At 41.7% G+C, this 72,089-nt stretch overlaps 2 protein-coding genes and 2 pseudogenes across 2 annotated transcripts; 2 read left to right on the top strand and 2 right to left on the bottom strand.

Moving 5' to 3' along the window:
* The first annotated feature begins 19,893 nt into the window (after positions 1-19,893).
* LOC101609654 lies at positions 19,894-23,352 on the top strand (annotated as a pseudogene).
* A 24,037-nt stretch (positions 23,353-47,389) lies between these two features.
* On the top strand, positions 47,390-49,268 carry Mrfap1 (Morf4 family associated protein 1). The gene is made up of 2 exons (XM_004655984.2): positions 47,390-47,991; positions 48,337-49,268. The coding sequence occupies exon 1, from the start codon at positions 47,606-47,608 to the stop codon at positions 47,969-47,971; it is 366 nt and encodes a 121-aa protein (XP_004656041.1). The 5' UTR covers positions 47,390-47,605; the 3' UTR covers positions 47,972-47,991; positions 48,337-49,268.
* Positions 49,269-64,840: 15,572 nt separating this feature from the next.
* Positions 64,841-66,389, bottom strand: LOC101609943 (annotated as a pseudogene).
* Positions 66,390-68,413: 2,024 nt separating this feature from the next.
* Positions 68,414-68,743, bottom strand: LOC101617897 (60S acidic ribosomal protein P2-like). The gene has a single exon (XM_045130462.1). It carries the CDS (start codon positions 68,741-68,743, stop codon positions 68,414-68,416), a length of 330 nt encoding a protein of 109 aa, XP_044986397.1.
* Between the last annotated feature and the right edge of the window lie 3,346 nt (positions 68,744-72,089).

Below are 72,089 nucleotides of genomic sequence, written 5' to 3'. Positions count from 1 at the left end.
GCAATAAGACAAGAAACACACATAAAAGGGATACAAATTGGAAAGGAAGAGATCAAGTTATCATTATTTGCAGATGACATGATTCTATACATAAAGGACCCTAAAGACTCTACTAGCAACCTGTTAGAGCTGATCAAAACCTACAGCAATGTAGCAGAATACAAAATAAATACACAGAAATCAGTAGCCCTCATATATGCTAACAACAAAAACACAGAGTATGAAATCAGAGAATCACTCCTGTTCAAAAAAAAATAAAGTACCTTGGAATAAACCTAACCAAGGAAGTAAAGAATCTCTACAATGAGAACTTTAAAACACTCATGCAAGAAATTGCAGAAGACACTAGAAAGTGGAGAAACATCCCCTGTTCCTTCATTGGAAGAATCAATATTGTGAAAATGGCAATCTTACCTAAAGCAGTCTACACATTTAATGCAATTCTTATCAAAACTCCAAAGGCTTTCTTCATGGAAAAAGAAAAAAAAATCCAAAAATTCATTTGGAATCACAAAAAACCTCGAATATCTAAAATAATACTGAGCAACAAAAATGAGGCTGGTGGTATCACCATACCTGATTTTAACCTATACTACAGAGCCATAGTAACAAAAACAGCATGGTACTGGCACAAAAACAGACATGTAGATCAGTGGAACAGAATAGAGGACCCAGATGTAAGCCCAAGTAGCTATAGCCACCTGATATTCGATAAAAATGCCAAAAATACTCATTGGAGAAGAGACAGCCTCTTCAGCAAATGGTGTTGGGAAAACTGGATATGTATCTGCAGAAGGATGAAAATAGAGTCTTCTCTCTCGCCATGCACAAGAATTAAGTCCAGATGGATTAAAGACCTTAACATCAGACCTGAAACTCTGAAACTGCTAGAGGAAAAAGTAGGGGAAACCCTTCAACATATTGGTCTTGGCAAAGACTTTCTGAATACAACCCCAATTGCTCAGGCAATAAAACCACAGATTAATCACTGGGACCTCATGAAATTACAAACATTTTGCACTGCAAAGGACACAGTGAAAAAAGCAAAGAGGTAACCTACAGAATGGGAAAAAATCTTCACCAGCTATATATCTGAGAGAGGATTAATATCTAGGATATACAAAGAACTCAAAAAGTTAAATAATAAGGAATCAAACAAGCCAATCAAAAAATGGGTTATGGAGCTTAATAGAGAGTTCTCAAAGGAAGAAATACAAATGGCATATAAGCATCTAAGAAATGTTCTACGTCACTAGTCACCAGGGAAATGCAGATTAAAACTACATTGAGATTCCATCTCACTCCTGTCAGATTGGCCACCATCATGAAAACAAATGATCATAAATGTTGGCGGGGATGTGGAAAAAGATGAACCCTTCTGCACTGCTGCTGGGAATGCAATCTGGTCCAGCCATTGTGGAAAACAGTGTGGAGGTTCCTAAAACAGCTAAAGATTGATCTACCATATGACCCAGCTATAGCACTCCTAGGCATATATCCAAAGGACTCATCTCATTTCCTTAGAAGTACATGCTCAACCATGTTTATTGCTGCTCAATTTATAATAGCTGGGAAATGGAACCAGCCTAGATGTCCCTCAACAGATGAGTGGATAATGAAGATGTGGCACATTTATACAATGGAGTTCTACTCAGCGGTAAAGAAAAATGAAGTTATGAAATTTGCAGAAAAATGGATGGACCTGGAAAGTATTATACTAAGTCAGGTAACCCAGGCCCAGAAAGCCAAGCGCCACATGTTCTCTCTCATATGTGGATCCTAGCTACAGATGATTGGGCTTCTGTGTGAGAATGAAAATACTTAGTAGCAGAGGCCAGTAAGGTAAAAAGGAGACATAAAGGGTAGAGAAAGAAAGGGAGGAGGATACTTAATAGGTTGATATTGTATATATGTAATTACAATGATTGTAATGGGGAGGTAATATGATGGAGAATGGAATTTCAAATGGGAAAGTGTGGGGGTGGGGAGGGAGGGAATTACGATGGGATTTTTTTTTAATAAAAATGCTAATAAAAATATATATATTTTAAAAATAAAAAGCAAAGATGAGCTGGAGAGATGGCTTAGTGGTTAAGGCGTTTGCCTGCAAAACCAAAGGACCCCAGTCTGATTCTCTAGGACCCACATAAGCCAGATACACAAGGGGGCACATGCATCTGGAGTTTGTTTGCAGTGGCTGGAAGCCCTGGAGCACCCATTTTATCTCTCTCTCTCTCTCTGCCTCTTTCTGTCTCTCAAATAAATAAATAAATAAAATATTTTTTTAAAAGCAAAATAAAATAAAATAAAATAAAATAATAAAATAATTACAAAAAAAAAAAAGAAAACAGAACCAACAAATATGTGCTAGGGACAATAAATCAAACTTAGAAGGTTCTTTTCTCTCCTTTCTGAGAATATATTCTAAACTGCCACGCCAACTCCAGTGCTGTGTGACCTGTTCACCAGACCTAGGTGAAAGCTTCAAGGAAGAAAGCCTCCTGGAAGGACGTGCATTCTCCAGGTTGGTAGTGCCATTTGCTGCTCTCTAATAGCTGTTCTCTTCATTACTACTGCTCTGTTCCTGACTCATGACAGCAGCATGATGTTCTTTCACAATTTTGTAAAAATTAGATATGGAACAGTTTCCAAAAATTGAGTTACACTTTGTTTTGGAGGCAAAGACCCCCGCTATCTTATCTTTTCAAGCTATAGTCAAATATCCCAGGACCAGAACCAATCGATGAACAATCACCTTCTACAGGGGTTTATATGAATGGGGAAACGCTAGTAAACAATGGTGCGAAGCATGTTTCTTGGTATGAGAGTTATGACGTGGCCTTAGAACTTTTGTTAAAAATATTTGATGCTTGAGACAGGCTATTCGTAGACATTGTACCGCATGAATAAACAAAAGCTAAGCTTATGCAAATACAAGATTGTCATACTCAACTGTTTAAAAAAGGTTTCTGATTACAGGTACTTTGCCTATGATATACATATTAACTGGAGATTCATACAGAACACACTGAAATTTACAATGGTTACCACATAAAAGTGCTTACAATCATAATTTCACAGCAATAGTTTTTGAAATCGATAGGCTAGGATACTGATTTCCATTTTAAATTACAGACATACAATGAAAATGAAACTATGCTAGCTCTAGTCAGGAAAAAAAACCAAAATATATAGTTTTTTATGTTCTAGGGAAGATAAATTGAACTCAGCAGGTTCTTTTTTCTCTCCATTGTGGAAATCAGTGTGGAGGTTCCTAAAACAGCTAAAGATTGATCTACCATATGACCCAGCTATAGCACTCCTAGGCATATATCCTAATGACTCTTCTCACTACCTTAGAGATACTTGCTCAACCATGTTTATTCCTCCTCAATTCACAATAGCTGGGAAATGGAACCAGCCTAGATGCCCCTCAACTGATGAGTGGATAATGAAGATGTGGCACATTTATAGAATGGAGCAGTAAAGAAAAATGAAGTTATGAAATTTGAAATTTTTACTCAGCAGTAAAGAAAAATGAAGTTATGAAATTTGCAGAAAAATGGACGGACCTGGAAAAGATTATACTGAGGTAACCCAGGCCCAGAAAGCCAAGCGTCACTTGTACTTGTGTTATTGTGTATATGTAAATAGAATGATTGAGATGGGGAGGTATTTCTCCTTTGAAATTCCGAAAGTGCGGGGTTTGGGGTGGATATTTCCATGGGATATTTTTTATAATCATGGAAAATGTTAATATAAATTGCGAAAAGATAAAAAAAGTGCTAAACAATAGGGTAATTTTGAGAAATACAATGATGAGGAAGACAGACTAGCTCCAGGAAGGAAATGGAACCATAAAATATATTCTATGAGCAAGAAATCAAAATCAATAGTTAGTTCTTTATTCTATTTTCTAAGAACACATTCTAAACCATCAAACATTACATATGATGTGCCACAGCATGAGTTTCTCACAACCATTGTGTAGCTGAAAAATACAACCTGAAATAAAAATGATGTAATTATAAAAACTATGTGTGAATGCCAAGGTGTAGAAAACTGTGATGTTTCTACTATTTCCACTAAAATTGAGTTGCTATTAGAAGGTCATGCATTTCTTGCCCATTTCCACTATTTTCTTCAATGATGAACTGTAAGAAATCAATAGCATGGTTTCTATCTGATACTAACAATGAACAACAATCTTCCTCTTACTATATGTTATAGCCACTATAGAAATGAATGTGCCTTAAAAGGTAGCTACTAGTTTTTAAATGATCTCACACATGTCTTTCAGAGAGTGCAAAATACATAACCAACTGCTGGAATGGATTTGTTAAGAAAAGTCCAGAAATATGTATTCCTTTCTTCCTGTTGGAACAAGTTGTACCCTCAAGTAAAATGAGCAAATCAAAACAGATAATCCAAGCAACACATTGTTTAACCTAAGTAGCAACAATTAACTGGATGTGATACCCACACAAGTGCAATAGTGGTACACAGCCATGGTGAGGAATCAATTGCTCTTGATTTGGCTAACTGATCCACTCAGTGGTACTAGACCCTTAGCTGGAGCTGGGAAACAAGTCAGAACCATACCCAAACACAAGCCCACTCTACAATATCAAGCTACCATCAATCACGGGGTATAAGAGGGCCTACACCTATCAAACTGTCTATCAAAAAAGTAAGTGTTATCTCAATTTTCTGGGTGCTAACTTACTCTCCGTTGGAGAATCTGCTTCTCTCTTCCAGATAGATGCAGATCCTAAGAAGAGAGCTGCCCCAACATACCTCAGAAGGGGCCCAACTGAAACTAAGGACAACTGGCGAAATAAGCAAGGGTGATGTTTTCCTGTGAACTGGATACCAGCACAAAGGGGAAGGAGATCAATGCAGAGAAAAATCAACTCCTACCAAATCAAATGTGTTCTAGGATCAATAGGTTGTTTTTTTCTCTCTTTTGTAAGAACACCTTCTAAACTATCACACATTACATGAAAACAGCATATGTTTCTCTGCAATCATTCTGTAGCTGAAAGAAGCAACCTAAAACAGAAAAGATAAAAACTATATGCTATGTGCTACGGTGTAGAAAGCAATGATGTAGAAAACATGGTTTTTTTTCTACTTGTTGCACTCAAAATCATGTTCCTGGTAGAAAGTCATACGTTTTTTTCACATTTCCAAATTTTGCTTCAATAATGAACAATAACGAATCAGCAGCAGGGTCTCTGTCTGATGCTAAGAATGAATGACAGTCTACCTCTTACTGCAAGTTATAAGCATGATAAATGAATGTTCCTTACAAGCTAGCTACCAGTTTTAAGATGATCTCACACAGATCGTTCAGAGAGTCCAAAACAAATACATTAACCAACTGCGGAATTGTTTTGTTTGTTATGAAAAGTCCTAAAATGAGCATTTTTACCTTTGTGTTGCCATATTTGCACTCTCAAGTAAAATGACAAAGTCAAAATTGCTAATGATCGGTTTAGCCATCTTTCTTTTACACTAATAATGAAATGTCTTCAGAGAATGTAATTAAATCTCACATCAGATATATAAGATTATTTGCTGTACTCAATTGGTTAAAAAAGTTTTTTGATAGGAGGTATGTTTCTTGTTTCATACAATTTTTCATGCAGCAATTGTGACATTTACAAATGAGATGACGCAATATATCAACATGAGTCTCACACTGGAGGATACATTGAAGTTTACCAGACAGATTGCCAGACAAAAAAATTCAATAATGTTCATTTCACAGCAAAGGCTTTTGTAATCTGTAGCCTATCATAGTAGTTTTCATTTTAATTTGAGAAGTACAATGAAAAGGAAAACATGCCATAACCAGGAAAGAAAAGTAATCAAGAAATATGTTCTAGGGAGGAGAAACGAAAGTTAGTAGGTTGTTCTTTTTCTGTCTTTTTAAAGAACACTTTCTAAACCATCACATATTCCAGACATTGGAAAACAACATATGCTTTCCTGAAATTGTTCTGTAGTTGAAAGAAGCAACCTAAAACAGAAATGATGTAATTCTACAAACTGAGTAGAAACAATCATGTTTCTACTACTTGCTGTCAAAACTGTGTTGCTGATAGAAAGTAATAAATTTTTGCACATTTCAAAAGTTTTCCTCAATGATGAACTGTAACAAATCAGTTTACAGTGGCAAATGTTCCTAGTAGAATGTGAGCTCCTAGAACATTGAAATGCCTGTTAGTTTACAATGTTTAATGTGCTTAGCACACAACCGGCTTGTAGTACTTTGAAATCTTACAATAGGAAATGTTCTTACTGGACAAGGAGGTTACAATACTTTGAATTCCTGGTTACTTAACAATGGGAAATGTTCTTAGGAGACAAGGAGCTTATAGAACTTCGGATTTACTGAAAGTTTGTAATCGTTTTCATTTGCAGTACACACTCATATCAATCAGCTTTGAATATCCATTTAGTTTACAATAGCAAATGTTCCTAGTAAAACGTCAGCTCAGAGAACATTGAAATGCCAGTTAGTTTATAATATTCAATGTATGGAATTTGATATCTCTATTAGCTTACAATGGGAAATGTTCTTACGGGGCAAGAAGGCTACAATACTTTGACTTCACTGTTAGTTAACACTGGGAAAGGTTCATGGAAGCCAACCCCCTTATAGAGTATTGAAATCCATGTTTCTTTACCATGTCAAACGTTGTTAGTAGAGAACCAGCTTAAAGAATATTGAATTACCTGTTACTTACAGTGTGAAATGTTCTTAACAAAAAACGAGTTTATGGAAGATTGGATTCACAGTTAGTTTACAATGGAAAAAAGTCTCACTGGACAAGGAGCTTACAGAGCTGTGAATTGATTTTTAGTTTGTAAACGGTATCATTCACAGTACACAACCACCTTACAGAACTTTGAATTCACACATTGAATTGGGAAACAAAGGAAATGCCTGTAATTTTCAATGTTCAATGTTCATACTACGCGACCACCTTGTAGCACTTTGAATTGCCGCTTAGTTTCAAATGGGATATGTTTTCCTTAGAGAAGGAGCTTAGGAAACGTTGGATTCCCTGCTGGTTTGTAATCGGAATCGTTCGCTGTACACAATCCCCTTAGAGAACTTTGAATAACCAATTAGTTTACAAATGTAACTGTGCATAGTAGAACAGCAACTTATAAAACATTGAAATCCCTGTAAGTTCACTATGTTTAATGTTGTTAACAGACAACCAGTTTGTAGGACTTTGAATTCCCTGCTAGTTTACAGTGGGGAACATTCTTAGTAGACAAAGAGCAACAGAACATTGAATTCCGTTAGGTTACAATGGGAAATGTTCTTAGGAGACCATTATAGAACTTTGAATGCACTGTTACTTTACAATGGAAATGCTCACTGTTCACAATCACCTTACAAAAGTTTGCATTCACTGTTAGTTTACAAAGGAAATTGTTCTTAGTAGACAGTCAGCTTATAGGACATTAAATTCCCTGTCAGTTTAAAATAGTTAATGTTCTTAGCAGACAATGAGCTTGTATAACTTTGAATTCACTGTTAGTTTACAATGGGAAACATTCTTAGTGGACAGCTTATAAAAGCTTGAATTGGTTGCTAGTTTGCAACAGGAAATCTTCTTAGTAGACAACAAGTTATAGAACATTGAGTTCACTGTTACTTTACAATAGGAAATGTTCTTAACAATCAATTTACAGGACTTAGAATTCACTGTTAGATTTCAATGGTAAATGTTCTTTTTAGACAATCAACTTATTGAACATTGCATTCACAGTTAGTTTATGATTGGAAATGTTCTTAGCAGACAACCACCTGATTGAACTTTGAATTATTAGTTGGTAATTGGAAATGTTATTAGTAGACAATCAGCTTATAGAAATTTGAATTCACTGTTAGTTTACTATGGGAATTGTTTGCAGTACTAAATCACCTTACAGAACTTTGAATTCACAGTTGGTTTGCAATGGGAAATGTTCTTAGTAGATTATAGAACATTGAATTCACTGATAGTTTACAAGAGAAAACATATGTAGTACACAATCACTTTATAGAGCTTTCGATTCACACTTAGTTTACAATTGGTAAAGTTCTCAGTACACAATTACCTTATGGAATACTGAATTCCCTGCTAGTTAACAGTGCTAAAGGTCCTGAGTAGACAAATAGCTTATATAACATTGAATACCCTGTAAGTTTACAATGAGAAACATTCTTAAGAGACATTCTTAGAGAACTTTGAATTCACTCTCAGTGTACAATGGAAAACGTTCTTTGTAGACAATCAGCTTATAGAACATTGCATTCGCTGTTAGTTTACAATGGAAATGTTCTTAGCACACCTTATAGAACTTTGAATTCACTGTTAGTATGCAACGGAAAATGTTCTTAGGCGACAACAAGCTTATAGAACATTGAGTTCAGTGTTAGTTTACAATAGAAAATGATCTTAAAAGACAATCAGCTTATAGAATGTGGAATTCATTGTTAGTTTGCAATGGGAAATGTTGTTACTAAACAAGCTGATGAGAGTGTAACAATATGACTTCCTTTTTACGAGTTCTTTTAACAGTTCTTCCTTTCAATAACATAATAACCACAGGAAAGAAACGGTACCCAAAGTCATGTACCTTGGACAAGAAATCAAAGACAATATGCTATTCTTTTATCTCTTTTCTAAGAACACATTCTAAACCATCATGCTTTACATTCATTAGGATTCAATTTCTGTGTCTCTCTCACCATTCTGTAGCAGAAAGAAGCAACCTAAAACAGAAGTGATGGAATTTCACAAACTATATGTGAATTCTACCGTGTAGAAAACAATGATGTTTTTACTAGTTGCATGGAAGATCAAGTTGCTGTTAGAAAGTCATACATTTCTTACACATTTACAAAGTTTTCTTCAATGATGAAGCAACCATATTTTCTTTTGATACTAAGAAAGAACAATCTAGTTGTTACCGTCAGTTACAGCCACTACAGGAACAAATGTTCTTTACAAGCTAGCTTCCAGTTTTCAAATGATCTCACACATACCTTTCAAGCAGTCAAAAACAAACACATTAACCAGGTTCTAGATTGTGTTTATTTATTAAGAAAGATGACATATGAGCCATCTTTCTTTCCCATTGCCATTTGCTCTACTCTCAAATGAAATGACCAAGCCAAATAGATAACGATGGGTTTTGCCACCTTTCTTTCATGCTAAGGAAATATCTTCAGAGAAGGGAGTTCAATCTCACATCAGAAACACAGGATAACTGGCAATACTCAATTGCTTACCAAAGTTTTTGATAACTAGTGCATTGCTTTTTACTATACAAACTTTAATGCTGCCATTGTGATGTTTACAGACATTACTGAAAGAGGGAACTTGCTATGACAAGACATAACAACTCAAGATTCACACTAGCCATTACATTAAAAATTAATACACTCCTCCTTTCCCAGTAAAAGCTTTTGCACTCTAAAAGCTAAGATTCTGATTTTCTTTTTAAGTTTAGGAGAACAATGAAAAAGAAACCATGCCAGCACAGAGAAGGAAAAGGAATCAAGAACTATGCTCTAGGGGCTGGAGAGATGGCATAGCGGTTAAGCACTTGCCTGTGAAGCCTAAGGACCCCGGTTCGAGGCTTGGTTCCCCAGGTCCCACGTTAGCCAGATGCACAAGGGGGCGCACGCGTCTGGAGTTCGTTTGCAGAGGCTGGAAGCCCTGGCGCGCCCATTCTCTCTCTCCCCCTCTATCTGTCTTTCTCTCTGTGTCTGTCGCTCTCAATTAAATTAAATAAAAAAATAAAAATTTAAAAAACAAAGAACTATGCTCTAGGGAGGAGAAACCTGAGTTAGTAGTCTGTGCTTTGTCCTTTTTCTGAGAACAATTTTATATCATCACACATTACATGCATTGCGAATGAACATGTTTTCCTGCAATTGTTCCGTAGCTGAAAGCGTCAAGCTGAAACAGAAAGTATGTATGTATACAAACTATGTGTGAATGCTATGGTGTAGAAAACAATGCTGTAGAAAAAATGATGTTTTTCTACAAATTACTCTCAAAATCGAGTTCCTGACATGAAGTTGTCCATGTTTAACACATTGCAAAATGTTCTTCAATTAAGAACTGTAAGGATTCAGCAGAACAGTTTCTGTCTGATACTAAGAAAGAACAGCAATCTACTTCTTACTATATGTAACAACCAATTTAGAAATGAATGTTCCTTAAAAGGTAGCTACCAGTTTTCAAAGGATCTCACACAAGTCTTTCAGATAGTCCAAAACAAACACATTAACATGCTGCTGAAAAGAATTTGTTTGTTAGGAAAGTCCCGATATGAGCAATCTTATTGTCCTGCTTGTTGCCATAGGTAGTCTTTCCAGGTAAAATCACCAGGTCAAAACTGATAATGATCAGATTAACCTTCTTTCTTTCCCACTAGTGATGAAAAGTCTTCCCAGAAGGGAATCAAAAGCACAAGATTATTGGCCATACTTAATTGTTTACCAAAGTTTTGATAACAGGTACATTTCTTTTGTTTCACATAACTTTTCATACTGTATTCGTGAGGTTGACTGACATCAACAAATGAGATCATATGATATGAAAATACATATCAATTCGGGATTCACGCTAAAGGATACATTGAAATTTACAATGTTTGCCAGAAATAATTCTTACACTCTTCATTCCCCAGTAAAAGCTTTGCAATCTGTTTGCTAGGATACTGATTTTCCTTTTAATTTTGAAATGGACATTGAAAAAGGAAACACACTATCTGTAGGAAAGAAACGTAACCCAAACACAAGCTTCTGGGACAAGAAATCAAAGTCGATATACTGTTCTTTTATCTCTTTTCTAAGAACACATTCTAAACAATCATGTGTTATATTCTTTGGGATTCAAGTTCTGGTTCTCTCTCACCATTCTGTAGCAGAAAGAAACAACCTAAAACAGAAGTGACGTTAATTCCACAAACTATATGAGAATGTTATGGTGTAGAAAACAATGATGTTTCTGTTAGTTGCACTCAAGATTGAGTTGCTGTTAAAAAGCCATGCACTTCTTGCACATTTCCAAAGTTTTCTTCAATGATGAATTATAATGAAGTAACATCATGGTTTCTTCTCATACTAAGAGAAAGCCATCTAGTTCTTACTGTATGTTACAACCACTACAGAAATGAATGTTCCTTGCAAGGTAACTTCCAGTTATCAAATGACCTCACACATGTCTTTCACACAGTCCAAAACAAACACATTAACCAGGCACTAGATTGTGTTTGTTAAGAAAGTCCCCATATGAGACATCATTCTTTCCTGTTGCCATTTGTTGCACTCTCAAAGGAAATGACCAAGCCAAAACAGATAACGATGGGATTTACCGTCTTTCTTTCATGCTAAGGAAATGTCTTCAGAGAAGGGAGTTCAATCTCACATCAGAAACACAGGATGACTGGCCATTCTCAATTGCTTACAAAAATTTGATAACAAGCACACTGCTTTTTGCCATACAATCTTTCATGCTGCCATTGTGACGTTTACAGACATTAACAAAAGAGGGAACTTGCTATGAAAAGATATGACAACTCGAGATTCATACTACTGGTTATATTAAAAATTCTTACACTCCTCCATTCCCAGCAAAAGCTTTTTGACTCTACTAGCTAAGATACTGATTTTCTTTTTAAGTTCCAGGGTACAATGAATAAGAAAACACACTAGCTCCAGGAAAGAAAAGAACTCAAGAACTATGCTCTAAGGAGGAGAAACCCGAGTCAGTATGTTGTTCTTTCTCCTTTTTCAGAGAACACTTTCTATCCATCACACATTATATGCATCGGGAATGAACATGTGTTCCTGCAACATTCTGTAGCTGAAAGCATCAAGCTGAAACAGAAAGGATGTAAGTATGCAAACTGTGTATGAATGCTATGGTGTAGAAAACATTGCTGTACAAAGAATGATGTTTCTCCGGGAAAGTGTGGGGGTGGGGAGGGAGGGAATTACCATGGGATATATTTTATAATCATGGAAAATGTTAATAAAAATTTAAAAAAAAAAAAAAAAAAAAAAAAAAAGAATGATGTTTCTCTAGAAGTTACTCTCAAAATCGAGTATCTGACATGAAGTTGTCCATGTTTTACACATTGCAAAGTGCTCTTCAATGAAGGTCTGTATGGATTCAGCAAAATGATTTCTGTCTGATACTAAAAAAGAACAGCAATCTACTTCTTACTATATGCATAAAACAATATAGCAATGAATGTTCCTTAAAAGCTACCAGTTTCAAAGGATCTCACACAAATACTTCAGATTAGTTCAAAACAAACACATTAACTTGCCTCAGAAAAGAAATTGCTCGTTAGGAAAGTCCCAATATGAGGAATCCTATTGTCCTGTTTGTTGCCATAGGTTGCATTCTCAAGTAAAATCACCAGGTCAAAACTGATAATGATCAGATTAACCTTTTCTTTCCCACTAGTGATGAACTGTCTTCACAGAAGGGAATCAGATGAACAAGATACTCAATTGGTTACCAAAGCTTTGATCACAGGTGCACTTCTTTTGCGTCACATAACTTTTCATACCAGAATTGTGAGGTTGACTGACATTAACAAATGAGATCACATGATATGTAAAAATATATCAACTCGAGTTTCACACTGAAGGAAACATTGAATTTTATAATAATTACCAGGAATAATTCTTACATACATCATTTCCCAGCAAAACCTTTGCAATCTGCATGCTAGGATACTGATTTTCCTTTTAATTTTGAAAAGAACATTGAAAAAGGAAACATGCTAGCTACAGGAAAGAAACGGAACCCAAACACATGTTCCAGGGACAAGAAATCAAAGTCAATATGCTGTTCTTTTATCTCTTTTCTAAGACCACATTCTAAACCATCACATGTTATATTCATTGGAATTCAATTTCTGTGTCTCTAACACCATTCTGTAGCAGAAAGAAGCAAAATAAAACGGAAGTGATACAATTCCACAAACTATACATGAATGCTATGGTGTAGAAAACAATGATGTTTCTACTAGTTGCACTCAAGATTGAGTTGCTGTTAGAAAGCCATACACTTCTTCACATTTCCAAAGTTTTCTTCAATGATGAACTGTAATGAAGCAGCATGGTTTCTTACCATACTCTGCACTATGAGGTCATGGATATCCAGGCCATTTTATGTCTGGAGGGAGCACGTTGTAGGGAGTGCTAACCTTCCTTTGGCTCTTACATTCTTTCCACCACCTCTTCCGCATTAGACTCTGAGTGTTGGAAGGTGTGATCAAGATGTTACTCAGTTCATGGAAATAGAAAAAACAATCCAAAAATTCATTTGGAATCACAAAAAACCTCAAATATCTAAAATAATACTGAGCAACAAAAAAGAGGCTGGTGGTATCACCATACCTGATTTTAACCTATACTACAGAGCCATAGTAACAAAAACAGCATGGTACTGGCACAAAAACAGACATGTAGATCAGTGGAACAGAATAGAGGACCCAGATGTAAGCCCAAGTAGCTATAGCCACCTGATATTCGATAAAAATGCCAAAAATACTCATTGGAGAAGAGACAGCCTCTTCAGCAAATGGTGTTTTGAAAACTGGATATATATCTGCAGAAGGATGAAAATAGATTCTTCTCTCTCGCCATGTGCAAGAATTAAGTCCAGATGGATTAAAGACCTTAACATCAGACCGGAAACTCTGAAACTGCTAGAGGAAAAAGTAGGGGAAACCCTTCAACATATTGGTCTTGGCAAAGACTTTCTGAATACAACCCCAATTGCTCAGGCAATAAAACCACAGATTAACCACTGAGACCTCATGAAATTACAAAGATTTTGTACCACAAAGGACACAGTGAAAAAAGCAAAGAGGCAACCTACAGAATGGGAAAAAAATCTTCGCCAGCTATATATCTGATAAAGGATTAATATCTAGGATATACAACGAACTCAAAAAGTTAAATAATAAGGAATCAAACAAGCCAATCAAAAAATGGGCTATGGAGCTTAATAGAGAGTTCTCAAAGGAAGAAATACAAATGGCATATAAGCATCTAAAAAAAATGTTCTACGTCACTAGTCATCAGGGCAATGCAGATTAAAACTACATTGAGATTCCATCTCACTCCTGTCAGATTGGCCACCATCATGAAAACAAATGATCATAAATGTTGGCGGGGATGTGGAAAAAGATGAACCCTTCTGCACTGCTGCTGGGAATGCAATCTGGTCCAGCCATTGTGGAAAACAGTGTGGAGGTTCCTAAAACAGCTAAAGATTGATCTACCATATGACCCAGCTATAGCACTCCTAGGCATATATCCAAAGGACTCATCTCATTTCCTTAGAAGTACATGCTCAACCATGTTTATTGCTGCTCAATTTATAATAGCTGGGAAATGGAACCAGCCTAGATGTCCCTCAACAGATGAGTGGATAATGAAGATGTGGCACATTTATACAATGGAGTTCTACTCAGCGGTAAAGAAAAATGAAGTTATGAAATTTGCAGAAAAATGGATGGACCTGGAAAGTATTATACTAAGTCAGGTAACCCAGACCCAGAAAGCCAAGCGCCACATGTTCTCTCTCATATGTGGTTCCTAGCTACAGATGACTGGGCTTCTGTGTGAGAATGAAAATACTTAGTAGCACAGGCCAGTAAGGTAAAAAGGAGACATAAAGGGTAGAGAAAGGAAGGGGGGAGGATACTTAATAGGTTGATATTATATATATGTAATTACAATGATTGTAATGGGGAGGTAATATGATGGAGAATGGAATTTCAAATGGGAAAGTGTGGGGGTGGGGAAGGAGGGAATTACCATGGGATATAGTTTATAATCATGGAAAATGTTAATAAAAATTAAAAAAAAAAACCCTTGAAAAACAAAAACAGCTAGGCCTTTGTCATTGGTAGGTAGTTTCTTGAGACAAAGGACCAAGACATAAACTTTCTAGAGCCATTCCAGACCTAAGGAAGCAGTTATAGTCTTTGCATTTTTGAGCTATTATAATATTTATTTTAAATATTTTACTTATTTATTGGGAAGAGAGAGAAAGAGAGAGAGAGAGAGAATGGGTGCACAAGGGCTTCCTAGCCACTGCAAATGAACTCCAGACACATGTTCCACTTTGTGCATCTGACTTTACATGGGTACTGGGGAATTGAACTTGGGTCCTTTGGCTTTGGAGGCAAGCACTTTAACCTCTAAGCCAGCTCTCCAGGCCCTTTTCTTTTCTTTCTTTCTTTCTTTTTTTTTTTTTTAGCATGAAGCAAATGGAATGAAGCTGCTGACATTTTTTCTTTTCTTTTTTATCAGCAACTGAAAATATCTAACCAGCAAAGCTGTTGAGTGCCCTCTGCCTATCTCTAATATATCACTTGACATGAAGCACAGTGAAAATTATTTGTAACTTGAATAGTTACTCCAGAAAGGATGAAGAAACTAAGAGTTGGGCCGGAGGGGTGGCTCAGGTTTAACAGCACTTGCTTGCAAAGCCTTCTGGCCCAGGTTCAATTCTCCAGTACCCATGTGAAGCCAAGATGCACAACGCAGTGCACGCATCTGGAGTCCATTTGCAATGGCAAGAGGCCCTGACATGTCCATGCTCACTCTATTCCTCCTCACGCATAAATAAAATATATTTGCAAAAGAAAAAAAAAAAAGATGTTACTCAGTACTCCAGCCACTTCTTTCCAGCTGACTCATCCCAAAGTCACTGCCATCTGAAAAGGGAAGATTCTCTACCCAAAGTGAGAGTAGCATTAATATAAGGGTATAAATATTATTTAATAATATTATTATTTAATAAATATTATTATAAATATTAAGAGAAGTACATACAGGGCAGTTTGATAAGCATACTATATACATTTTTCCAGACATCAGCAGATGCTACACCCATAGGGCTCATGACTAACCCTGTTTTAAGTATCAGGGATGTGTTTCCCCCAATGGAGTGGACCTCCAGTCCAATTGGAGGGCAGTACATGGGATATTTTTTATAATAATGGAATATGTTAATAAAAATTGAGAATAAAATCAACAAAATGAAGAGCTGCTTCTTTGAAAAAAATAAACAAAATTGACAAACTCCTGGCCAAACTGATCAAACATAAAAAAGAGAAGTCTCAAATTAACAAAATCAGAAGTGGAAAAGGAGAGATCACTACTGACATCAATCAAATTGGAAGCATAATCACTCCATGCTTCCTAAACCTCTATTCCACAAAACTGAATAATCTAGAAGAAATGGGTGAATTCCTAGACACATGCCACCTACCAAAATTCAACTCAGAGCAGATTAATCTTTTAAACAAACTTATCACATCCATGGAAACTGAAAATGTAACCAAAAACCTCCCCAAAAAGAAAAGTCCAGGACTGGATGTCTTCTAAGACAAATTTTATCAAACCTTTGTAGAAAAGCTGAAACCAATTTTTTTCAAAGCATTCCACATAATCAGAGACCAAGGAATCCTCCCTGACTCCTTTTATAAAGCTATCTTCATCCTAATCCCAAAACTAGACAAAGATACAACAATGAAAGAAAATTATAGGCCTATGTCCCCAATGAACTTAGATGCAAAGATCCTGAACAAAATCCTTGCAAATGGAATTCAACATCCCATCAAAGATATTGTCCACCCTGATCAACTAAGCTTCATTCTAGGGATGCAGGCATGTTTTAACATATGGAAATCTGTCAATGTAATACACCATATATGTAAACTGAACTATGAGAACCACATTATCATCTCAATTGATGCAGAGAAGGCCTTTGACAAAAATACAACACCACTTCATGATCAAAGCACTGGAAAGAATAAGCATAGAGGGTTTATATCGCAACACAATAAAGGCTACATATAAAACTTCTAAGGCCCAAAAAATACTTAGTGGGGGAAAACTCAAGGAGTTCTCACTGAGACTGGGAACCATGCAAGGTGCCCACTCTCATCACTCCTCTTCAACATAGTACTAGAAGTACTAGCCCAAGCAGTAAGATAGGAGGAAGAAATAAAAGGGATACAAGGACTGGAGGGGTGGCTTAATGGTTAAGGTGTATGCCTGCGAAGCCTAAGGAACCAGGTTCGATTCCCCAGGACCCATGTAAGCCAGATGCACATGGTGGCACATGTGTCTGGAGTTCATTTGCAGTGGCTGGAAGCCCTGGTGCACCCACTCTCACTCTCGCCCCCCCCCCGAATCTAATAAATAAATTAAAAAAATTTTAAGAAAAGGGATTCAAATTGGAAAGGAAGAAGTCAAGTTAGCCCTATTTGCAAATTACATGAGCCTATATATAAATGAACCTAAAGTCTCCATCTCAAAACTTTTAAAGGTGATAAATTCCTTCAGCAAAGTGGCAGGATACAAAATCAATGCATAAAAATCAGTATCTTTTCTGTATGCAAAGGACAAATATGCATGGAGAGAAACCAGTGAGGCTGTCCCATTTTTCAATAGCAACAAAAAAATTAAATACCTTAGAATAACACTAACCAAGGATGTGAAAGATCTATATGATGAAAATATAAAAACACTCAAAAAGAAATAGAGGAGGACTGGAGAGAATAGAAAGCCCCCCCCCCCCCATGCTCCTGGCTAGGTAGAATTATATTGTGAAAATGTCAATTTTACCAAAAGCAATATACAGATTTAATGCAATACCAATAAAAAATACCAACATAATTCCTCACAGAGATTGAAAAAAAATGATCTCAAAATTCATATGGAATGACAGAAGCCCTCGGATATCCAAACACATCCTCTGGGAAAAAAAAAAAACAAAACCAACACTGGTGGTATCACCATACCTGATCTAAACCTATATTCTGAAGCAATAGTGACAAAAACAGCATGGTACTGGAATAAAAATAGAAACATAGACCAATGGAACAGAACTAAAGACCCAGACCTTAGATCAAGTAACTACAGCTGCTTGATCTTTAACAAAGGGGCCAATAATCTAGACTGGAGAAAAGACAGCATCTTCAACAAACAGTGTTGGAAAAATTGGATGACCATATGTAGAAAAATGAAATTAGACCCACTCATTTTGCCACACAGAAAAATAAAGTCCAAATGGGTTAAACCTCAGTATAAGAATTGAAACTCTTCAACTACTACAAGAAAAAATAGGAGTCACTCCCCATAATATAGACTGGGAAAAGACTTGCTGAACAAAACTCCAGTACCAGTAGCCAAAGAAATTAAACCCTAAACCAATGAAGCTTAACAGATTTTGCACAAACATGCCATAAGCAGAGCCTATATATTACCCACTGAATGGGAGAAAAATCTTTGCCAGCTATACCACTGACAGAAGCCTAATATCTAGAATCTACAAAGGGCTCAAAAAAATAACCAATAGGACTTCAAACAGCCCACTCCAAAAGAGGGGCAGAGAACTAAAATAGGGGGTTCTCAGAGGAAGAATTACAAATGGCTAACTTAAGAAAATGTTGAACATCTGTAACCATTATGGAAGTGTAAATTAAAATTATGAGATTCCACCTTACCCCAGTAAAGATAGCAAACATTAAAAAAATCAAATGAAACAAATGTTTGTGAGCTGTGGAGAAATAGAAACACTTACTCCCTCTTGGCAGGAATGTAAGCTGGTGCAACCACTGTGGAAATCAATATGGAGACTCCTGAAAAGGATGAATATAGAGTTACCAGCAGACCCTGTTATTTCCTTACTGGGCATTTACCCTAAAAGCTACAAATCTCAGTTCAGAGATATTTACTCAACCATGTTTATAGCTTCTCAATTCATAATAGCTAAAAACTGGAATCAACCCAGTGCCCATCACTGGATGAATGGAGAACCAAGATGTGGTATATCTACATGATGGAATTCTCAGCATGAAGAAAAAAATGACACATTGAAATTTGTAGAAAAATGGCTGAACTTGTAACAGATTATTCTAAGTGAACTCACAAAATCACAGAAAGACAACCATCATATAATCACACTCATCTGCACTTCCTAACCTGGATCAGCCCAAGTTGCTGACATAACTGAATAGCATCTTGAGGCTTGGACAACAGGGAGTGTAGGGTTTGGGGAAAAGGATACCAAATTGAACTGCTGTCGTAGTTTACACTCACAATGAGCTGTTGATCACAGACACCTACTAGATCTTCCTAAACAAACAAGACAGACAAGTCAGAGCACTTGATTACCCACCAGAGGTAAATGGTAAGACTCTACTGCTAAAGACACCATACACTGTTGGTATGGACAATGAAGAGACCTGGAGATCCAGTCCCCAGACAATTAGCCCATCTTAGTGCTGGAAGGTGCTACATGAGCTACTGGGGAAAAGTGGCCAACATCTGTCAAAGCATCTCAAAGTCTAAATGACTCAGAAGCAAACAACCTGAAGTAATGCTCACAAGGGTGATGGAGATACTGAGGACACTCAACACCTATCAAAGCAGAGATCCAGGGGCTCTTAAGTGCCAATCACTGAAGTATACTCAAAATGCTTCTACTCTAGCTCAGGGAATTTTGTAGAAGAGGGGATGGAAAGATTGTGAGAGCCACAAGTTGGGACATTTTACACAGAGACATTGCCTTTTTCCCCCCATAATGCATGACCCACAACCCCCATGGGGTTGACCTGCATCCCCAAAGAGGAAGTCCTCTTAAGAATAGGGGCAGGGAGGACCCTGAGCTGGGCGCTGCCACTGGTTCGTCTACCCTTCCCCTCAGCCACCTCCTTTCAACCTGTCCACGGCTTGGTGCAGACTTGGATTGCAGCAGCCACCACTCCTGTCCTTGCTGCAGCTCTCTCCCTTCCTTCCCTCCCCACCGGATCCGGAATTGACCTGCTATGGCTTTACTCACAGCGGCAGCCCGGCTCTGGGGAGCCAAGAATGCATCCTGCCTTGTCCTTGCTGCTCGCTATGCCAGTGCTTCTTCCACAAATTTGAAAGATGTGCTGGCCAATCTGATACCTAAAGAGCAGGCCAGGATTAAGACCTTCAGGCAGCAACATGGCAAGACAGTGGTGAGCCAAATCACCGTGGACATGATGTATGGTGGCATGAGAGGCATTAAGGGACTGGTATATGAAACTTCAGTTCTTGATCCTGATGAGGGCATCTGTTTCTGTGGCCACAGTATACCTGAATGTCAGAAGCTGCTGCCCAAGGCTAAGGGTGGAGAAGAACCCCTGCCTGAAGGTTTATTTGGCTGCTGGTAACTGATCAGATACCAACAGAGAAACAGGTATCTTGGCTCTCACAGGAGTGGGCAAAAAGAGCAGCTTTGCCTTCTCATGTGCTCACCATGCTGGACAACTTTCCTAACAACTTACACCCAATATTTCAGCTCAGTGCAGCCATTACAGCCCTCAACAGTGAAAGTAATTTTGCCTGGGCATATGCTGATGGTGTCCACCGAACCAAGTACTGGGAGTTGATTTATGAAGTCTGTATGGACCTGATTGCCAAGCTACCATGTGTTGCAGCAAAGATCTACCAGAGGAATCTTTACCAGGAAGGAAGCAGTATTGGGGCCATTGACTCAAAGTTGGACTGGTCCCACAATTTCACTAACATGTTAGGCTATACTGATGCCCAGTTCACTGAGCTCATGTATTTGTACCTCACCATCCACAGTGACCATGAAGGTGGCAATGTAAGTGCCCATACCAGCCACTTGGTGGGCAGTGCCCTTTCAGACCCTTACCTGTCCTTTGCAGCAGCTATGAATGGGCTAGCAGGGCCTCTGCATGGACTTGCAAATCAGGAAGTACTTGTCTGGTTAACACAACTACACAAGGAAGTTAGTAAAGATATACCAGATGAAAAGTTAGGAGACTACATCTGGAATACACTTAACTCAGGGCAGGTTGTCCCAGGTTATGGCCATGCAGTACTAAGAAAGCCGGATCCACAGTATTCATGTCAGCGAGAGTTTGCTCTTAAACATCTGCCTAATGATCCCCTGTTTAATTTAGTTGGTTGCTCAACTTTACAAGATTGTGCCCAATATCCTATTAGAGCAAGGAAAGGCTAAGAATCCTTGGCCCAATGTAGATGCTCACAGTGGAGTACTGCTCCATTACTATGGCATGATGGAGATGAATTACTACGCAGTCTTGTTTGGGGTGTCACAGGCACTGGGTGTGCTGGCACAACTCATCTGGAGCAGAGCTCTGGGCTTCCCTCTAGAAAGGCCCAAGTCCATGAGCACAGACAGTCTGATGAAGTTTGTGGACAGGGTACAATGGGATTTGGGTGGGGGGGAACCGACTACAAGAAAAGGAGGAAATTTAAAAATAAAGTATACTTTTTTTAAAATTTTATTTATTTATTTATTTATTTGAGAGTGACAGACACAGAGAGAAAGACAGATAGAGGGAGAGAGAGAGAATGGGTGCGCCAGGGCTTCCAGCCTCTGCAAACGAACTCCAGACGCGTGCGCCCCCTTGTGCATCTGGCTAACGTGGGACCTGGGGAACTGAGCCTCGAACCGGGGTCCTTAGGCTTCACAGGCAAGCGCTTAACCACTAAGCCATCTCTCCAGCCCAAGTATACTTTTTTTAAAGGGGGCCTTTAGAGCCGGGCGTGTTGGCACATGCCTTTAATCCCAACACTCGGGAGGCAGAGGTAGGAGGATCGCCGTGAGTTCAAGGCCACCCTGAGACTCCATAGTGAATTCCAGGTCAGCCTGGGCTAGAGTGAGACCCTACTTCGAAAAACCAAAATAAATAAATAAATAAATAAAAATAAAGGGGGCCTTTAAAGACTTAAGACTAAATTGTATCTGAGGCACTGAAAATGTTTGAAGTTAAAATATAAATTAAGACTGTCAAAGATGAAGTGACCCCCTTCTTCCCTATCCAGCTCTCCTTTCCCTGCCTGGGATGAGCTGTAGGATGTCCAGGACTAGTGCATGTGGTATGGGTTAGATTTGGCCACCCCATATCTAGAGAGAGTCTGGCTCCTCTGTCCTTAAGTCCAAGCAGGTTCCGAGACACTGTAGTCACGCTGAAGCTTCTGCTTCCACTCTGCGCATCCTTCCAGATCAACACACCAGGCCTGTGCGCCTCATTCCCACAGGAGTCATATTGGGTTGTCAGTCCCCACAGCCCTTGAACATGCACAGAGATTGGTTAGCCTGGCATGATTTGGCAATTTTTTTATGCTACCAGGTTGCCACAATAGCATGGCATTTATTATGACTGGCATTTGATTTTTTTCTTTTCTTTTTTAATTCTCCCATTAAAATTAAAGTCTTGGAGTGTTCTGATTCCAACTATATTAAAACCTCCAGACTTTCTACCTGCTGTGCCTCAAGCTGAGGATGCTCTGGGTCTCGCCCTGTGGGTCTCTATTGGGTCCTCTTTCAGCAGGTCTGTGTAACTTGTGGTTTCCCCAGTCATTTGGCTTTATCAGTACTTAATGTGAACTAGACCTTTTCTTTCCATGGAACATAAGCCACTACTCTGACCTTGTTTTCTCCTCTGTTACTGTGCTACAGCACATAGGTCAGGGGCTCAGGAATGATCAGCCCCTTCATGCTCTGGTCCCAGGGGTTCTAGCATTTCTTTTTGAACAAGAAATGATTCTAAATTGGATTATGGTCCCCTTTAAATATCAGGTGGTACTAGAACTGGGGACATTCAAAATAGTAAACCTCCCATTTTTATCTCATACCAGAAAAAAAAAAAGTTCTTATTTATCAATGTCTTTCTCTTGCCCCTTCTGTAAGAGGTTACAGTACAGTGCTTACTTTAGCAACCCAATTTGCACAGATTTTCAGTGACTCAGAATGCTTGCTCTACTGCCTTTTCTTTGAAAAAGGGTTGTAATACACTCCTGCTGTGCCCCTCCTTCTCCCAAAAGTCTTGCCTGTATTTGTGTGTAATCCAAATCCCAAAAACATGATGTTGAGAAGAACACACTGTAAACCCCTGGGTAATTGTTAAGTCATGATATAGACTTCAGGTTGTTCTGTATAAAATAAAAATAAATGTTTTTATTAAGAACAACAACAAATAATAATAGGGGCAGGCTAGCTTCCAGATGGTGACCGCCTAGCTGCACTGCAAATCCTGGGGAAAGAAAGGCAAGACATTAAGAGTTTTCTGGCTCTTCTTGTCAGTGGGAGGGCTTAGATGGGGGGAAACAGGGAATCACAGAACCCCTCACGGGTGGGTAGACCACCCCTCCCACCAATACAAAATAGCCGCTGTGCTGCACAGCCACAGCCACCGTGCTCCAATTGGGTGCCAATCGCGTGCCGATCGAGTGCTAATCGATCCCTGCAAGTGGAAGCTTAAACTGCTCTGCACACTTGCCCATATTACTGCTCCTGCCACTGCACGTTCAGTGAGCCCAGTCCCACAGCAACTGCCACACAAGCCCAGACTATGTCTCTCGCTTGTACCAGCTCAGGTGGCATCCCCTACCTGTCTGCCACGCCAGCCATACCCCATTCTCCTGTGGCGGGGGAGCGCAGACTGTTTCTGGGTCCCAGTGTTCCCAGCCAGAGTTTGGGCTGCTTTAGTGCTTGGTACCTCAGTCCCGCTCCAAGCTCTAACACAGGCAGCTTCAGCACATTACCGCTTGAGAATTCAGGCAACTTTGGCGCCCCTCTCAGGCAGTAGATAGGTGGCTTTGGCAAGTGGGAGCCAAAGCCCAGGCTGTCTGACAACTGCCCCAGGCTGCCTCAGATTCCCATTGCACTAGAGTCCAGGCTGATCCACCCACCTACCTGCCCATACACTGTCATGGGCAGACCACCGCAAAAGAAATAACATGAAAAATCAAATGCAAGAAAATCCAGTTAGATCACCCAGCCTTACAATGAATACATCCAGCCAAAACAAAGAAGAGTCATTAGGATCAGGACATCAAGTTGAAGCTATGAGCAATGCAATCCTGACCAACCTACTGGTAGAACTTGCAGGAAAGCAACAAAGAACCAACAATCGTGTGGATGCTACCATCACTAAGCTAGAATAAATTGATAAGAGATTGGAAGGAGTTAAAAGAGAGTTAAGAGTTTGAGGGAGAGTGAAAAAAATAGAGGACCTTAAAAATCAGCTGGCAATACTAAATGAAGACATAAAGAAATGCAAGGATGAATTTCAAGAAGCATCAAGAAAATCAGAAAATGATGTGAAAAGGGAGCTTGACAGAGTGATGGAAATGATACATAGAAAAGTAGTAGAAAATGCAAACTTAATTGAACAAGTCCAAAACTCTCCAGAGGCTCTCAAGAATAGAGTCAGCAAAGTGGAAGATAGAAACTCTGATCTGGAAGACAAAATGGAAGACAGTTGAAGAGTAAGTTCAGTAAGTTCAAAAGTTTCTGTGAACAAAACATGAGGGAATTATGGGATACACTTAAACGTCCTAATATCAAGATCACCGGAATACCAGAAGGAGAAGAATTTCAGACCAAAGGCATGGAGAACTTATTTAACAAAATAATTGAAGAAAACATCCCCAGTCTCTTAGAAAAAAGGCCCATCAAGATACAAGAAGCCAACAGAACTCTAAACAGACTGGACCAAAAGAGAAACTCCCCAAGACATATTATCATTAAGACTCTAAACATTGACACCAAAGAGAAAATCCTAAAAGCAGCTAGGGAAAAACAGCACACCACTTTCAAAGGAAACCCGATCAGAATTACCTCAGACTTCTCAATGGAATCCGTGAAAGCTATAAGGGCCTGGAATGAAACTCTCCAAAGTCTAAGAACCTATGGCTTCCAACCCAAACTACTCTACCCAGCAAAAGTATCCCTCATAATAGATGGTGAAAGAAAAACTTTCCATGACAAAACTCAGCTTTACAATTATATGAACACAAAACCAAACCTACAGAGAGTATTTCAGGAAATTCTCCAAAGAGAAGAAACAAATAACCAAACTCAAATGCCCACAAGAAGCAGATCACAAAACCCAAACTCAGAGTAGGCACAAAAAACTTCAAAGCCCATTGAAACACCAACACACATCTACCATCATAATATGGCAGGGATCAAATTTAATCTCACAGTCATTACCCTAAATATTAGTGGCCGTAATTTACCCATCAAGAGACACAAGCTAACAGGAGGAATCAATCTGTTGCCTTCAACAAACCCACCTCACCACTAAAGACAGACACCTCCTCAGGGTGAAAGGGTAGAAAACAATATTCCAAGCAAGTGGGAATAAGAAACAAGCAGGTGTAGCTATATTAATATCACATAAAATAAACTTCAAACCAAAAATAATCAAAAAAGACAACAAAGGCTACTTCCTACTTATCAAGGGAATAATCCATCAAGAGGATATTACAATCATAAATATGTATGCACCAAACACAGAGACACCACAGTTCATAAAACAAAACCTACTTGACAATAAAACAGAAAAAACCACCAACACCATCATAGCTGGGGACTTCAATACACCATTATCAGTAATAGACAGATCATCCAAAAAGAAACTCAAAGGGAAGTAAGAGAGCTCAACAAAACCATAGATCACTTAGCCATCTAATGGACATCTACAGAACTTTCCATCCCAAATACACAGACTACACATTCTTGTCAGCAGCCCATGGAACATTCTCTAAAATAGACCATATACTGGGTCACAAAGACTGCATCCACATATTTAGGAAAATTGACATTGTTCCCTGCATGATATCAGATCACAATGCTATATTGCTAGAAATCAACAACAAAAGACCCACCAAGAATCCCAATGGCACCTGGAAACTGAACAGCACACTTTTAAACAATAAATGGATAGTGGATGAAATAAAAAAGGAAATTGCAAAATTCCTGGAATTGAATGACAATGAGAACACATCATTCCAAAACTTATGGGAAACAATGAAGGCAGTCCTCAGGGGAAAATTCATAGCAATCAATGCCTTCATAAAAAAGACAGAAAGATTCCAAATCAATAACCTAACCATCCACCTAAAGGCACTGGAAAAACAATAAAAATCCAACCCAAAGAGCTCCAGAATAATTAAAATCAGAGCAGAAATTAATGTATTGGAAACCAAGAAAACAATTAAGACAATCACACTGAAGGTGATTAACTCCTATAGCAAAGTAGCAGGGTACAAAAATCAATGCACAAAAAATCAGTAGCATTTCTATATGCAAATGACAAATATACAGAGAAAGAAATAAGTGACATAGTCCTATTTTCAATAGCAACAACAACAAAAATACCTTGGAATAACATTAACCAAGGAAGTGAAAGATCTATACAATGAAAACATAAAAACACTCAAAAAAGAAATTGAGGAGGACTTGAGAAAATGGAAAGACCTCCCATGCTCCTGGTTAGGCAGAATTAACATTTGAAGATGACAATCCTACCAAAGACAACATATAGATTTAATGCAATTCCAATTAAAATTCCTACAGTGTTCTTCACATAGATAGAAAAATGATCTCACAGTTCATATGGAAAGGCAGAAGGCCTCACATATCCAAACATATCCTCAGCAAAAGAAATACCTCTGGTGGCATCACTATACCTGATCTAAAGCTATATTACAAAGCCACAGTAATAAAAACAGCATGGTACTGGCATAAAAACAGGAGTATAGATCAATGGAATAGACTTGAGGACCTGGACTTTGGGTCAAGCAACTATAGTTACTTGATATTTGACGAAGGCCCTAACAATATAGGTTGGAAAAAAGACAGCATCTTCAACAAATGGTGCTGGACAAACTGGATAATCACATGCAGGAAACTGTAACTTGATCCACACATTTCACCATGCCCTACACTCAAATCCAAATGGATCAAAGACCTCAATATAAGACCAGAAACTCGACTACTACTGGAAGAAAATTTAGGAAGTACTTTCCATGATATAAGAATGGAGAAGACTTCCTAAACAAAACCCAAGTAGCTCATGATCTTAAACAGTCACTCAACCAATGGGATCACATGAAGCTGAAGAGTTTCTTTATAGACAAGCATACAATAAGCAAAGCCAGAGATTACCCACAGAATGGGAGAAAATATTTGCAGGTTATCCAACTGACAGAGGCCTAATCTCTAGAATCTACAAAGAACTCAAAAATAAAACAATAAGAAGACAAACACCCCACTCACAAAATGGGGCACAGAGTTGAACAGGAACTTCACAGAGGAAGATATACAAATGGCAAACACACACTTAAGAAAATGTTCATCATCCCTAATCATCATAGAAACAACTATGAGATTCCACCTAACCCAATAGGGATAGCAAACATCAAAAAATCAAAAGAAAATAAATGCTGGGGAGGCTGTGAAGTAGGAACACTCATCCACTGTTGGTGGGAAAGTAGGATGGTACAACCACTTTGGAAAGCAATATGAAGACTTATGAAAAAGCTGACTATAGAGACACCAACAGACCCAGTTATTCCCTTTCTGGGCATCTACCCTAAAACCTTCAAACCACAGGCCAGAGAGATTTGCTCAACCATGTTTGTAGCGGCTCAATTCGTATATAGCTAAGAGCTGGAATTAATCCAGATGTCCATCACTAGAAGAATGGATAACTAAGATGTGGTATATCTACACAATGGAATTCTATACAGCAGTAAGAAAAAATGACACAAAGAAATTTGAGTAAAAATGGTTGAACCTGGAACACATCATTCTCAGTGAACTTAGCCAATCACAGAAAAAAAAATTGCCACATAGTCTCACTCATCTACAGACCAAATGGCTGAACCTTCACTAGACCCTTACAGGAAACACCTGAACCACAAGACACTGGAGAGGGTAGGATCAAGACTAACATAAATCTTCTACATCTTCCCTCCCTCCCTCTCCCCATCCCCCCTTCTCTCTCCTCTTTAACTCTTTTATATTAGTTATGTTTTTCCTCATTTTCTTAGTGGACAGTGACCTGTAACCCCCACTACCAGCTTGGGGCTATCATCCACAATGAGCTTTTGATCAGAGAAACCTACAAGGTTTCCCAAAACAATGACAGACTTCTGTCAGAGTACTTGATGACCCACCAAAGGCCAGTGATAAGACCCTATTGCTGAAGACTCCATACACAGCTGACACGTAAAATGGAATGGTATGGCTGGAAGCCAGGAGAGAGTCAGTCCCCAAACAGTTAGCATGTCTAGTGCCAGAAGGTGCTACATGGGCGACTGGGGGAAATGACCAATATCTGTCCAAGCAACTCATGGTCTAACCTAATTAGCAACAAATAACTTGGTGTGATGCCCACACGAGTGCAATAGTGGCACACAGCCATGGTGGGGAACCAACTGCTCTTGATTTGGCTAACTGATCCCCTCAGTGGTACGAGACCCATACCTGGAGCTGGGAAACAAGTCAGAACCATATCCAAACATAAGCCTACTCTCCAAAATCAAGCTACCATCAATCATGGGGTACAAGAGAGCCTATACCAATTAAACTCTCTATAGAAAAAGTAAGGGTTATCTCATTTGTCCTGGTGTTAACTTACTCTCCATTAGAGAATCTGCTTCTTTTTCAGATAGATGCAGATCCTAAGGAGAGTGCCACCCCATCATACCTCAAAAGGGCCCTGGCTGAAACTAAGGAAAATTGGCAAAACAAGCAAGGGTGCTGTTTTCCTGATAAGCTAGATACCAGCACAAGGGGGAAGGACAACATCACAGAGAACAATCAACAACTACCAAATCAGAGAGCCAGAGCCTCAGAGGCCCCCAACACCTCATCACTGAAGCAGACCAAAAATGAAGCCAACATAATTCAAGGAAATTTTGCAGAAGAGGGGGGCAGAAAGAATGTCAGAGCCACATGTTGGGCCATGATATGCAGAGACATTTATCGTGCCAATAACTGTGGGCTAACTCCACAATGCACAACCCATATACCTCAACAAGGAGGAGCCAATGGGGAGAGAGTAGTTACAGATGAGCCTAATAATGGTACCAAACTGCCTGCATTTGCTGAATAGAAAACTAATTAAATAAATAAATAAAAGAAAAGGGGTAGGGAGGAGGGAAATGATTCTACCAACATGTGTGGTTAACATACAAATATGTGCATATCTAATACAAAAATGTTGTTTAGATTAAAAAAAGATACAGAGATAGAAATTAGTGACATTGTCCCATTTTCAGTAGCAACGAAAAAAATAAAATAAAATACCTTGCAATAATACTAACCAAGGATGTGATAGACTTATATAATGAAAACATAGAAAATACTCAAGAAAGAAATTAAGGAGTGCTGGGCTCCTCCCCAGGCAGGTAGTGCTGTGGAAGGACCAGGCCTGCAGGTTCGTCCTAAGGGGTTGAGGAGGAAGATGAGTATACGATGACTCAGAAACATCTCCTAGCCACAGGAGAAAAACCACACTGAGTCAGGAGTCTTGCGGAAGCAGCAACTCGCTTTATTGCTATGAGCAGTTGCCTATATCATGTTGGGGACGAAGGCAGGGATTTTAGGATGTGGGGGTGAGGTAAAGGCCAATAGTAAACTGTAACTATTAAAATGGTAATTTCAACTTCTGTGTGGAAGTAGCAGGCCAGAGCCATTAGTCGTCTTGCTGAGTCCTAGCTAGCCAGAAACAGGTTGCCAAATTTTAGCTAGGCTGAGGAAGTTCTACTAGGCCTCACACTTGGGCCTTTCAGGGCCCAACAAAGGAGGACTTAAGAAGACAGAAAAACCTCTCATGCTCCTGGATAGGCAGAATTAACGTTGTGAAAATGACAGTCTTACCAAAAGCAATATACAGATTTAATACAATATCAATAAAAATCCCATAATTTTTCTTCACCAAGATAGAAAAAATAACCTCAAAATTCATATGGATTTGTAGTAAGCTTCAGTTATCTAAGCATATCCTCAGCAAAAGAAACACCTCTGGAGGCATCAACATACATGATCTAAAGGTATATTACAAAGCCATTGTAATGAAAACAACATGGTACTGGCATTAAAAACAGGATTATAGACCAATGGAACAGAATTGTGGATCCAGACTTTAGGTCAAGTAACTACAGCTACTTGATCTTTGACAAAGGCCCTAATAATGTAGACTGGAGAAAAGACAGCATCATCAACAAATGGTGCTGGACAAACTGGATAACCATATGCAGGAAAATGAAACTAGACCCACACATCTCACCATGCACAAAAATCAAGTCCAAATGGATGAAATATCTCAATATGAGACCAGAGAAACTGCTACTATTGGACAAAAACATAGGAGAACTTTCCATGACATAGGAGTGGGAAAAGACTTCCTTAACAAAACCCCAGTAGCTCTTAAACAATCACTTAACCACTAAACTTAAACAATCACTCAACCACTGAGATCTCATGAAGCTGAAAAGTATTTTCACAGACAAACATACAGTAGGCAGAACCAATAGACTACCCACAGAATGGGGGAAAATTTTGCTGGCAAACTAGTGACAGAGGCCTAATTTTTGCAGTCTACAAAGAACTCAAAAACCTAAACACAACATCAGACAACCCACTCACTTAGTGGGGCAGACAACTGGCCAGGGAGTTCTCAGTGGTAGAAATACAAATGGCAAACACCCACCTATGAAAATGTTCAACATCCCTAATTATCAGGGAAATGCAAATTAAAACAACTATGAGATTTCACCTTGCCCCAGTAAGGATAGCAAACATTAAAAATTCAAATGAAAGCAAATGCTGGCGTGGATGTGGAGAAATAGGAACCCTCATTCACTGTTAATGGGAATGTAATATGGTACAACCAGTATGGAAAACAATATGGAAGCTCCTAAAAAGGTTGACTATAAAAGTTACAACAGACCCAGTTATTCTCTTATTGGGTATTTACCCTAAAACCTCCATGCCTCAGCTCAGAGATCAAACAATCAGCCATGTTTATAGTGGCTCATTTCATGATAGCTAAGAATTGGGATCAACCCAGATGCCCATCATTGGATGAATGGATAACCAAAATGGAATTCTACTCAGCAGTTTAAAAAAAATGACACAATGAATATTAAGAGAAGTGCTTACTGGGCAGTTTGATAAGCATAGTATATATGGATGTGATGGAGAAAGGAATTTCAAAAGGGAAAAAAGGGGGAGTGGGGGTATTACCATAGGATATTTTGTATAATCACGGAAAATGTTTAATAAAATTGAGAAAAAAATGACACAATGAAATTTGTAGAAAAATGGTCAAACTTGGAACAGATCATCCTCAGCGAACTCACACAATCACAGACAAACAATCATTATGTGGTCTTACTCAGCTGTGGATCCTAACCTGGATCAGCCTGAGATACTAAAATACTTAATAGGCATCTTGAGGACTAGACAATAGGTAAGGTGAGACTATAGGGGAAGGTAAGTGGTGGGGGACACAAAACTGGACAGAAATGGAACTGGTACCATAAAATCTTATATCCTGGAAAACAGAATAAAAGTTAGAACCTTCATCAGGACCTTAGAGGGAATATCTGAATCAAAAGGTCCTTGGAGAGGGTGAGATGAACCCTAACCTTAATTTTCTCCTGTTTCTCTCTCTCACTCTCTCTTCCTCTTCCTTTTCCTCCTCTTCTTCCTCCTCCTCCTCCTTCTTCTTCTTCTCCTTGTCTTCCTCTTCCCCCTCCTCCTCCTACTTTCTCTTTTATATGCCCTATCTTTTTCTTCCTTCTTTTCCCTTGGCACTGGCATGAAACTCCCAGTACCAGGATGTGGTTAACATCCACAATGAGCTATTGATCAGAGAGACCCAATGGTTTTTAGAAGCTTTTGTGCCATTTTTTAACTAAATTGATTTCAGTAATCAAATGTGCTCTATATGTACATACATCCAGGCTGGTGTAATTTCCTTTCTAAATGAATTATTAACCTATGTAGAAGCCAAAGCCAGCTGGAATCATTGGAGCTAAAAAGGCCAATATTTCAGCCTATGCTCCCAGGTCATGAGGCCACTGGCCTCCTGGTAAGTCACCTGTTTTCCTAATCAGGGAGTATACAGAGACACACACAAAAAAATTGTGTAAGTGTGAAACAGGAGAGTCACAATTGAGAAGCAATCAGTCCTCCTGGCTTCCCAAAGATGGGGAAACTACTTGGCCAGCATGGCTCTGACTCTTCCTAACATTCAGAAAGCACCAATAAGCTACAGGGCTACTCCTGGGTTTCTAAAGTCTCCTTTGGAGAGCCATTAACAACCCTCCAAATTTAGTCCTTGATTAAATTTTGGATATATGCTTTTTTAAATACTCAGAGAGAAATGTATGACCAAATTATCTTTGAGATACCTCAAATATGTGAATGGCCTATTAATAATACAACAAGATGGATGGACCTGTAAAGGATTATACTAAGTGAGGTAACCCCAGCTCAGAAAGCCAAGTGCCACATGTTCTCCTTCATATGTGGATCCTAGCTACAGAGGATTGGACTTCTGCGTGAGAAGGAAAATACTTAGTAGCAGAGGCCAGCAAGTTAAAAAGGAGATATAAAGGGAAGAGAAAGGAAGGGAGGAGGGTACTTAATAGATTGGTACTGTATATATGTAAGTACAATGATTGAGATGGGGAGGTAATATGATGAAGAATGGAATTTCAAAGGGGAAAGTGCCGGGGGGGAGGTATTACCATGGAAACATAATACAAACAAGAGCTTTCCAAGAGAGGAAAAAAACAAGAAGTTAAGACGTGTTGTCCCGATCTCTAATAGTTGTAATTCTATAATAAGAAAAAAACAACCATAGATGTCAAAAGGGTTAGCAGCTCAGTTCTGAAAACAGAAGAGAAAGAGAAAATGACCACACTTCCTGACTTTCTCCTTTCCCCCATTTATTCCATCTGGCCCAGCCATGTGATAATACCTCTCACATTCAAAGAAAAGCTCAGTTGCTCCTCTCTGGGAAAGGCCTTCACACATACTACTCAGAGTGCTGTATTAATCTCCTAGTCCCTCAATACTATACAGTCAAGTTGACAACCTAGGTTGGTCATCACAAACTTCCCAAGAGTCCCCCTGGTGCCTGAAAATATCCCAGTTTTCACTCACACTCAGAGCTCACACAGCCTAGCTGTCAGAGTTCCATTCATTCAGCAAATTCCTCTTGTGCCAGCAACCGGAAATAAGCAATGCCCAAGGAAGGCATGTTTCTGGTCCTTAGGTTTTCACCACACAGCGAGGAGGGAAGCAGGCATCAAGAAGGGCCTCCCACATAGTCAACCCCTGCCAGAAACCAACTTGTCCTATTATCAGAGCTCCAGTTGCATCATTTCTGTACCTGTCTATTGTGAGCAGCTCAAGGGCCAGTGCTGAGTTGCCTCAGCCATCCACTTCTGCCCAGGACCCAGCATCCTGAAGGAAAGCTTAGTAATAATTAAAAATAAGTAGGAAAGGGCATGAGTCTAAGTTCAGAGTTAATGCAAAAGACAAAAAAGTAACCATATCTTACAAACACACATTGTTCTTGGCCAGCAGCATATTTAAGTCACTAAACAAATAGTATAACCAGTGTACAGTGTATTCAACATTCCTCATAAATACTGATTCCCTGGGTTGTTCAAAGATACAAGCAGCTTAGAGCATAGTAATCTGATTATACATTGTATGAACAAGCTGAGTACAAGTAAATGTATATGATTAACTTGGTCACAGAATTAAGGCAAGTGTTGATCAGATAAACCATCCCACAAAAGTATTCCCAGTGGAATTATTGGTAAAGTCCATAAGAAGTATTCCCACCTAACACAATAGGAACATTGCTTCCTATGGGTGCTAAGGAAAGATAGGAGGGCTGGCCACTATGCCCCAGCCCCATGGTTATAAGATAGGTGGGCTGACCCCATGATAAGAAAGTCCCTCCTCTCTGGATGAGGATGAGTGGGTAGAATGAGGAAGCATCCAGAACCTGCTGCTCCAAGCACTGGTAAGCACCCTCTGATGTGGGCTCAGCTCTGGACTCAGCTCCTTCACCACTACTTTAGTGAAATAGCTAAGATAATGCCATCCTGTCTTAATTAAGCCCTGACTCCCTTTATTGGGGGAATAAAATAGCTAAGATAACCTGCTAGGGTGCCTTCCAGTTGCAAACTCCCTAACAACCCAGGAGGACCACATCTGCATTGATAACACTTTCAGGACTTCCCATAATCCCAAACATGGACCAGATGTATAAACAAGATAACTCCAAGATATTCAAATGAAACAACTGTTCCAAGATTGCCCAGATGTACATCTGACACTGATATTATGATTTTATGGTCTTTTGTCTTTAAAAATGCTGTATCGGTGAGCTTCTTTACCAGAGGTTTTTTTTGTTTTTGTTTTTGTTTTTTTTTTTTCCCTGGTATTAGCCTCCTCTCAGTCACTGGCTAAATAAAAGGACTGTTAATTGGTTTAAGAAGTGTGGTGGTCTGTAATTCTCTTGCAGGGACTATAACATTAGGACTTTGTGAGAGTAATGATACAAGCCTCATTGCTTTTGTAGTTTTGGGTACCCATACCAAAGCCTGTCTGATGCCAGCAATCTCATAGCCTGCAATGAGCCTTTCACAACTATGATGCTCAGATGACACTGAAGGTGTCATGAGCCTAAAACACCTAGGTACAGCAGTTTTCTTTGGAGGGTTGGTTGCAGGTACTAGAAGACCTACTGTGGGTCGAGCCTCTCACACATGCAAGGGCAAGAAGGACACTGCCCCCACTGAGATGGACTTCACCCTAGGTCTCCCAAGCCCCAAGCAAGGCAGGAAGCCTTTGGGGTGTCAAAGAGGTAAAACCACACTGCAGAGGAAATGGATGGCTAACAAAAGAATTATTAAGAGGTCTGGCCAGGCGTGGTGGTGCATGCCTTTAATCCCAGCACTCAGGAGGCAGAGGTAGGAGGATCGCCATGAGTTCGAGGCTACTCTGAGACTCCATAGAGAATTCCAGGTCAGCCTGGGCTACAGTGAGACCCTACCTCAAAAAACAAAACAAAACAAAAAAGAGGGTTGGGAAGATGGTTCCACAGGGAAGAGTGCTTGCTTACCAGCATGCAGACCTCAGTTTGTTTAAAAAAAAATGCAAGATCATGTATATCTATAACCCCAGTATTGACAGGGACACTAAGAGGATTGCTGAGGCTACCTGGTTAGTCAGTCTAACTGAAAAAATGACATGCTTAGGCTGGGGAGATTGCTCAGTGGTTAAAGGTTTGTTTGCAAAGACTGATAGCCTGGGGTCATTTCCTCATTACCCACATAAAGCCAGATGCACGAAGTGTATATGTGTCTGGAGTTTGTCCCTCCACCCCACCCCCAGTGGCAGGATGCCCTAGTGCTCATTCTCTTTCTCTCCCTCTCTTTCTCTAACAAATAAATAAAATATTTTCTTAAATAATTTGTTCCAGATTCAGTGCAGAACTGTATCTCATAGGAATAAGGTAAAAGTGATAAGGAGGAATCCTGAAATCCTTCTCTTTCCTTCACACATGTGCCCGTGGATGTATGCATCTGCACACATATATACATGCACACCACACATACCAAGGACTAGATTTTTTTTTTTTACTTTTTAAAACTTTTATTGACAACCTCCATACAGACACAGTATACCATGACCATAATCTCCTTCCACCATCCTTCCTTTTCCCCCCAACCACCTTCTCCTATTTCCCCTCCACTGAATCTTCTTTCTAATCAACCCCTGCTCTATTTTGATGTAATCATTTTTTCCCTTTCATATTAGGCAGGTCTCTTTCCACCACCTCTTCTACAATCGTTTCTGAGCCTGACATATATCTATACAATGGAATACCACTCAGCCATATAAAGAATGGCATTTTCCCTCTTGCCAGAAGATGAACTGTAAAAACAGTTCTGATTGAAAGAAGCCAGGCACAAAGGCCATGTGTGATACAAGTTTACTAATATTACATGTCCACAATAGGTAGAACTGTAGAGATGAGGCATATATGCAGATGCCTCCTGGGGGAGGACTGAATATGAGTGATAGTTGGGGTTTCCTCTGGCGATGAAGACCTTGTGATGGGATCAGTGGTAAAGGTGACACATCTTTGTGAATGTGTGAAAATATCTGACCTGTGTGTTCTGAAAGATGAATTCAGCATATAGGGATTAAAGTGTTGCACTCAAGTCAACTGTGAGATATAAGGAAACTATGGTGACCACTGAGCCGAAGCTAAGTATCCAGGAAAGGCCAAACTGGAAAGCTGTGTCAGTCATATTTTTGTCACTATAACAAATGTTTGTGACAAGTCCCCTTACTAAGGGGAAAGGTTTATTTTAGTAGACCACTGTTTCATGGCCCTATTGCCATGGATCTGTGGTGGGCAGGGCCGTCAAGGCAAGGGTTGTGGGACAGGCTGCTCATCCTCAGAACCTAGTTACTTCCACAGGCCCTGCCTTCTGGGAACCTAACCTTGGGAGACACGATTCAACATATAACTACTGTAAATAAGGAGCACAGGAGCCAGCCATGCACCTGTGGGCGCTCTCATACTCCTTCCTAATGCCACAAGTAAACAGTTCATGACCATTGTGCACATGAAAAGACACTCAGCCTCAATGGAAGTAAGGTCTGAGCAAACCAAAACCACAATAAGATGTTAGTTCATGTCTGCCATATTTACTTAAAAATTAAAACTACAGGCAGTGACCATTAATGACACAAAACTCACCAAAGTATTGACAAGAAATGACAGTTTAGAACTAACTGAGATAGGGACCACTGCAGAAGAGGTAGAAGAAATAATGTAAGAGCCAAAAGCAGAGGAGGAGTGCTTACAATACCGTCTTCCAGATACAAAGTGGCCTTGATTATCATGACCTCATGGTGGATAATGGCACCTACATAAGACCTGCCAGTAGGAGGGGGAAAATGGTGACATAAAAATAGAAGAGGTTGGAGAGATTGCTCAGTGGTTAAGGTGCTTGCCTGCAAAGCTTAGCCACCTGGATTCAATTTCCCAGTACTCAAGTAAAGCCAGATGCAGAGTGGCACATGCACCTGGAGTTCATGTGCAATGGCTGGAGGCCCTGGTGTGCTCATTCTTTCTGTCTGTCTCCTCTCTCTTTCTCTCTGCTTGCAAATAAATAAATAAATATTTTTTAAAAAAATAGAAGAGGGCTGGAGAGATGGCGTAGCGGTTAAGCGCTTGCCTGTGAAGCCTAAGGACCCCAGTTTGAGGCTCGGTTCCCCAGGTCCCACGTTAGCCAGATGCACAAGGGGGCGCACGCGTCTGGAGTTCGTTTGCAGAGGCTGGAAGCCCTGGCGTGCCCATTCTCTCTCTCTCCCTCTACCTGTCTTTCTCTCTGTGTCTGTCGCTCTCAAATAAATAAATAAATAAAATTAAAAAAAAATAAAGTCATATGTCACCATGCCCAGCTTTAATTAAAAAAAAAAATAGAAGAGACACTGGAAAGAAGAAGGGATTCATTGGAGGGAGGGGTGGAAGGGGAAAGTGGAAGGTGGTGGGTATATTGTCTATATGTATGGAAATTATCAATAAAAAGTTTTTTTAATTAAGAATACATGTTAGTGGGCAATCATGGACATTCCATATAGTCAGTGTGAAAACAAGCTGAAGGAGAAAACTTAGGAAAGAGCCATGCCATTATCTTCTGCAGTTAAGGATATGTACACTCTTCTATGCCAGAAATGTCCTGTGCTCACAAGGACATATAAATGTTCATTGGATATAGGTGACAACAGCTATACACTGGGAACTAGCAAAGGGCCATTACAGTCCCTGCATGAAAAGGTGGTGGATTTTCACATCAAAGACTGGTGCAAAGCAGTTGCTTCTGGTTGGGTACTCTGTCTCAGCAATAAGAAGGTAACTGCTAATGATGAGTGGGTGGTTGGATGGGTGGGTGAGTGGACACAAATATGTGATAGATACATGATGGTGGATAAACAGATATAATAAACATACACAGATGACACAGATAGACAAAAGACAGGTGATAGATTATTAATGGATATACAAACAGCCAGACAGAAAGTAGACAGGTGACAGGTAGATTGTTCATGGGTGATAAGATGATGGATAGACAGATTGACAGATGATAAATACACAGATACATCAATTGATACATGTGGTTCCTCAGGAGGCCATTACACACTGCTCCCCAGAGGCATCCAAGCAACTGTGGAGCAAAGTTTTGAGTGGCCGTGAATGCAACAAGAAGAAACACTCAGGAGACAGCATCAGAGAACAGCTCATTTATTTATCAGGGGATAAGTAGTTGAGAGCGGGAAGAGGGTCCTAAGGGGATTGATGGGTTCAAAGGTTGCTTGTTGATGTCTAGGGATGTCATTCCAGCATGCAAGGAGTCAGGTGATCTACGTAGTGGGGGGAAGAGGTACAGGTCACAGAGGGATGGGCTGTGTGGAGGCTGCTGGCTGATACCATATAAGCAGTTTACTAGGCAACTGACCAAAGGTCACAGGAGTCCTGGGCTGGAGAGCGAGTGACACTACTTCCTGCCATCTTGAGGCCAGAGATTTTTGTCTGGGGGGAGGGGTCCAGGGTCACTGTGACTCCTGAAAATGGGGGGAGGAGCCTCCCTGCCAGTCTGGGACTCGCGATATGTCTGGTGGTTCAGGCTTCTGCGACCTCTCTGTAACCTGGGGCCCTTAGTTGTGTCTGACAGCTTAGGCTTGCTTTAAACCAAGGCCCTGCCTGTGTCTGAAAGATACATGCATACATACTTAGGTGAGATCAACGTTAGATGAAGGATGGATTGATAAGTAGGCTTGAAAAAAAAAGATACACATAAATAATTAGAACCCCTGTGTATAAAGCTTAAAATAGAAGAAACAGTATAATATTTGTTGTGATTGCATTCACAGCTGATTCAAAAATAATAGAGAGGGCTGGAGAGATGGCTTAGTGGTTAAGTGCTTGCCTGTGAAGCCTAAGGACCCTGGTTTGAGGCTCTATTCCCCAGGACCCACCTTAGTCAGATGCACAAGGAGGCGCACGCATCTTGAGTTTGTTTGCAGTGGCTGGAAGCCCTGGTGCACCCATTCTCTCTCTATCTGCCTCTTTCTGTCTGTGCTCTCAAACAAATAAATAAAAATAAACAAAAAATTAAAAAAATAATAATAGAGAAGGCACAGAAATGGCTAAGCAAGGACCCTGAGCATGACTTCCTCTGAGGGAAAGAGAAAGAATTGAAATAAGAACCACATCTGCATTTCTGGGACTGCTGGTGTGGATTTATTTCCTGACCTGGTTGATAGTATGTCAGGACTGGATAGGTTGCTCGGTGGTTAAGGTGCTTGCCTGAAAAGCCTAAGGATCAAGGTTTGATTCCCTAATACCCACATAAAGTCAGATGCACAAGGTGGTACATGCATCTGGAGTTCAGTTGCAGTGGCTAGAGGCCATGGTGCATACATTCTCTCTCTATTATCCTCCTCTCTCTGTGTGTAAATAAAATATTTTAAAAATAGGTAAGGTCACTGGAAACAGAAACAGCCATTCTGGGTAAGAGGGAAGGAAGAAGCAGGTTAATAGTAGAGTACTTATGTAACATGCACTAAGTCCTGGATTTGATCCCTAATACAGAAAAATAGCTAAAAGGAAAAAATACAAAGCAATCCTCTGACTTCTGCCCACCAAGTGCTGGAATTAAATGTATGCACCACCAAACCCAGCTATACTTTATTAATTTTTTAAAAATAATTTATTTATCTGCAAGGAGAGAGGGAGGAAGAGAGAATGGGTGCACCAGGGCCTCGCCACTGCAAATGAATTCCAGACACATGTGCCACTTCATGCATCTGGCTCTATGTGGGTACTGGGGACTCAAACCCAGCCTGTCAGGCTTTGCAAACAAATGCTTTAACTGCTGAGCAATTTCTACAGCCCTATTTCTTAATTTTTATGGTGTCATTCACACTTCATTATGAATGTGTTTTGGTAAATCACATATTTCCTCCTTTTGCTTTTAACTGCAACAACCTATTTCTATCTTGTAAGAAAAGTAAATATGCTCACTGGTTTGGTTTTATTTGTTCGCTTTTCTATTTATATGTTGTTATAGTTTTTTTCCTTTTTAATTATCCTTATTTCTATTTTATTCTTTCTCCCATCAAAAAAGTTTAACAAGGGTTTCACTATGTAGTTCAGGTTGGCCTACAGCTCAAGATTCTCCTGCTTGAGTGTTGATTTACATGTTTGCACCATCACACGTAGCTTCACCCATGATACTTTGAAAGTTCTAGTCCTTTCAGTCCTGAGATTTCTTGCCCTAATAATCACAAGTGAGACCACATTTCTTTATGGGGATATCAAAATAAGATTACACTCATGTCACTACTACCATCATCTGTGTACCTTCCTTTTTCTCCACCAGCAACATAAGCTTCAGACAATGCTTACACTCTCATTGTTACATTCGTTACACCAAAGACTTAGGCTCCATCAAGCTGTTGGAGTCCTGAGAAAGAACAGCAGAACAGAGTGGAGGAAGTGTGGAAATACATGCACGTTGGGGCCAGATAAAGCAAACAGCCCCACAGGAGCCTCTGTGCTCTCTTCATCCTTAGGAAAGACAAGAGCTGTTGTAGTTAGTTTAGACTGCTATAATAAATTACCACAAGCTGGTAATTTATTTCTTCGAATTCTGAAGGTTTGAAGTCCAAGGTCAAGGCACCAACAAGCCTGAGTCCAGGAAGCACTGCTACCTGTTTTGCAGTTTGCTTTTTTAACATGTCCTCACATGACAAATAGCAGAGAACAGAAGCGAGCTATTGTGTCTCTTTTTTTAAGAGCACTAATTTCATCATGGGGATCCTACCCTCAAGACCAAATCTAGCCCTCAGTACCTCCCAAAGAATCAATCTCCTATACCTCCAGGTGGTGGTTACAATGTCAGCCTATGACTCAGAGAGGGTCACATTTAGGCCACAGTATCAGAGTACTTGCAGTTGTGGACAGTGGAGCAGCCTCTGGCCATCTACTCTCTGGACCAGCAGAATATAGGACCCCAGATGTGTGAGGACCTTTGGTTCTCTTCTAGGTATTCACAAGTATCCAGGGTCTGTGGCCTCTCGGGCAGTAATTTAAGAATGGTCTATGCTTCCCACCTCTAAGCACTGTGTGTTCAGCATCACCTCCTCCCAAAGCATCAAGAAGGAATCAAAACTCATGTCTCCCCCACACAGATTTGGACTTGAGCCATGGAACTTGGAGTTCTAATTCTTCCCCCTCATGGCCCACCTTGCTTCATTTGGCCCAGTACAAACTGTTCTCCAGTTTCCAGTTTGAGAAAAAGTAAGTTCTCATTAACATAACATTTACTAACTAAAAATACTTGACTTGTATCTGTGTTTGTTCTCAGACCATAGCTCCCATGCCCTGGGGCTGCCTGCCTACAGTAAAGCTGCTTTCAAAACCACATCTTTGACCTGGCTAACTTCTAAAGAATCCAGAGAATGAAAAATGATTCCAAACAGAAACTCAGTAGTACACCACAAAGCTGAGGGCTGTGAGCAGACTCCAGACTGTCTTGTAGACATACCATCACAGGACACTACTGCAGCAGCAGAGGCAGGGAAATGGGTGGTAGGCACACAAGAAGCTCTGTACTCAACTGTGGAGAGTACCTCTCTCCACTGACACGTGCAAAATGTGCAAAACTGGCCTAGCCACTAGACAAATCTTGACATAGTTGAAAGAATTAGTATAAAATAGAACTCCAGGGCTGAAGGGATGTCTTAGCAGTTAAGGTGGTTGTCTGCAAAACCAAAGGACCCAGGTTCAATTCCCCAGGCCCCATGTTAGCCAGATGCACAAGGGAGTGCATGCATCTGGAGTTCGTGGCTGGAGGCCCAGGCGCCCCTATTCTCTCTCTCTCCCTTCCTCCTTCCCTCTTTCTGTGATAAATAAATAAATAAAAACAGAACTCAAGCTCTAAGCAAACTTTGAAGAGAAACATTCAAGTGGTTGAAATTTTTAAAAATATAGCTGAAATAATTTATAACAAAAAGTCATAATTAGACAGATGTGGTGGCATGTGTCTATAATAAAAAATCCAAAGTCAGTCAGTCATGGTTGGTACACACCTGTAATCCTACACTTGGAAGGTACAGCCAGAAAGTTATCTAAGCTACACAGTGAGTTCAAGGCCATGAGATTCTATCTGAAAGAACAAAAGCAGAAACAAAAGATTCATAATCATAATCAACAAACACTTAGAACTAAGTTATACAGGTGGCCCATGCAAAGCAGAGAGGGTAAGACAGGAAATAATAAAGAAAAGAACATAAACTTAATGGAGAGGAGCTTAGGAGATTGGTCAGTGGTTAAAGGTGCTGCCTGCAAAGCCTGTTGGCCTAGGTTCAATTTCTCAGTACCCACATAAAGCTAAATGCACAAAGTGGTGTGTGCATCTGGAGTTTGTTTGCAATGGTTAGAGGCCTTGACATGCCCATGCGCTCTCTCCTACAAATAAATAAAACTATTTAAAAAGAAACTTAATGGAGAAAACAAAACAAAACAAAAAGCCAGAGACAGCTATAATGAATACTGCACACCCTGCACTGACTGAGGGGCCCATTGGATCTCATCCTAACAAAGACTTTGCTTTCAATTCATCTGCCCAGTTTGAACCACTTAGTTCTCCTCCTTCCCCTCCTTTTGAATCATTATTCTTTCTTAATGTTTATTTATTTGAGACACAGAGAGACAACACAGAGAGAGAGAGTGAGTGAGAGAGGGTGGGGGAGGAGAATGGGCACACCAGAGCCTCTTGTCAGTGCAAACAAACTTCAAATGCATGCACTACTTTGTACATCTGGCTTTACGTGGATACTGGGGAACTGAACTGGGGACAGTAGTCTTTGGTAGCCAGCACCTTTAAGTGCAGGGCTTCTTCCCAGCCCTAAGTCAACATTATTCTTTATAGTATTTTTAGGATTCCAGAATAAGTGAGCAGAAAGTGCAGAATTCCCACATGCACTCCACCATACTCTCCATCAACATCTCTGCACAAGAGTGGAGCCACACTGTACATCATTATCACCTAGTTTTTGCTTTTTTATTAGGATTCACACTTGGTGGTGGACATTCTGTGGGTTTAGACAATTATATGATATGTGTCCACCACTACAGAATCGCTTAGTTTCACTGCCTGGAAAATTGTGTTCTGCCTGTCTCTCCCTCCTTGACCAATCACCCATCTTCTTACTGCCCCCCTCATCTGCCCTTTCCAGGTCATACAATTAGAATACTATTGGAGATACACAGGCAGAAGTCTTACACTTAGTGACAAGCATTTGAGTGTCCTCTGTCCTTTTCATGGCTTGATAGCCATTTCTTTTTATTGCTGAATAATATTCCATTGTCTGGATGCACCACATTTTTATCCACACACCTACTGAAGGTTGCTTATTTTTCAGTGTGAGAAAATTGTAGATAAATCTGGTATAAACATGTGAGGACAGGTAAGTTGAATTCATTTGATAATTATCAAGGAGTGTGACCGCTGCATAGTAAGAAATTGTTTACTGTTAGAGGACTAAACTGTCTTGAATTCTCACTAAGGAGAAAGGTTTTCTGTGGATCCCATGCTCACCAGTTTGTCTGTATTGGTAGGGCACACAGAGCTGGAGGCTGTGACCAGACTGCATTTTGACTGGCCTAATAGGTTCTGTATCTATCTTTATCATTTAAGCCATTTATTCTTATTCATACAAAAGAATATGTGGCATAGCCTTCTCTAATATGTCAAGAAAACTGAGAAGTTGGACTAATTTTTAGGATAGCAACCAAGCCTAATTAAAGGATAAGTACTATATATGCCTGTGGTTGGTACTGAAAAGCATTCTCGTGGCCATTGTTGCTCTGAATCCTAACTCTGATTTATGACTGGAAAACAAACCTAGCATGCATGCTGGGTTTCTGTGTGGGAACAGTCTCAAGAGACTAGGAGATTCACATTCTTCCTTCAAGTTCTGTGTGAGTAACTGTTAAAGCAAATTTTCTAATGTGTGCTAAATTCTGTTCAGGAAACCCCCCCCCCCCCCCCGAGCCCTCAATCCAGAAGGGATTAAAGGCCAGGCTTTTCAACACCAACTGGGCCCTGGGTGTGCTGGTCCTAAGGACAGACCAGACACGTGGCTTCATGTGGTGAGAACAGGATTTGTCTGCCAGAGAAACCCAGGCACTTCTGATTGTGAATCAAGTTAAAACCAGCTGAGAGCCTGCTGCCAGGATTTACAGGAGGGGAGCTAGATGACCTAAGATTCTCGTCCATTCTCTCTTTTTATCTGCTTCTTTCTCTTTCTCTTTAAAAACTGTAAACCTGGGCTGGGAATAAATAGCTCAGCGATTAAAATGCTTGCCTGAAAAGCCTAACGACCTGGGTTCAATTCTCCAGTACACACGTAAAGCCAGATGCACAAAGAGATTCATGCATTTGGAATTCATTTACAGCCATTGGAGGCCCTAACTCTTCTTTCTTTCTCCCCTCCCCTCCCCTCTCCTCTCCTCTCCTCCCCCCTCCTCTTCCCTTCCCTCTCTCTCTCAGATTCATCTCTTTCCCTCTGCTCACAAATAAATAAAATATTGAAAACCAAAAAGCACACAGACAGTGCAATGCAAGAAGCTAAGAATGATACCATATAACTATGAATACTTAAATGGAATTAGAAACTAGTAATATTGAATTTTAAAAAATGTAAACCTGAGACTTCCAGTTAAGATGGTGACATAGGAACCATGCCAAAGCAGCCTAGGGGAGAAAAAGAAGAAAAAAAAAAAACATCAAAATACACTCTTCTACAAAAACGTAAAGGCGTGTAAGAAATTATCAACCACAGCAAAGAAGTACGAAAGATTCAGAACATCTAGAGACCATAGAAGCAGGCAGAAGTGGCTCCAACAGTGACAGCACAAGGAGTATGCAGCTGCAGTAACCAGGCTCTGCCTGAGCCACAAGGATAGCCAGGTGAGGGGATTTACCACACACACCAGCCTCCTCACAAACTCAAGAAACCTGAAGGGGAGGACATCAGGGGCAAGCTGAGCAGCTATTGAGGGAGAGAATCGCGGGGACCTGTGGAACAACTTCAGCCAACATCTACAGCAAGCACCGGAGACCTGGAAAAGGGAATTTACCTACACACCACCCAGTACAGGCTTTCAGAGTAGTAATCCACCAATCCAGCCAGGATACCTTAGCCCACAAAATAGAAAAGACAGATCCAAGTGGGTGTGCAGCATTGCTGAGACCAAAGCCATCCCAAAAGGTAACTGGGCTTACACCAGCTCAGTACCCAACAAATAAAGCCTAGTATACAGGCTTGCATTGGAAGTGCTAATTGCATCTTTCTTGTCAGGGTAAATTATGTGTTTAAACCTGATAGATGGTCAGATTTGCCATTCTTAAATAAGGTGTATTGGGGGGTTGGCATTTGTTGCTTCTGGATTCATAGTGCCTTTGTCCATTCATTGGGGCAGGGTCTTACTTGGTCACAAGCTGACCTTGGGACCCTCAACAGACCAGAAATCTTAGCCTCTCAGTTGACAGGATTAAGGGTGTAGGGCAACACACATCCTTAGGAACTTTGATTTTGTTAGAGGATCTGTTTGTTTTAATACCTGCTCTTGCATAAATACTCTGTGTATATTGTTTTGTTAAATTTTAGAAGTTGCCTGTATTTTGTTTCATCCAGCCTACCAGAATACTCTCATAGCACTCAACCCAACACCTAGGATCACTTTTGCGGTTGCTCAACTACTAATCATCTACTGGGAACTCATGAAATTACAAAGCTTTTGTATAGCAAAGGACACTGAATAGAGCAAAGAAACGACCTACAGAATGGGGGAAATCTTTGCCAGTCACACATCTGACAGAGGGTTAATATACAAAGAACTCAAAAATAAAACAGTCAGAAATCAAATAAACCTATTAAAAATGGGCTATCAAACTTAATAGAGAGCTCTCAAAAGAAGAAATACAGATGGCGTATAAACATCTAAAAAAGTGTTCTACATCCTTAGCCATCAGGGAAATGCAAAGTAAAACTACTTTGAGATTCCATCTCACTCCTGTCAGAATGGCTATTGTCAAGAAAACAAATGACCATAATTATTGGCGAGGATGCAGAAAAAGGGGAGCCCTTCTACACTGCTGGTGTGAATGTGGTCTGGTACAGCCATTGTGCAAATCAGCATGGAGGTACTTTAGACAGCTAACAATAGATTTACCATATGATCCAGCTATAGCACTAATCATATATCCTAATGACTCTTCTCACTACCTTAGAGATACTTGCACAACCATGTTTATTGCTGCTCTATTCACAAAAGCTAAGAAATAGAACCAGCCTAGATGTCCCTTAACAGGTGGATAATAAAGATGTGGTACATTAACACAATGGAGCTTTAGTCAGTGGTACAGAAAAATGAAATTTGCAGGAAAATGCATGGATCTGGAAAGGATTACACTAAGTGAGGTAGTAACCCAGAAAGCCAAATGTCACATCTCTCATATGTGGATCCTAGCTACAAATGTTTAGACTTGTGTGTGAACTGGAATCAAAACTTGGTAGCAGGGGCCCCTAAGCTAGAAAAAGGCTATAAGGGAGGAAGGAGGGGGAAGTACTTAAGGGGATGGTATTGCATATATGTAACTGTCCAGACAGAAAATGGCCTCAGTATCCACGACCTTGCAGTGCCTAATAATACCTTAACAATACCCTTATAACAGGAGGAAAAAATGATGACATCAACAGAGAGAGGGAGGGGATATGATGGAGAGTGGACTTGTGAAGGGGAAAGTGGGGGAGGGATGGGAATTATCAGAGTTTATTGTATGTAAGTATAGAAGTGGTCAATAAAAAAATTATACATTAACATAAAGGAGTATTTCAGGGCTGGGGAGGTGGTTGAATGGTTAAAGGCACTTACTTGCAAAACCCTGTCAGCCTGTGTTCAATTCCCCAGTACCCACATAAAGCCAGGCATGGTGGATGAGGCCTGTATTCTAGGCACTCAGGACGTTGAGGTCGGACTGAGAGTTCCAAGCCAGTTACCGAGTGAACCCCAGATAAGCCTTGGCTAGAGTGAGATCCTGCCTTAAAAACCGAAAAAAAAAAAAAAAAATAACAGAAAAAGTAAAAACAATACAACGTAAACAGTCCAACCCAGAACCCTCCTCCAAGCACAGCCATCCAGAAGCGCTCATCTGCAAACCCAAAAATAAGGTGTGGGGCTTCAGAAGGGAAGGGAAGGGAAGGGGCGCTGGGTAGGCGTGTGGGACCATGGCGTCGCTCGCCCCGCCCCTTTATGGACCGGCGTGTGCCCGTGCTTTGCAGCGTAACCGTAAAGAGAGGCGCGGAGATGTCGTGAAAGGGGCCGCTGCTCGAAGAGCGCTGGTTGACGGCCGCGACTCCATTTTGTTTGCCTCTTCTCTTCTGTTCAGTAACTCCTCTTCGGGGCTTCTTTGCGGAGAAAAGTTTTAAAAGGGGGAAAGTTTGAAGGTAGATCCAGGAGCTCAGTTGCTGAGCACCGTGAGTGTCCGCTTTGTGTCCCGCAGACGTCGACCGCGCGCTTCCGGAGCGTCTTGGAGATGCGGCCCCTGGACGTGGTGGAGCTGGCGGAGCCCGAGGAGGTGGAGGTGCTGGAGCCCGAGGAGGACTTCGAGCAGTTCCTGCTGCCCGTCATCCACGAGATGCGCGAGGATATCGCGTCGCTGACGCGCGGGCGCGGCCGGGCGCCGGGGCGCAACCGGGGCAAGCTGTGGGAGATGGACAATATGCTGATCCAGATGAAGACGCAGGTGGAGGCGTCGGAGGAGAGCGCCCTGAACCACCTGCAGAGCGCCGACGCGGCGCGCAGGGGCGAGCAGGCCGACGAGAAGGCCCGCGAGACGGCGAAGATGGCCGAGATGCTGGTGCAGCTGGTGCGGCGGATAGAAAAGAGCGAGTCGGCGTGAGGGAACCTCGGCCGCGGAAGGTGAGCCGGGGACCCGCGTGGGAGGCTGGGGGCGGCAACGCCGGCTCCCTCCGTGAGGCAGTGGGGAAGGGAGGCTCGCTATCCGACGCCGTCCGGGCTTCGGTTGTGACCCAAGGTGGCCACATGATAAATTAGAGTCGCCAGGGGAGCAGAATCGATCATAGAATTAGTCAGTCCGGCCGGGGGTGGGAAAGACGAATGGTACCGGGAAGGCGGTTGGAAGAGTCCAGATTTTACCAGGAGCCTGGGATGAGTAAGGTGGCCTCCAGAAGAGACTGGGTTTGTGTGACTTGCTCGCGCGTGTAATTAATCTCTCGGTGATGGCTCTCTCCCGATATGCTGTAGGTTTCCAGCCAATGGATTCTGGTTGAGTGATGGCGACTGGCTGACACCCTGGAGAAGCTGAACCAGAGAGCCTCTTTATTATTTTTTCCTCCTCTGTCTTCACTTATTCACTGCGTTTCTGCTGTGGTCTGCAGTTGATGACCTCGAGATAGTTTTGGCTGTTAAATGTTTTTGTTGGGGAAGTAAATTTTATTTGGAACATACTCTCTCACATACAGGAATTAGAGCCTAGATTGTAAGCTCTTGCGGCAGTCACATTTGTTCCTGGGCTTTGAGTTATTTCTGAATTTTGAGGTGCTTTGCTCTTTCATGTGTGACCTGTTAGCTCCCAGTCTTCCGGTCTATGTGTGACTCTAGACTCTATAAGAGTTGGAGTTCACGGGATCTGGAGGTGCTGAAGGAGCTGCATTCATTCTAGAAGACAACTTCATGCAGCATCTGTTGAAGGGACCAGATTTCAACTGGAACTGCAGATGGGCCCTACTGGCTAGGACTGATGAACTGGAAGAAAGGAGGATAGTATGTTTGTATTGGGGGACTTTTAATTTCTGTGTGAGACCAAAGGAGGAGAGATGTATTTTGTGCAAAGTTTAAAATTTTATGTGGTACACTATATTGTAATCTGTGTGATCTTGGACAACCTAACTCCGCTCTTTTTCTGTAAGATTTGATGTCCATAATCCCATGTATTTGAGGGGATTCTGGGCATAAAATTAAAGATACTACCTACAAAGATGGGTTAGGAAGGAAAGCATGGAACTATATGCAACGGACTCCAAGCTGGGCAAGGAATTGGTATCTTCAAGGTAGTCAAGCTTTAAGTTTATTTGAGTAGCAGACCTGATAAGCATTTGAGGTCAAAACCCTGCCATGTTTTGAAAAAAGAAAAATCTTACCATGTTAATAAAAATATTTGCTTGAAAAAAACAAAACCTAGAAAGTTACTGATGTTTTTGTTTTTACTTTTGTTTTTTCGAGGTAGGGTCTTGCTCTAGCCAGGCTGACCTGGAATTCACTCTGTAGTCTCAAGCTGGCCTTGAATTCACAGCAAACTTCCTATGTCTCTGGTGCTGGGATTAAAGGTGTATGCCACCATGCCTGGCTGAAGGTTACTAAATTTTAGGAATGAATTCTTTTGCCTTGATTATCCTTATGGTTAAATGGGGGTGGACATCATGCAGTTTCTGGTCAAAAGGGTGCACTATACTACTGTGGGGTCCAGGTGGGAAAGAAGATCCTTGATTCTTAGTACAAAAAGGAACTTTGTGGAAGCCTGGTGTCCTCTTGTCTTCTAAGACAGCCAAAGAACTCCAGTCATCCAACTAAGAATATATTCTTGATTCGTCCTTCCACTGGGGAGACAGTGATAAAATGGAACTGTAGTACAGCAACATACAGTAGATGTGATAATGCCCTAGCTTCATGCAGATTCAGAAAAGGACTGAATCCCTTAATTACTCTGTAATGACCCTCAAGGGAAATACCTCTACTTAGCAATAACCTTGGCCAGTCACTCTTCTTTTCTGAGCGGCCCATTTCCAAAGGGCTTTCCTCTTTCACTCTGAAGTGGTGGCTGCTGGGGTGAGGGCAGCCCAGCCTAGCTTCTCTATCATGTTCTCCAATAGTGGGTTTATTTCCACAGGTGCTAATAGGTTAAAAAAAAAAAAATCTGACCTGCATAGTTTGCATCCTGGAGAAGCTTGACACATGTGAATAGGAGTTCTAATATGGTACTGTCTTAGAGGACATTGATGCAGAGGTATAAGAAAGCTTTCTTGAGCATGAGCTTGGTACTGAGTTGTGAGCACAGCTTCCAAGGTCAGAAAGAATGGGAGATGTGCCAGACACACAGAACAGAAAACCAGACATTGAAATTTTATGTTCTACTAGTGGAAAGAAAAAAAATCAGTCCAGTGGAACTTCAGTTAGGAAGCAACAACCAAAAAGTTGTATTTGGTACATTGCCCAATCTTAAGTTTGACAATGGTGCAATAATATTAGCTACATAGTTTATTACTGTATTTCCAGTTTTCCACAAGTGTGCATTTTCTGTTACAGATAGCACATTGCATTGGGTAGTTGATTTTTAGAACGGGTAATATGTAACAAGTGACACAAAATTCAAGATAGAAAAGCAATACACCTTTCTAACTTTTTTCCCCATTTCCCCTTTAAAGGAGCCATTTACTTGTATAACTCTACCAATAATAGTACATGTGTTTAGACTGGATCTTCGTAGCACAGACCTGCCTCAAACTCCGTATCTGTGCCTCAGCTTCTGCAATACTGGAATTAATAAGCATGTAACACTGTATCTGGCTCCTAACTTTCATAAGCAAGTAGTAGTATACTGCAAACCTGTTAATGCACCCCTTGTATTTGATAATATGATTTGGAAGTCTTTTCCTGTGTAAACATCCAAATCTGCATACTGTCCTTAGAATGGTGGGGTTGAAATCCAGGACCCTACATACACTGACTCTTCACTGAGTTAACTCTTTGGCTTTTTTCCATTGCATGATTCATTGTAGTAGTGATTCATATGTTAGTTTGCCAAGTATTGTCCCTTTAGTTTCTCTTCCATATGATTCTGGTCACACTTGCAATGCAATCCCAATTCCTGAAGTGAAACCTGCCTTGCCAGCAGTTGGAGGATCAATGGAATCTTGCATTTTCTCAGCACAATATGTGGTAAGGAGTCCTTGTAAGAGGCAGGTAGTCTTACATGGCAGTGTATCAAAGTTGCATCTGACTGGTTGCTAAGTTTTTATTACAGATCCCCAAGTACCTCAGGCTCAGGCCCTCTGCCCCTTTCCTGGCTCTGGAAGTCAGGTCAGACAGCTATGCAGCAAGACCTCTTGGGGTTCTTAGATAGCTTCCCTATGCTGTGGCCACCACCTCAAGCTGGACCTTTCTGCTCCATATTAGGGTGCTATGGGTGTCCTCATCAAACTTCCTTATAGAAGAAAGCTCTATGGGAGCACAGAGGTGTTACCTAACCTACTCTCAGAGGTCAGGGAGTCAGGTGGTATGACAAGCTCTGATGAGAAACGGGGGCAAAATATTGTATTTCCAACTTGCTGGTCCTGCGCTTGGTCAGAGCTGGCTAAGACCACAAGAACTACTAAGGCTTCACTATCTGAGGGTTTGTCAGTTGAGATGATGCCATGGAAGAAAGTTTAATTCTAGCAGAACTCACAGAAGAACATTCCCCTCTCCCAAAACATATACACAATACCACCACCCATGGTACAACCTACACAAAGCAGTGACAAAAGTCTGGTCACAGGAGGGACCACCCTGAAGAGCTCTGAATCCAGCTGAAGATTATAGGGACACAGGATCAGGAACACACAAGACTTGACCTTGCTTCTTGCTATCTGCTCCTATGGTCTTCAACTGGCTGGCTGTCCACATTCTGTATAGCTAGAACTACAGCTTCCCTGGGATAGGGTGCTGTAGTCACTGCTGGTCACCACAAATTCTAATTACCTTCTGGTCACAGCAGTACCTGGCTGTATTTAGGGAGAGCCATGTGAATAATTCTAGCCAGTGAGCTGTGAAGGAAGATAATACCTGTTGCCAAGCCAGTATCTCCCAACATGCCACCCTCCCAAACCATACTCTTCCCATCTGTTTAGTAATCCACAGGTTGCTTCTAGGAAGAATCAGCTAAAGGAGGAAGTCTTTCCCCCAGGGTGAGCCCTTCCCTCAGAGTGGGCAGCCCTGCTCAGAGGGGGACTTGATATAAGGAAGCTCTGGGTAAAAAGAGTTCCTTCCTTCCTTCCTTCCTTCCTTCCTCCCTTCCTCCCTTCCTCCCTTCCTCCCTTCCACTTGGCTGCTGGAGCTGCTCGCTGGCAGCATGGATTGAAGACCAGTGCAGACTAAAGACCAGCATCAACTGAAGACCCACATGGATCGAAACCCAGTGGCTCCTCAGGAAGCCTCCAGGCTTTCTGGCACCATCTGCAGTGCTGGGTTGGGACTGCTGAGGCATCTGGCCATGAGGACTGAGCAGCTACCAGATTCGGTGATTCTCAGGCCTGCAACTGCTATTGGACTACGTAAACTGATCCAATAAATCCCCTTTTTAAAATAAATCATTCTAGCAGTTCTATTCCTCTAGAGAACCCTGACTAATACAGATTTTTGGTACCAGGAGTGGTTCTAGAGAAACAGAATTGTAAGGATGGATTTCTCTAGTGGGTTTAGTGCTATCTGGGGTTGGTTCTCCAATTTCAATGCTACTAAAGGCCCTGATGGTGATAAAAGAGAGTGCTTTTCCTGGAAATAAGGAGGGCACTAATAATCCATGGCGTGCACTATTTCAAGAACTCTGTGAGATAGATGTATTTGATGACCCTGAGACATGTCTTGTGGAGAGCAAGGAATTAATTTAGTGCCTCTGTGTTTAAAACATTTGAATTTTTTTTGTTTTGTTTTGTTTTTGTTTTTCAAGGTAGAGTCTTACTCTAGCTCAGGCTGACCTGGAATTAACTATGTAGTCTCAGGGTGGCCTGGAAGTCACAGCGATCCTCCTACCTCTGCCTCCCGAGTGCTGGGATTAAAGGCGTGCGCCACCACGCCCAGCTAACATTTGAATTTTTGTGGAAAAGTAAGACCAATGATGAGGCTGGTTGGTTGCTTTTAGCATCTCTGAACAAACTAGTGAGGGAACAGCAGAAGCTCAAAAGAGAAAATTCCAAACTTAAGCCCCACATACATGATCTCAAGGTTTCTAAAGGTGCCCTGGAGGAGAGTCTACTCTCTAGTCAGAACAGGGCTCAGATTGCAGAAAACCAAGCCCAAGCTCTCACTGTGAGATGTGGGATCATGTGACTTGGGATGGTGAAGTGTGGGAAGACCCTGAAGAACCTGGGGACATCGAATTGTTAGATAATGAAGAAGATGTTTTGGGTGAAAATATGACCTGCCCTCCTTAGCAGCAGTTGTATCTCCACCCCCACATGCTGAAGTATTACCCTCCCCACCCTTGCCTGAGGGAATTCATCCCTCTTTGAGGAATCAGCAGGATGTGCTGGTGCTTCTCAGTTCCCACCCATCTTTGCCTCTAGGCCTATAACCAGATGGAAGGCTTGGCAGGCCCCTAAAGGTGAGATAGAAAGTGTGACACAGGAGGAGGTGAGGCACACTCCTAAAGAGCTTGAGGAGTTATTTGACTTGTACAGGCAGGAGCATGGGGAATATGTGTGGGAATGGATTTTAAGGGTGTGGGAGGAAGGAACATAAGATTAGATCAAGCTGAATTTACTGAAATAGGCCCATTGAGCAGAGATTTTAGGTTTAACAATGCAGCTTGTGCAGTTGGAAGGGGTGCCAAGAGTTTATTTGATTGGTTGGCTGAAGTATGGATCTAAATATGGCCTACTGTGAATGAGCTCGAGCTGCCTGATATCCCTTGGCTTAATGTCAATGAAGGGATTAAAAAACTCAGAGGACTTGGAATGCTGGAGTGGATTTGTCATGTAAACTCATCTTTGCCCCCACAATGGGAGCGTCCAGAAGATGTGCCCTTCACTAAGACTATAAGAAACAGATTTGTGAGGGGAGCACCAGCATACTTAAAGTCTCCCATCATTGGTCTTTTATGTAAAGAAGACCTCACAGTGGGAGCTGCAGTTGCTGCATTAGGTGATTTAGATGCAATGGGCATAACTGGATCTCGGGGTAACAAGGGCCAAGTGGCAGTGCTGAATCGCCAAAGGTGGGGTGAATGTGTTTTTCATAATAGACAGCATAGGCAAAATTATGCACATAAAGGTATGACACGTATGGACCTTTGGGATTGGCTGATTAATTATGGTGTTCCCAGAAGTCAAATAGATTAGAAGCCTACTGAGTTTCTTCTTGATCTGTATAAGAGGAAAAGTTCCAGAGCAAGGGAACATAAAGCCACTTTGAATTATAGCAACAGAGAATCAAGACCTCTTAATCAGTTACCAGACTTAAGCCAGTTTACAGATCCTGAGCCCCTTGATTGAAGTGGTGGTTGGGTCCCCTAGAGGAAGGACCCTCCTGAAACCGCCAAAAGTTTCAATATTAAACTTACACCTATCCTTCCTCAGAGGGACCTGTGGCCTTTTGCTAGGGTAACTGTACACTGGGAGAAAGGAAATAATCAGACCTTTTGGGGCCTACTGGACACTGGCTCTGAATTGACATTGATTCCAAGAGACCCCAAAAAGCACCATGGCCCTCCAGTTAAAGTAGGTGCTTACGGAGGTCAGATGATCAATGGAGTTTTGGCAAATGTTAGACTGACTGTGGGTCCCCGAACTCACCCTATGGTTATTTCCCCAGTCCCAGAATGCATAATAGGGATAGATATACTTGGAAGTTGGCAGAATACCCACATTGGTTCCCTGACTTGTGGAGTGAGGGCTATTATGGTTGGAAAGGCCAAATGGAAGCCATTGAGGCTCCCACCACCAGGGAAAATAGTGAGTCAAAAACAGTATTGCATCCCTGGAGGGATTTCAGAAATTAATGCCACTATAAAGGACTTGAAGGGTGCAGGGGTGGTGGTTCCCACCACATCTCCCTTTAACTCTCCTATTTGGCCTGTTCAGAAGACAGATGGATCCTGGAGAATGACAGTGGATTATTGGAAACTTAATCAGGTGATGACTGCAATTGCAGCTGCTGTACCAGATGTGGTTTCTTTACCTGAGCAGATTAACACATCTCCTGGTACCTGGTATGTGGCTATTGATCTTACAAATGCTCTCTTCTCCATACCTGTCCATAAGGACCACCAAAAGCAATTTGCCTTCAGCTGGCAAGGTCAGCAGTACACATTGACTATTTTACCTCAAAGTTATATTAACTCTCCAGCCCTGTGTCATAGCTTAGTTCACAGGGACCTTGATCACCTGTCCCTTCTACAGGGTGTCACATTGTTCCATTATATCGATGACATAATGCAAATTGGATCAAATGAGCAGGAGGTGGCAACCACTCTGGAGTTGCTGGTACAGCATATGCACATCAGGGGATGGGAAATAAATCCATCCAAAATTCAAGGACCTTCCACCTCAGTGAAATTTCTAGGAGTTCAGTGGTGTGGGGCATGCAGGGATATTCCTTCTAAGGTAAAGGACAAATTGTTGCATTTGGCTCTTCCTACCACTGAGAAAGAAGCACAATGTCTAGTGGGCCTATTTGGATTTTGGAGACAGCACATTCCTCACTTGGGTATCATACTCCATCCCATATACCATGTGACTCAGAAAGCTACTAGTTTTCAGTGGGGCCCAGAACAAGAGAAGGCTCTTCGACAAGTCCAGGCTGCTGTGCAGGCTGCTCTTCCCTCTGGGCCTATCCAATAGTACTTGAGGTTTCAGTGGCAGACAGGGATGCTGTTTGGAGCCTTTGGCAGGCCCCCATGGGTGAATCATAGTGGAGGTCGTTGGGATTTTGGATCAAGGCCCTGCCATCGTCTGCAGACAATTATTCTCCATTCAAGAGACAGCTTTTGGCCTGTTATTGGGCCTTAGTGGAAACTGAAAGTTTGACAATGGGCCATCAAGTTACTATGCAACCTGAGCTGCCCATTATGATCTGGGTGTTATCTGACCCACCAGGCCATAAAGTTGGACGTGCACATAAGTGGAAGTGGTATATAGGTGATTTGGCTTGAGCAGGACCTGAAGGTATGAGGAAGTTGCCCAAATGCCTATGGTTGCTACACCTGTTGCAATGCCTTCGGTCCCCAAGCATGCACCTATGGCATCATGGGGTGTGCCCTATGATCAATTAACTGAGGAGGAGAGGTCTAGGACATGGTTTACAGATGGTTCAGCACATTATGCAGGCACCTCCCAGAAGTGGAGAGCTGCAGCATTATAGCCCCTTTCTGGGACAACTCTGAAGAACTGTAATGAAGGGAAGTCTTCACAATGGGCAAAACTTCGGGCAGTGCATATGGTTGTGCATTTTTGCTTGGAAGGAAAAATGGCCAGATGTGCAGTTATACACTGATTCATGGGCTGTGGCCAATGGTTGGGCTGGGTAGTCTGGGAAGGGGTACAATTGGAAAATTGGTGAAAAGGACATTTGGGGAAGGTGTATGTGGATAGAACTCTCTGAATGGGCAAAGGATATAAAGATACTTGAGTCCCATGTTAATGCTCGTCAGAAGGTGAATTCATTGGAGGATGACTTTAATAATCAGGTAGATAAGCTGACCTGTTCTGTGGATAGTGGTCAACCTTTTTCCTCAGCCTCCCCTGTCATCGCCCAATGGGCCCACGAACAAAGTGGCATGGTGGCAGAGATGCAGGCTATCATGGGCCCACTAACTAAGGCTGACCTGGCTATGGCTACTGCTCAGTGCCAAATTTGCCAACAGCACAGACCAACTCTGAGCCCCTGACATGGTAGTATTCCTCGGGGTGACCAGCCAGCAACCTGGTGGCAGGTTGACCACACTGGACCTCTTCCATCATGGAAAAGGCAGCGTTTTGTCCTTACTGGAATAGACACTTATTCTGGGTATGCATTTGCCTTTCCTGCACATAATGCTTCTGCTAAAGCTACTATCTGTGGGCTTACAGAATGCCTTATTCACCGTCATAACATTCCACACAGCACAAGGAACTCACTTCACTGCCAAGGAAGTATGGCAGTGGGCTCATGATCATGGAATTCACTGATCTCACCATGTGCCCCACCATCCTGAAGCATCTGGCTTGATAGAATGGTGGAATGGCCTTTTGAAGAAACAGCTACAGTGCCAACTAGGTGGAAATAGCTTGGAGGGCTTGGGGAGTGTCCTCCAACAGGCTGTATATGCTTGGAATCAGTGTCCTATGTATGGTACTGTTTTTCCTATAGCCCAAATTCATGGGTCCAGGAATCAAGGGGTGGAAATAGGAATGGTCCCACTTACCATCACCTCAAGTGACCCATTAGCTAGATTTTTGCTCCCTGTTCCCGCAACCTTATGCTCTGCTGGACTACAAGCCTTGGTCACAGAGGGGGAGTGCTTTTGCCAGGAGACACAAAGAACATTCCATTGAACTGGAAGCTAAGACTTCCCCCTGGTCACTGTGGGCTCCTAATGCCCTTTAGTGAACAGGTTGAGAAAGGAGTTACAGAGATAGCATGGGTGATTGATCCAGATTACCAGGGGGAAATTGGACTGCTCCTCCACAATGGAGGCAAGGAAGAGTATGCCTGGAGTGCAGGAGATCCTTTAGGGTGTCTGTTAGTGTTACCATGTCCTATTATCAAAGTCAATGGACAACTGCAACAACCCAATAGAAGTAGTGTGATAAATGGCCCAGATCCTTCAGGAATGAAGGTATGGGTTACCCCTCCAGGTAAAGAACCAAGACCTGCTGAGATGCTTGCTGAAAATGGAGGAAATACAGAATGGGTCGTAGAAGAAGGCAGTTGCAAATACCAGGTAAGGCCATGTGACCAGATACAGAAATGAGGACTGTGGTTGCAATGTTCTGTCCTGCCTTGTTAACAGAGTGTTTGTATGTATCTACACCAATATTATGATTATGTCTTTAGCTAACTGTTGAATTTATATTAGACCCAGTATATTAGAGACTAAGCTTTGTGTTGGGGGGAAGATTTTGTGGTTCCGGTTGCATGTGGGATAGTTATGCCATGTTAGGCAGAATTATGAGCTTGTTACTGTTTTCATTTGGAAATTAAGTATGATGTAAGGAGACATTATTTGATGCCAAGTTGACAAGGGGTGGACTTGTGATAGTTAAGATGCTGTCAACTTGATCTGTTTAGTAATCCCCAGAGTGGGCTCAAAGGGCTCAAGATATAAGGAAGCTCTGGGTAAAAAGAGTTCCTTCCTTCCTTCCTCCCTTCCACTTTGCTGCCGGAACTGCTCGCTACCTTCCAGCATGGGTTGAAGATCAGTGCGGACTAAAGACCAGCATCAACTGAAGACCCACTTGGATCAAAACCCAGTGGCTCCTCAGGAAGCCTCCAGGCTTTCCGGCACCATCTGCATACCAGGTTGGGACTGCTGAGGCATCTGGCCACGAGGACTAAGCAGCTACCAGGTTCAGTGATTCTCAGGCCTGCAACTGCTATTGAACTACTGTAAGCTGATCCAATAAATCCCCCTTTTAAAATAATGCATTCTAGCAATTCTGTTCCACTAGAGAACCCTGACTAATACAGTGCTTTCCAAATTTCTGGGAGACTCCACAGTCACTTGGCTGCTGTACCAGTGGCTCAAAGGGCCAGGAGTTAGCATGTAAGACTCTCATGCAATTTTGTGGGTTGGGGAGAGGCAATATCTCTGAGCAAAATGACCCAACTTGTGGCTCTAACAATCTTTCAGCTCCCTCTTCCACAAAGTTCCCTGGGCCATGCTGAAAGCATTTAAAATCTACTTCAGTGATGGGCACTTAGGAGCCTTTGGATCTCTGGTTTGGTAGGTGTTGAATGTCCTCAGTGTCTAGCTCCAATACCCTTTTGCTGATATCAGATTCACTAAGAAAACAGTACTTGCTCATTTCCCCAGTTCCTCTGTGGTTTCAGCTGGGGCTGGGGTGGAGTGCACTGAATCATTTATCTCCTCAGGTCCAGCTCCCCTCTGAAAAATAGAAACAGATTCTCCAACAGTGAATGAATTCCACATTAGTTAAATGGGATAAACATTATTAATTTAGAGAAAATCAAAAGGCCCTCTTGTAGTCTAAGGTTTGTGGGAGCTTGACAATGGAAAGCAGAATCATTATCTGAATATGATTCTGACTGGTTTAGCAGTTTCAGATATGGTTTCCTTTCCACTGAGCAGATCTGTTAGCCAATCCAAGAGCAGTGGCACCATGGCTGTGTGCCATTATTGCACTTATGTGAGCATCACGTTAGGTTGTTTGCTTCTGAGACATCTAGCATGGTCTCCTTCCTGTGTCTGTTTGTCTCTTTTCACCCAGGTTAGCTTCTCCTCGAGTCCTTGTTCAACTCCCCGCTGGCCAGGGCAGGGACTGGCTTTCCTCCAGATTCCAGCCAGGTCTCTCCATGGTCCATACCGACAACATATGGTGTCTTCAGGAGTAAGGTCTTACCATTAACCTCTGGTGGGTGATTAAGAGCTCTGACAGAAGTCTGTCTTGTTTGTTTTGGGAGATCTGGTAGGACTGTCTGATCAACAGCTCATTGTGCATGTATGCCACATCCTGATACAGGGAATTACAGGCCAGTGCCAAGGGAAAAGAAAAAAGAAAGACAGAAGAAAGAGAAGGAATTTGAGGTTAGGTTTTGTCTCACCCTCTGCAGGGCCCTTTGATTCAGGAGCAATCTGTAATGTCCCCTTGAGTGTTCCACATTGTAGTCTGACTTCCAGGATATAGGATTCTATGGTACCAGTTCAATTTGGATTTGGTTTTGTGGCCCCCCCCCACACACACACACCCTTTCCCTTCCTCCAAGCACTACCCTCCTTATTGTCCAAGCCTCAAGATGCTACTCAGGTAGGTAGGTCAGCAACTTGAGCTGATCCAGGTTAGGAACTGAAGACGAGTGAGATCATGTACAGCTGTCTTTCTGTGATTGTGTGAGTTTATTTTTAATGATCTGTTCCAAGTTTGACATTTTTCCTACAAATTTCAATGTCCCAGCCACTGCAAACAAACTCCAGATGCATGTGCCCCCTTGTGCATCTGGCTAACATGGGTCCTGGGGAATCAAGCTTTGAACCAGTGTCCTTAAGCTTCACAGGCAAGCACTTAACCGCTAAGCAAGCTCTCCAGCCCTACTGTGAGGTTTTAATTAATCCCTGCTATGATAAGGTGTTTATGGGGTTTGGTGCTTTCTTGTGTTTTGTACTATGTTGAGCCTGGTCAATTTTGGTTATTGTGATCATCCTCTTGTTGGCTCTTGAGATTGGTTGTTTGGCTATTCTCAAGTATTCTCTGTAAATTTCGCTTTATGTTTATATAATCATAGAGTTAATTTTTTCATGGAAAGTTTGTCTTTAACCATCTGTTATGAGAGATACTTTTGATGGGAGTAGAGTAGCCTGGGTTGGAAGTATTCCATTCCAGGACCTTCTGGCTTTCAGGGTTTCCATGGAGAAATCTGATGTTATTGTAATGGGATTGTTAATTGTTTCGCTCTTGCTGCTTTTAACACTCTCTCTTCGTTTTTATTGTTAAGGGTTTTAACTACGATGTGTCTTGGAGAGTTTCTTCTTTGGTCCTGTGTGTTTTGTGTTCTGTTGGCTTCTTGTATCTGGATGGACCTCTCTTTTGAGCGATTTGGAAATTTTTCTCAATAATTTTGTTTAATATGTTCTCTATGTCTCTGGCCTGGATTTCTTTTTCTGGTATGCCCATGATCCAGATGTTTGGTCATTTAGGGTGTCCCACAGTTCCCTCATATTATGTTCACTTGATTTTTTTAACTTAGCAAAGTTTTTGGCCTCCCAATCAATTTTTTCTGTCTTATCTTTCAGGTCAGAGGTTCTTTCTTCCACATGAGTTCCTCTGTTGATGAGGGGTTCTAGAGAGGTCTTTATAATTTCTATTTGATTTTGTTTTCTATTGTTGTTTTGCATTATGTTCATCTCTTTTTTGAGGTATTATTTCAATTCAAATTCTGATTTTCTTGATACTTCCTGGATCAAACATCCAGACCATGGGTATACCACCTCATTTTAAAAAATATAGTACTGAAAGTCTTATCTATAACAATAAGAGACACACATAAAGGGGATACAAATGGGAAAGGAAGAGAGCAAGTTATCATTATTTTCAGATGATATGATTCTAAACATAAAGGACCCTAAACACTCTACCAACAAACCGTTAGAGCTTATACACACTTAGAGCAATGTAGCAGGATACAAAATAAACACACAAACATAGTACCCTTTCTATATGCTAACAACAAACATGTAGAGAATGAAATCAGAGAATCACTCTCATTCACAATTGCATTAAAAATAAATAAGGAAAGTACCTTAGAAGTAACCAAGGAAGTGAAGGATCTCTACAATGAAAACATTAAAACACTCAAGACGGAAATTGCAGAAGACACTAGGAAATGGAAAGACATCCTTGGTTCTTAGATTGGAAGAATCAATATTGTGAAAATGGCAATCTTACCAAAAGCAATTGACACATTTAATACAATGCCCATGAAAATTCCAGTGGCAAACTGGGCATGGTGGCACACACCTTAATGCCAGCACTTGGGAGGCAGATGTAAGAGGATTGTTGAGAGTTGGAGGCCACCCTAAGGATATGGAGTGAATTCAGGTCAGCTTCAACTACAGCAAGACCCTACCTTGCAAAAAAAATCCAAGGGCATTCCTCACATAAATAGAAAATAATTTCTAAATTCATTGGGAAATACAAAAAACCTTGAATATCTAAAACAATTTTGAGCAACAAACATAAGACTGGTAGGGCTGGAGAGATGGCTTAGTGGTTAAGTGCTTGCCTGTGAAGCCTAAGGACCCCAGTTCAAGGCTCAATTCCCCAGAACCCATGTTGGTCAGATGCACAAGGGGGTGCACACATCTGGAGTTCATTTGCAGTGGCTGGAGGTCCTGGCGTGCCTATTCTCTCTCTCTCTCTCCCTCTCTGTCTCTCTGTCTGTCTCTCTCTCTCTCTCTTTCTCTCTCTCTCTTTCTCTCCCCCCCCCTTCTTTCTCTGTCTGTTGCTCTAAAATAAATAAATAAAAATGAACAAAAATAAAATAAGGTTGGTGGTATCACCATACCTGATTTTGACCTCTATTACAGAGCCATAGTAACAAAAACAGCATCGTACTGGCACAAAAAGAGACATGTAGATTAATGAAAGAGAATAGAGGACCCAGATGTAAGTCCAGGTAGCTAGTCACCTGATCTTTGACAAAAATCCTCATTAGAGGAAAACAGCTTCTTCAGCAAATGGTGCTTGAGAAAACTGGACATGTATCTCTAGAAGGATGAAAATATATCCTTATCTCTCTCCATGCACAAGAATTAGGTCCAAATGGATCAGAGACCTTAATAGCAGACCCAAAACTCTGAAACTGCTAGAGGAAAACCTATAGGAAACCCTTCAACATATTGGTCTTGGCAAAGACTATCTGAATATAACTCCAGTGTCTCAGGAAATAAAACTACTGATCAACCACTGGGACCTCATGAAGTTACAAAACTTTTGTACAGCAAAGGACACTGTGAATAGAGCAAAGAGGCAACCTGCAGAATGAGAGAAAATCTTTGCCAGCTATGCAGCTGAAAGGATTAATATCCAGAATATACAACGAACTCAAAATACTAAATACTAAGAAATCAAACAACCCAATTAAAAAAAATAGGCTATGGAACTAAATAGAGAGTTCTCAAAAGAAGAAATACAGATGGCATATAAACATCTAAAAAAAAAGGTTCTATATCCCTAGCCATTAGGGAAATGAAAATTAAAAAATTATTTGGAGATTCCATCTCACTCCTGACAGAATGGCTACCATCAGGAAAACAACTGACAATAAATGCTGATAGGGATGTGGAAAAAGAGGAAACCTTCTACAGTGTTGGTAGGTATGCAGTGTGGTCCAACCATTGTGGAAATCAGTGTGGAAGTTCCTGAGACAGGTAAAAATACATCTACCATATGACCCAGCTATGCCACTCTTAGGACTCATTAAAGGTAGTGACCTTAGAGATACTTGCACAATCATGTTTATTGCTGCTCTATTCACAACAGCTAGGAAATGACACCACCCTAAATGTCCCTCAATTGATGAGTGGGTAGTGAAGATGTGGCACATCTATACAATGGAGTTCTACTCAGCAATAAAGAAAAAACTGAAATTATGAACTTTGCAGGAAAATGGATGGATCTGGAAAGGATTATACTTAGTGAGGTAACCCAGGCCCAGAAAGCGAAATGTCACACATTCTTTCTCATAGGTGGATCTTAGCTATAAATCATTGGACTTCTATGTGATTTGCAATAAAACTCAGTAACAAAGGCCAGTAAGGTAGAAAGGGGTTATAAAGGAAATAGAAAGGGAGTAAGGGGGTACTTAATAGGATGGCATTGCATATTTGTAACTAGAAGAACAGATTAAAGGGGATGGAAAGGCCTAAGTGAGGTCAGGAGAAGAGAATGAGTAAAAGTAAAGTGAGGAGGACTAGTCAAAATCTAAGAGGCTTTGAATAACTCATATGGAAACCTAACGTTTTGGACAATGGAACACTCAGAAGCCATAGATTGTTACTAGAAAATTTTCAGTGCCAGAGATAGGATACCTTCCAGTGAGTTGTTGGCCAGGGAAGTCTCTGATACCCCACAAAACATTACAGGCTATTGCCAAGACTCTTGGTTTCCCACCAGGAATAGATGGTAAGACCCTATTGCTGAAGACTCCACATACTTGGGCTGCAAGGTCACTGAGAAACCCTGCTGGAGCTGAGATGCAAACCTCCTCCGTGTAGACCAGCTGACAGAAAGGTGAAAAAAGCTATGCTATATGTAGTTCAATAGGGGAGAGAGAAATCTCCAGTGGAGATATCTAACAGTGGACACTACAAGCCTTAAATTTATCTTGCCAGGACAAAGAGGCCAATGGGTGCAATAGTGGCATGTCTGTTATGGAGGAAACCTACCACTCTTTAATTGGACTAGAGGTCAGCTCCATGGGAAGGAATACATGCCTGATACTGAAAACCTATGACAGGGGTAGCCATGAGCCCTAGTAGTGTATAATCCACTGCTGTCTGGCTAAGTGTATATACTATGCTCATCAAACTGCCTGGTAAGCACTTCTCTTAATGTTCATACCCATATATTAATACTACTCTCACTTTTGGTTACAAAAGCTTCTCTTCAGATGGCAGTGACCTTAGGATGACTCAGAAGGCCTCATGGTGCTGAGAGGAAGTGACAGAGGAGTGCTCAACACTGAAATATCTCTATCATATCTTCCAAGACTCAGTGTCCATCACAGAAGAGTTTGCAGAAAGAATGTTAGAGCCTAAGAAAGGGTAGGAGTCCTTATAATGTGTACCTCCAGACACAAAATGGACTGAATATCCATGACCTCGCAGTGCCTGAACTATCTACACAAGATTATCATAATAGGAGGAAAAGATGATGACATCAAAATGAAAAAGAGACTGATTGAGAGGGGAAAACATGATGGAGTGTGGAGTTACAAAACGAAAGCAGGGGGAGGGAGGGAATTACTGTGGGTTATTGTCTATAATTGTGGAAGTTGTAATAAAAAAATAAATTAAACAAGATGCAATTGAGGTTAATTTGGGAAAGGTGGGACCCTACTTCAATATGAATGGTGTCAGGAGGATACCAGAAATGTGAAAACATGGAGGGCACAGGGAGAAGTCAAGGAGGGAGGCCTCAGGAGAAACCAATTTTGCTAGCACATTGATCTCTGACTTCAGGCTCCAGAGCTGGGAGAAAGTAAAATGTTGTAATTTTTTTTTTTCACAAACATATAGGTCTTTTTTATTAGCTGTGTAGAAAACACAACTGTATAAAACTTACAGGCAAAAACGGCCGTATTTGAAAACAGCTAGCAGGATCAGGGTGGTAATGAGCAGAGTCACAGACCACACTAAAGATTTATGTACAGTCAGCCCCACCAGAACTTGCAGGGTCAAATTCTCAAGTATTGATTTATACTTCATGTTGCTCCACTGGCAGATCTCCTTACTCTTCAAAGCACAAGGAGCTGGCACTTGTGATTGAGCCCAGCATTTTAAAATTGGGAATTCTTGGTCACAGTACATCAATAAATCTGGGTTGCTAACCACAATAAGGGTGTCACCATCCTTCCTGTGTGGCCGGTGATAGCGATAGTGCACAGGCGAAAAGGCTTGGAAGCAGTCAATGCACTGTGCATCCTGTCTGGCAAAAATAAGGTCTTCAGATTCCTCGGGCAAATAGTTAGGGGCTTCTTATATTAAAACTTTCTGAAACCATCACTGCCTCTGTTAGATTTTTCTCTCGTAATGAAGCCAACTCATAAGGATCCACAAAAAGTCCTGTCGGGATGTAATGTTTAATTAAGAGTCGACAGGTCTGTAACTCCTCAATGCTTTCTCCAAATTTCACTTTTATTAAAAGGTCTCTATGGAAACCATCTTTTAAAAATTCTTGCCTCAAAATAATTTCAGAGCAAGTGGGCCTTATGTCCTCGGCTTTGCTGGCATCCCGGAAGTGTGTTCAGGCTTTCGTGCTTTAGTAATACATCCCAAAATCCGAGTGTAGCAGGTGACCGCAAAGGGACACGGGGCCGGGATCCCCTGGGGAGGGAAGGCGAAGCGCCCCGCAGAGCCGAGCCCCCCCACCCCCGGCCCGGGCCCCGCCCGCAGCCCCTTTACCCGCACGGAAGGGGGCGTCGCTCCAGTCGGCCGCGAGCCCGCTTTGCAGAAGCCTGGCCTCCCCGAGGAGCAGCCAGGCCACGGCGAGGACCGTCAAGACGCCGCAAGCACGGAGGCCCGGGAGGGGCGCGCGGGACCCCAGCGGGGTTCGGGGAGCAGCCTGCACACGCCGGCCTCCGCGCGCTCCACACCACCGCGCCAGCCCGGCACCGACCGCCCCGCCCGGAGCCTGCCGCTCGCCGTAAAATGTTGTAATTCAAAGCACCCAGTAAAACAGCCTGATCATGATAACACATATCTTTCCAGGCAGTAAATTTAGAGACGCAGTGTTTGCCAGGAGAGAAGGAAAGGTAGAATGTGCCCTTTGTTTCTTTCTTTCATTTTTTTTTTTATTTGAGAGCGACAGACACAGAGAGAAAGACAGATAGAGGGAGAGAGAGAATGGGCGCGCCAGAGCTTCCAGCCTCTGCAAACGAACTCCAGACACTTGCGCCCCCTTGTGCATCTGGCTAACGTGGGACCTGGGGAACCAGCCTCGAACCGGGGTCCTTAGGCTTCACAGGCAAGCGCTTAACCGCTAAGCCATCTCTCCAGCCCGACCAGAGACTTTCATAGGGCAATGAAAGTGTTTAAATTAAGGGAGCTGGTGGTTATCCAACATTGTCAGTACTCTTGCTATCACTGAATCACACTTTTTATGCAACATAGAGTAATGAATTTCACCTCAAGCTTCTCAAACAGTAGAACAGCGAGTCAAGTTTCTAGAGACAGTAAGTAGAGTAATGGATTCCAAGGCTGGGGGTAGGATGGAGAGTGAGTGTTTAATGGGAGCAATTTCAGTTTAGGCAGTGAGAATGCTCAGGACATGGACAGATGGGTGGAGATAATGCACACTTTAAGTACAATGTGCCTGTGCTTAAAGCACTCTGGTGATTAAAGTACGAAGGGTAGGTTGTCCTTTTTTTATTTTTTATTTTTTGGTTTTTCGAGGCAGGGTCTCACTCTGGTCCAGGCTGACCTGGAATTAACTATGTCATCTCATGTCGAACTCATGGCAATCCTCCTACCTCTGCCTCCCGAGTGCTGGGATTAAAGGCGTGCGCCACCACGCCCGGCTTAAGTTGTACATTTTTAAAAAATTTATTTATTTATTTACTTATTGTGTTTGTGTGTAGCATGTGTGTGGGTGTGGTTCATGTGTGGCACATGCATGCGTGTGTGCAGATAAGTGTGCCCCTGCACAAGTGTGCAGAGGCCAGAGGAGAACATCAGGTGCCCTCCTCCATCATTCACCCATGTATTTCCTAGAGGTGGAGTCTTTCTAAATTTGTAGTTGCTGTTTTATCAACTCTTCGCTTCCCATTGGACTGGGATTATAGATATGTGTGGCCATGCCCAGCTGTTTACATGTGTGCTGAGGAATTGAACTCAGGGTAACCAGGCTGTCTCAGGCCCTCGTGCTTGCATAGCAAGAGGTCTTGCCTACTAAGTCATCTCCCCAGCCTGGCTATACATATTTTACCAGAAAAATTTTAAAGTTAAATACTATGCTAATCAAGGAAACCACCATCATTTTATGGGCCAGGTGCATGCAGCACGTGCCTATAATCCCAGCACTTTGTAGACTAAGGCAGGAGTTTGAGACCAGCCTGGGATACATAAATAAACTGTCTAAAAAGGGGGAGAGATAGGGGCTGGAGAACTTAGCAGTTAAGGTCTGCAAAGCCAAACGACCCAAACGACCCAGGTGTGATTCCCCAGGACCCACATAAGCCAGATGCACAAGGTGGCACATGCATCTGGAGTTTGTTTGAAGAGGCTGAAGGCCCTAATGCATCCATTCTCTTGTTCTCTCTCTCTCTCTGTCTCCCCCTCTTTCAGTCATAGATTTTTTAAAAAATTAAAAGGGAGCTAGATAGATGGCTCATTGGTTAAAATGCTTGCCTATAAAGCCTAATGACCCAGGTTAAATTCCCCAGTACCCACATAAACCAGATACACAAAGTGGCACATGAATCTGAGTTTGGTTGCAGTAGCAAGAGGCCCTGTAGTGTCCATGCACTTCCTTTCTCTCTTCTTGCAAATAAATAAAATAAAATGTCAGACTGAGGAGATGGCTCAGCATTTAAAGTCATTTGCTTGCAAAGCCTGTCAGCCTGTGTTTGATTCCCCAGTAAAGCCATATGCTTACATAGCCTGTCGGCCAGTGTTCAATTCCCCAGTAAAGTCATATTCCTCAGAGTGGCGCATGCACCTGGAGTTGTTTGAAGTAGCAAGAGTCCCTACCAAGCCTATTCTTTGTCACATGTACACTCTCTCTGTGCTTGTAAATAAAGTATCTTTTAAAATCTCAAGCCTTCTGAATGAGTCATCTCTATCACACCCTCCAAGGCTCAGGGACTATTGTGGAAAAAGTGGCAGAAAGAATTAAGAGCTGGAGCTGGAGCTGGAGAAATGGCTCAGCAGTTAAAGGCACTTGCTTGCAAAGCCAGATAGCCAGGGTTTGATTCCCCAAATAAAACCAGATGCACAAGCTGGCATATTTGGAGTTCGTTTGCAGTGGCAGGATGCCGTGAAGCACCCATTCACTTTCTCTTTCTCTCTCTCTCTCTCTCTCTCTCTCTCTCTTTCATTCTTTCTCTCCCCCCTTTCTCTGTCTTAAATAAATATGGGTTTTTGTTTTGTTTTGTTTTTTACATAAAAAGGCTTTATTTACAGGGGAGCAAGAATTTAATCAAACAAGCCAAATCCCACATCATCATCTGACTCCTTGGTCTCTTCTTTCTTCTCATCCCTCTTCTCCTCTGCTGCAGCAGGGGCAGAACCAGCAGCAGGAGCTGCAGAGCCAGGGGCAGCAGAGAGAGCCACAGCCCCACCAGCAGGCACACTGGTGAGCTTGCGCATTGACATCTTCAATATCAGCTCACTGATGACCTTGTTAAGCCGGCCATCATCAGCCTTGATTCCCACACTATCCAGGATCTTCTTGATGCCCTTGGCACTGGGGGAGGAGTTGCCCGGAGGGAGGGCTGCCACCAGGTAGGAGGCGACATAATACATGTCGACAGCCAGGCCTAGGCATGTGACCTAGGCATCGTCGAGCGAAAGCAAGCTTTTCTTTCTTTCTTTTTTTTTTTTTTTTTTTTAATGTAAGAGCCAAAAGAAGTACAGGGGATGCTTACAATACTGTCTTCCAGACACAAAGTGGTCTTGATATTCATGACCTCACAGTGGCTAATGCTACCTACACAATACCTGTATAATAGGAGGGAAATATGATGGCATTGAATTAGAAGAGTGACTAGTTGAAAAGAAGAAGAAATTCAGGGGAAAGGGGGATTTGGGAGGGGGAAAAGAGAGGCTGGCAGAAAGGGATTATGATTATGGCATATTGCATATATTTATGGAAGTTGTCAAAAAGTTTTTTAAATTTTATTATTTATTTCAGAGCAACAGACAAAGAAAGAGGCAGAGAGAGAGAGAATGGGCGTACCAGGGCCTCTACCCACTGCAAACAAACTCCAGATGCGTGCACCCCCTTGTGCATCTGGCTAACATGGGCCCTGGGGAGTCGAGCCTCGAACTGGGGCCCTTAGGCTTCACAGGCAAGTGCTTAACCACTAAGCCATCTCTCCAGCCCAAAAGTTTTTTGTTTTTTTTTTTGTTAATATTCAAGCCTAGTTGGGCAGCACACCTTTAATCCCAGCACACAGAAGTAAGAGATAGGACTGCTGTGAATTTGAGGCCAGGCAGTAACTATAGTGTGTTTTCCAGCTCAGCCTTGGCTAGAGTAAGATCCTACCTCAAAAAAGTAAAAAGGGGTGGGGGGCTGGAGAGATGGCTTAGAGGCTAAGCGCTTGCTTGTGAAGCCTGAGGACCCTGGTTCAAGGTTTGATTCCGCAGGACCCACATTAGCCAGATGCACAAAGGGGTGCACACATCTGGAGTTTGTTTGCAGTGGCTGTAGGCCCTAGCACACCCATTCTCTTTCTCTCTCCATCTGCCTCTTTCTCCCTCTGTCTGCCGCTCTCAAATAAATTTAAAAAAAAAATTTTTTTAAAAAGTCAAGTCTCAATTGGCAGAGGGTATTTACTGCATAATGCTCTGGATAAAAAGAATAAAAATCCATACTGTAAAAAGGGACCAAGAGGAGATAAGGCAGGCAAGGTTTTTGGAGAAGTCTCATTCCCCAAGAATTAGGAAGATGGAGCCCAGTGACTCTGCCAACCATGTGTGAATGCCCTGCAGGCCACCCCTCCAGCAGATGCTTCCTGCACTGGTTTTCTACTGCTGTAGTAGCAAAGTTCCCCACACAGCACCACAAGGCAACACAGATGCGTTACAGCTGTCCTGAAGGTCAGAACCACAGCCTGGTAGGCTGGTTGGTGGGTTTTTCTACTCTGGGTCTCAGAAGGCCAAAGTCAGGGTGTTGACTGGCTAGGATCTTAGCCAGATATGGTGAGAATAAACTGCCTTCATTATGCAGGTTGCTGCCAGAATCCAGTTCCTTACAGTTGTAGGACTGAGATCCACATCTCATTGCTGGTAGTCAGCTAGTAGCACCGTTAGTCCTGAAAGCCACTCTCTTTACCCCTGTATCTCCCACTCAGCAATAGTTTATTTTTCAGGCTTTGAACTTGTCCATAATCTCCCAGCCAGATAAGTTCTGGAACAAGGATTCAAATCCCTTACATGATTTCTGTCATAGCCAGCTTCACATTGCCAGGATGAATATCCAAACCAGACCCAGTTTATAAGAGGAAGAGATTTATTTCAAGCTGACAGATCCAGGGAAGTTCCATCAATGATGGAAGAAGCTGGCTTCCATTCATAATCAAGCACACAGAGAGAGCGAAACCACCAGCAGCCAGCAACACCAAAAAACAGCAAGCAGGGCTGGAGAGATGGCTTAGTGGTAAGATGTCTGCCTGCAAAGCCAAAGGACCTAGGTTCAACTCCCCAGGACCCACATAAGCCAGATGCACAAGGTAACACATGCATCTGGAGTTCTATTCCAATGGCTGGAGTCCCTAGCACACCCACTCTTTTTTCTCTTCCCCCTCCCTCTTTCAAGTAAATAAATAAATAATAAAATACAAAGCAGCAGGGACCCCCAGAGCTCAGAAAACCTTTGGGCTGGAATTCTCTGCATATCTTTGGGCTGGAAATCAGATACTTTCGGGATAGACCCCAGGATCCACATCCCCAGTGGCACCTTCACCAATCAGGCTGCTGCACATACAAGTTACAAGTTTAATTTTAGCACCTGAATCAATGTGGGACATACATTCACACTAGCACAGGGTCCCATGCTTGAAACAGCTCTAGTCTCTGCCTCCCAAGAATGATCCTGCTGTTAAGGGCTCTGTGGTTAGATCACATTTGCCTAACTTACTTAAGTACCTTAAGCTGAACTGTTTCAACATATTCCCTCTTGCCCTGTAATATAATAATATAGTGCATTCATACTTACAAAATGTGACTTCATATCATCACAGGTTCCAGGGATGTGGATGTGGTCATCTGTGGGGATTATTCTGCATGTTACACCTTCATAAAGGTCATAGCACCCACTTCACGGATATACTGAGGTCAGGAGCACTATCTATTTCCTGGCCAGCACTCTGGGAGCCCAGGGTTAGAATCAGTTCCTAATTCCAGCACTTGGCTCTTGGCCACTGCAGTCTAATGGTGACAGTGTTACAATCATTGACCTCTGCCAGGTGCTTTAGCAGGTTGGAAAGGTGCAGCCAATCCCATTTTCCGAGTCTTCCCAGTAGAAGTGCTGGTGCTTCAGAGAAGGGACAACCAGCAGCTTGTGACTACCTAGAATGGCAAACCTTAGGTATGTGGTTCCAGGCAGGTGCAATGTCCCCCTCATCTCTGCAGACGGTTTCCAGCCCCAGCTCTGCTTGGTATGTTTTTCTTGGCATGTTAAAGACAACATATAAGGTGTCTAGCAGTTACCCAGCATGGGCAGGACTTGTGGGTATGTTGTAGACAATACATTTGGGGGAGGGGCTGAGAGAAGGGACTCCTAAAATACAGCCTAAACCCTGTTCCAATATTGCACGATATTGCACTGACTATTTGTAACCTCCCCCAAATTGTGATAAATATTCAATTTAAATAAATTAAAAGAAACAGGTTATCTTAATCTTGGGCAGCAGAATGTTTTACTCAACAGAGAGCTATGAGATCAATCATAGACCTTGAACAGTCTTACAAAGAGTTATGAGATAACCATGGAAACTACAGCTGTGTCCTTGGGAGCTGGTTTCCTCATGGTCAAGATGCCCTTTTGTGGTTAAATGTCCTTGAGGTTGTAGATAAACTGTTTCCACTATATCAGAAACTAGACCACCAGGGCACTGTTGCACATGTGCCCTGAGGTCTAGGTTCTCAA

This window comes from Jaculus jaculus, chromosome 11 (assembly GCF_020740685.1).
Source record: "Jaculus jaculus isolate mJacJac1 chromosome 11, mJacJac1.mat.Y.cur, whole genome shotgun sequence".
Classification (NCBI taxonomy): domain Eukaryota; kingdom Metazoa; phylum Chordata; class Mammalia; order Rodentia; family Dipodidae; genus Jaculus; species Jaculus jaculus.
The sequence above is the reverse complement of the archived record's forward strand: the minus strand, read 5'-3'. Positions and strand labels throughout refer to the sequence as shown.

What these genes read in the sequence shown, in the direction of transcription:
- Mrfap1 (XM_004655984.2), top strand. Translation starts at nt 47,606, where the DNA reads ATGCGGCCCCTGGACGTGGTGGAGCTGGCGGAGCCCGAGGAGGTGGAG.
- LOC101617897 (XM_045130462.1), bottom strand. Translation starts at nt 68,743, where the DNA reads ATGTATTATGTCGCCTCCTACCTGGTGGCAGCCCTCCCTCCGGGCAAC.